Genomic DNA, 72,089 nt, shown 5'->3' with positions numbered 1-72,089 from the left:
TTTGGGGAAACTAGTGGTAGATAAATGCTAGTTGGTAAGGTTTGTTTATGTAGATTCTCATTTTTTTCCATCTTGTCTCCAATTATAACGTTGTATATTCTTCTTGTGTAGAACACCTTCACAAAGTGAACTCATGTTCTTCTCCAGGTAGATGGGGGGAAGGCTAATCTCTCACATTGTGGCCTCTTTTCCTCAGTTCCTTGAGCTCAAAATAATTGTTATGCCAGGACAGTATATTTTGGGGTGGCCTACTCTGGACTCCTTCATTTTCCTATTTGAAACTTCAAAAAGTTTCATTATAAAAGTTGAGTTGGAAGTTATGGAGATAATTCAGGTTAAAAGTTGTAGGATAAGCTGTCTCTAAAGAGGGAATAAAACACAAGATGGGAGCAAAGATGAATAAGCAGAACTATATCTCACAGAACTAGTCTCTGAGAATAGGTCAGTCCAGTTAAATAGTTACACCTTATTTCAGGAAGAACTCAATGTGTCCTGCTTTTTAATAGGACATGATTGAAAAAATAGTTATCTAATCAAAGCCTCACAGAACATGTCATATATGAGAATGATGCTCATTTAATCATTTATGATCAAACACTTAGGGAACTAAGGTTGATTTTATTGTGCCATTGCTTATAAAATCTTTTCAGTAAAACTGGCTTGGTACCTGGCTTATAACCAGTTATAGAGTTCCTTATAGAGTTCCCAGCCTTACAGGTGATTAAGGAAGGCCACTTTCTGGTAGGAACAGTACTCTTAGGATATTGTGAGACCTTGAAAAGAGAGGAATTCATCCAAATTAATAAATAGTGAAGGAATATCTGGTGATATTTCCTGGATTGGCTTCCTAACCTGAAGAGTTTAATGTGAAATTAATTATGAAAACCTTCAGCAAAACTTAAGAAGGCTCATGTAGAAAATCAATGGTCTTGTTACACCTATGTAAATAATCAGTTCAAATATAATGAGACCACCTTATTTTGTGATCAAGGACAATATTTCTTGAGATTATTTTTTTCATAGAAAAGGAAAAGATTGCTGGGTGTGGTGGTACATGCCTGTAATCCTAGTGACTTGGAAGGCGAAGACAGGAGGATGGTGTTCAAGATCAGACTTAGCAAATTTAGTGAGATCCTCAGCAACTTAGTGAAAGCCTCTCTCAAAATAAAAAAGAGCTGAGAATGTGGCTCAGTGGTAAAGCACCCCTGGGTTCAATCCCCAATACCAAAAAAAATAAAAAATAAAAAATAAAAAAAGAGGAGGCTGGGGTTGTGGCTCAGTGATAGAGTGCTTTCCTGGCATGTGTGAATCACTGGGTTTGATTCTTAGCACCAAATATAAAATAAAGGTCCATCAACAACTAAAATATATATATATATATATATATATATATATATATATATATATATTTAAAAAATAAGTGAAAGAAAAAGGGAAGATTGAGAAAAGAAATGCATTTCAATGGAAAAACTATGTGTCCTGTATAGTATACTCTTCTGAATTATCAGATTATAGCTCTGTTCTTTGTCTTTGAGCCATTTTTTGACCTTTGTTCATTGTTGGTAACTGATAGATATGCAAATTCTGTCCTGTTTTGTATGAATTTCATTTGCTTTCTCCCCTTCTATCCAACAAGACAATTTAGTTGGATTTGCAATTCGTCTCAACATTCCATTATTCCTTATAAATTTTGCTGTTTGACTTCTCCTTTGAACTGGTCATAACATCTGCCTGATTCCTTATTATAAGAGTAATATAAAATGTTTAATGTGTTAATTTTTGTATCTGTATGAAAGTTATGATTTTGTTTTTTCCTAAAAATTACCTTTGACGGTAGGAGATATATAATCAAACATAATAACAAAAGAATTAAAAATTATTAGTATGCTAACTCTGTTTTTTAGAGTCATGATCACATGCTGGTTGCAAAAATTGCAACAAAGTGTTCTGGATGGGGCATGCCCCTCTTCTTCTTCCTGTTACCTTGACTATGAATAAAATAGCTGGAACTAGGTCAACCACTTTGAAGCATGAGTTGGAAACTGAAAACTGAGGATAGTAAGAAGGCCTAACTATGAACACATAATACCAGTCCCGAACTGCTTTCTAGAGTTTATAAGACAAAAAATGTTTCTAGTCTATTTAAACCCTATAATTTGAAGTTTTCTGTCCCTCACAGTTGAACCTAATTCGTAACAGTACTTATTTCCATTATAAAACTCTAATGATAAATATTAGTGATTGTGAGAGTTAATAAAATAATACTTAGTACCATTTTAAAAGCCTAAATCAATAAAGAGAATACAGTATTTTAATGGCAATTAATACATATGTTACCATCTGTAAAGGTTCTCAGCTACAATTAAGAGTTTATTTTATGGATAGTAATCTAACGTAAGAATTTTTCAAATTTGAAATAAATTTAAAATCATTTCAATTTAAAATAAATAAATAGATAAAGTTAAAGGTGAATTACTAAAATAAGTATTTGATTCCACAGTGATCTTTGAGAGATAGCTTTGCTATGTCAAAAATAAAATTCAAATTTTACAAACAATACATTGAGAAAACAGAAGGACTCTCTTTTCCCAAAGTGCCAACCAGGTTTCTGACCTTATTGCAAGCTAAATGTCCCATGTCTGTATAAAGTGTTCTACCAGACTTGGGATTGGAATACAAAAATTATGCTGTGGTACTGGATTTACCTGGGGCTAACAAGAGGAAATACGAACTTGGAGAAAGTTCAAGTATCAACTAAACTAGTCATGGAATTAGTTTATTTTTATAATAGGTGCTTAGAAGAAATGAATGAAGGTGAAAATCCTGCTTTCCCTATTCTAAAAGTTGGCCAATCCTACCTAGTTTTGTTAAGGCAGAATTTATTCCCATATTTTAAATAGTTTCCCCCTTTTTCTTCTCAGAGGGTTGGTATTACAGGTGTAGGAGTTATTGTTTTAAATCTATTTCCATTATATTTTTAGAGGGTGGGGAAGTAAAAGAGGGTTGGATTTGGGAATCCAGAGAACATGAAGAATCAAAAAATAACAACAGAGGAAAATTTAGTGTTTCACAACTAAGAATAAGAAAATAAGACATATTAAAGAATTCCTCTTTCTTGCTATTTTTGAAGAACAGGCCCAAGCAGGAAATTGAGAAGTAAACCTCAGAGAACTAAATACAGGACTAAGTTTCTGCAATGTTCAGGTTTTTATAAAAATAAGCATATTTTTAATTTTATGAATTTAATAAGTTGGATTTCCTGGCATTTGTATTTAATATAAATTCACTGGGAATCCAGACACTGAAGCTATTAGAGCTACTGCAAACTACCACACAAGGATTCCATTTTAAGATCTTCCCTAGAGGACAAATTTAGTGAAAGCTCAATTTCTAATTTTCCTCCTATGTAAAGCCTGAAGACCAAACTGACCCTATTGGGATTTGATCCTTTAACTCAGTGATTTCTCACCTGAGACTTGGACCATTTAATAGTGCTTTAAGTACTTTAGCAAGGCATTCTTACACTGCATTTCTAATCAGAGAAACATAAAACAAGATCTGTCCTTAAGCTGTTTTACTTTGCCTCATAATGGTCTCCATTTCCTTTCATGCAGCATTATCTTGATAAATTGCTGTTTTTAAAGATCACATTTTGCCTAGAAAGTATGCAACAGAATAGGCACTGAGGATTCTTGCTGAGGTTGAGATATAGGCCAAAATTTATAAACCCCATTGCATGCTATATTAACATCTCATACTTTTCCTAATATTGCTCTTTGTTTTAAATTTGTGTACTGTATTCTCCCAACAATAATGCATATTCTAGCTAAACTAGGTCTAAAAAGCAAACAAGAATATTATAATACTCAGAAAAATACAGAGAGTACTTATCTGCTGAAAGCAAGCAAATGAGAAAAAGAAAAGCAAAGCCAGGCCATGCGAAGCCAGCTGGGCCAGGCCAGGCCAAAAGAAAGCAGTCCTGTAAGTCAGGTCACATTCCTTGAATTCAAGTGTTAATTATTCCCAGTGAAAATTACTGTAGTAATTGATTTATAGAAGTATGTTAAAATTTGAATCACTTACCTACATTCATCCCTAGAAATCTAGCAGTAGTTTAAAGAAAACTTACATGGTAATTTGTCTGTACTTATTACACTTGGAGGAACACTTAAAAAACACTACACATAAACAAAATACAAAGCAGGCACATTGCTGTGGAGTACAAGTTCCTTTGAGTGACAATAACAATTAGTATAAAAAGAGCAGTGTTGGCTCCACTGAGGACTGACATTTCCTCAAAAGCAAAGGAGTAATTTAGAGGAAAGCGATGAAAATTAGCCACCATATCAGTGAGTTGATTGTTAAATCAATGCCCTAAACTGACTTTGAAATAACACATGGGCATAGCAGTGTGACTGTGTGCTGGTAAATGGTAACAAATAGAAAACTTTTGAATTTCTTTTTGTCAAGTAGGGTTTTTGTTTGTTTGTTTTTTGTTTTTTTACCACAAAGAAATCAAGAAAGCACCTGTCCATTTATAAATATTTCACAGAATTAGATTGGTACCTATATTAGAGAATTTCAAGACTGCTTTGTAATTATCAAGAACAGATCTCAAATTCTTATTTAAAAATAAAGTTAATGTCATGCCCAAAGTCATGGAAAAATTTAAAAGTGGTGATTAAAATAGAAATTTAGACTACTGACTTGAAATCCCATGCTCTGACCACCAGACCACACGCCTGCCCAAGGATACTTAAAATTTTTACAGAGTTATTCTTCTTTGTAATTAGATGCAGTGATTAGAGTGTCTTTTGCATTACACTGCATTTTTCTTTTAAGTCAGGGTTGTAAGCCACATAGGGCACTGTCCCTTAGAAAACTAAACAAGGGATTTTAAGTTTTGCAATACAATCTCCTGATATTTGTTTATAGGTTTCACACATCAAAAAACAATGAAATCTGTAATTTTTCAAATTATAATCTTCTCATTCTCTAAGTTATATGCCTATGAGAATTTGCAAATCTTTTGAAGAGAATGTAATCTTTATGCTTACAAAATGTAGGCTTTCATATTTGGGTACAATTACAAATCAAGGCCCTTTTCTCCCATAATAATCAGTTTCTCAGAGTTGTGGGTTTTACTCATTTGAAAATAAATTAATGGGAATTTTAAAATATAATTCATCCAGCTATTAAATCTTTTGAATCTTTAAAATTAGAAACCATTTATGTTCTCAATCCCCAAAGAAGCAATGACAGAAAATGCTTTATATTATAGCATGTTATAATTTAATTTTTTTGATTGGGGAAATAAACAACTAAAGCCAGTTGAATTTAAAGTACAGAAGATACCTTTTATGTTTTACATAGAACCTTTTAGTATTTTACATTTTTTTTTCATTACAGGTATATACTGTGTGACCAATATTAAGTTTATGCCTCTCAAGTACCTGTCAAGAAAGAAAGTCAATTCTGAAGCATGGAAAATTTAAAGCGAATTAAATAGCATTCAGTGTTGCAAAAAACAATGATATATTTTCTAGCTCTAAACATTAGTTTTTAAATTAGAGGCCAATCTATAAAGGAGCTAACTTAGCATAATCATTATTTATTTTAAGATAATAATACATGATAGCTACCAAATGAAGATAGTAGTTTTATGTAGAGATTTATACATATTTTCTTAATGTTGTCATCTAATTAGAAATTTCATTCTCAAGGCCATGCATTTTGGACATAGGGTTTTGGGTTATTTTCCTATTGATATTTTATTTTGAGATGAAAAAGTGGTCATTCACATTTTCACCACTTTCCCTAGAGTAATCTTTAAGGCAGAGATTGGGATCTGGGCAAGCAAGGTGGCGACGGACACAAATAAAATTTGTTAGCTCCCATGCAAGTGCAGGTTTTTAAAAAAATTATTAGTTTACATGTTTACTTAGTTTACTTAGTTCATGGGAATTTTGTGAAGGTTTAAGTTTCCCAGATGGAAAATGTGTGGAATCAGGAACAACAATCTCTGTAGTCTTCCAAGTCTCTTGCTCACAAAGGTAGGAAATAAGCTGGAGTACAGGTTCTTTGTCTAACTTGCTCAACACTGCACCTCCAGTGACAAGAACACAAATGAAAGAGTGAATGAACAGTGATTCATTCCCCTGGACACCTTTCAAACCAAGTTGCCAAGTTAACATGAGTAGTCATGGGTATTCCGTAGGTAATACCACTGATCAGTGGGTGGTGAAGGAAATATACACAAAGATCTTTGAGAGAAAGGAGCCAGGGCTGTCATCAGGGATTCATGAGGGCAAATGGCTCTCTGACAGTGACCAATTGGTGAACCTGAACTCTCCCCAAACAGAAATAAGTCATAGAAAGCCTAGTGATCTATTCACTTCAAAATTCTCCTCTTATATTTATGAATAAAATATGACAGTTGGACTTCTCTTTAAAATCATTCTTTGAAGGGTAGGGTACTGGGGAAAAGGAAAAATGAATAAAGATGAATTAAAATTGGATAATGTTAATAATTATTGAAGTTAGGCACATAGAACTTGCTATCCTATTCTCTCTACTTTTGTGTTTGAAATTTTTTACAATAAAAATTGAACAAATACACACCCTTCTACTGTTTACTGACAGTAAACATCTATACTGCCTAATGTGTACACATGTCATCTAGTCTTAAAAAAAGCCCATCTTATAGACATAGTAAGGACATTTTTAAAAGTATCTACATATTTTTATGTATCTACATAAAAAATACTTTTTAACTCTGCAAGAAATTGTGATGGAAATTGGTACAGTATCACTGATACCAGATTATTGATGATCTTGGGGAAGAACTAAGGATATATACACATTTTCTTTACACAAAGCCTAAATGGTCCTCAGAACATCTCTGTAGTCCCTTGGACAAGGTCTGAGGAAGTCAAGAAAGTTATTTGTAAAATTGCTGAGTAATTAAGGTAGACTTCTATATCTACCTAATGGCAGATATCTGCTGAAAAGACTTACGTGCAGTCCTTTCTTCAGATGGTGGAATTATCAGTTTATAGTGTTTTCATGGGATTCTTATTGATTGAATATGAGTCAAGTTTATTTACTAAATGAATTTAATCTTAGTTTGTGGCTGAATAACCCTTTTATGATTTTCCATTTCTCTTAAAGTCTAATTCCTTGCCATGGGATACATTTTTCTGCTTCTTCAGAGGACTTTTTTTGAAACAGAGCCATATCTTTTATTTTTTGAGTTGTAGATGGGACACAATCCCTTTATTTTATTTATTTATTTTTATGTGATGCTGAGGATTGAACACAGTGCCTCCCATGTGCTAGGCAAGCGCTCTCCTAGGCTATAGTCCCAGCTCCAGAGCCAAATTTTTAAGCAAAGTGAGTACTGGGGAATTTCTTGAAAAAGTGATCTGGAAATACGTAGATGGAATCATGAAGGCTCATGTGTTCCTTCTCTATGGATATTTCAGAGCCTCGTATGGTGAGGGTTCAGGAAGGTGAGACTGCTAACTTTAGAGTAGAGGACTTTCTCAAGTCTTTCTCAGCTCAGTGATTTGTGACATCATACATAAATGTTAGTCTAACATATTTTAAGTAATTAACGTGAAATGTGTTGGAATTCTCAATTTATCTTGAGATATCATCATAAATGATATATTCAAATAAGATTAAAAGAGATGATCAGAATAAAGGAGATGATTTTTCTAGCCCAACCCCCCTACTTTCCCACTTAAAGAGGAAAAGAAATCAAGATTGATTTGTGAATGTTTGTCATGGAAACTTTTTTTTTTAAAGACAACTGTAAATTACAGGGTCCTAAGGAGCCAGGAATTCTCTTTCTACAAGTACTTTTTTCATTTTTCATAGTACCTAATAAATTCTATTGTCTAATAGACCCAATACCATTCTTTGCAATTATTACCATCACTAGTGCAAATTAATATGAAAATAAATGATTCAACTCTTAAAAGTATTAATCCAAATTTTTTAAATATTTATTTTTTAGGTGTACATGGACACAACACAATGCCTTTATTATTTTTTTATGTGGTGCTGAGGATCGAACGTGGGTCCCGCCCATGCTAGGCGAACGCTCTACCGCTGAGCCACAATCCCAGCCCCAATCCAAAATTTTTAAAGCCAATTTTTTATTAAATTAAAATATAAAATGTTATCAGTAATAAGACAAAAAAATTACTTAACAGACAAGGTCAAAATTAAGTGACCTGTTCACTTAAAAATCATACCTTAACTCTAGTATTCATATAGCATATTCTGTAATTTCCAGCTGACACCACTCCTCCAACCCCCTGCATCTTTCTACTTACAGAAAGAGGGGTTTCTAATTCAAATGTTTTAGGAAGAGGAAATCTAATTTTGACCTTCAGTCAAATTGATGCCAAAGGAAATTTATGGTTTTCTTTACTTTATAAGCTATAATTGCAAATACAGTTTCCTTCATCTAAAAAAACTATTCCACCCTGAAATTTTCAAACAAAAATAGTTTGCAGAAACATTGGCAAAAGACTCCTTCAAAGGAAACTAACTAGTTAGAATTAAAAAGAAAGGAAAGAGAGAGATGGTAGATATTTTAAAAGGGATTATGTTTTTCAATATTTTGGGCACAATATGTCTAATTCCTACTTTTAAAAGCATTTCTCAGTTAAAATTTAAATGTGCTTAATTTGTAAATAAAATAAAAATAACATGACTCTATAACTTTGAGAGAAAAAAGTACCAATGATATAAAAATCCTTTTATTAAATATTGTAGTAACAAAGTTGTCATCAGCTAATGACATAAACTACTAAAATATATGGCTTTATATTATGGAATTAATAAAATATATAATGTTATCAACTCAGTTACCAAAAGCATTTTGGCTTAGTGTTTTAATCATAATATCTGATCATATTAACTTCATATAAAGGTCCAATAAATAAATTATATTAACTCTGATATTGTTTATTCTAGTATGTCATGGTTATATTTAAAATCATGACTAATTTTGATATTTACTGACTGATCACCTTTGCCACAACTGTTGGTGATGTTCAACACGAGACACATTGGTATTTCAGTTTTACAATTAGTATCATATTTCAGTAGGTAAGAGATTAAGGTAAATCAAGAGGTTAGCATTCAGTAGAAATGTCATCCCTTCTTATTCCTTATTTGCCTCAGATTCCAATCTTTACACTGATCCTCTCATTACTTGTAAATAATAACGTGTATGTATGAACATATATATGAATTTTAATTCTCACATTCAAATATTTTTTATTCCATTGATTATTGAACATGACTCTCATTACAAAACCATATTTGACCAAGGTGGCACAAGGAGACACCCTCTAACTTAAACTCAAAATAGTTTTAGCTTACCTTTTCATTGAATGTATCAGATTCTGAAATGATAGCTACAGTAATGAAAACAGTAGATGCCTGAATCATTGAGTGTACTTTATTATTGTATTGAGGTAGTTCGTTTATCTTTAAAATGGCCATCCTAATGTTAAGTTCAGAGGTTATTTGTTTCTAGGAGAAAATAATTAAATACAATAAAACAAAAGAGTTAGAAAAGATATCCCGAGAAGCATTAAATCTTTTCAGAAATGTTTTTTTGTGTCAGGACAGGATAAATGATACAGTTAGGAAAATAAATAGTCATTTTCAGAAATGATAGCCCAAAAAACTTCTGCCAAAAAGAAAATGACAAATCAAGCCCAAAACAGCAGAAAATAAAGGTAAAATGGCTTCTGGCATCATTAAAATGATGTTAGCTGTTATGAATATTCAACAAGACAGTGTTCTTGGTAGTGAGAACCAATGTTATTTGCTTTGTGAAACATTGAAAGGGATTCATGTTCTACAGGCCCCTTCAGGAAAACTATAAAGGAATGTATATTATGAAAGGTTCAGATAATTAGAGCCTTGATTTTGGAATGGCAGAATTAGAAGATATTCTCTAAAACTTTAAGGAAATATTTACAAGTAAAATGAAATCTTTCTGATGTGGCATAGATACTTAAACTGTACATCATTTGGTGCTTACTTTCAGAATGAGACTATTAAAATTGAACTATGTTCCTACCCAAGAGGACAATTCATAGAATGCTAATATTTTAAGCTGAAAAGAGATTTAAAAACACCAAATTCAGCTCCCTCATTTTACATATAAGGCAACTAAGGTGCATTGAGGTGAAGCCACTTGTGCAATGTTATTTACTTGGTGACAGGCTGGCATAGAAATATGGCTTCTTATCTCTGGTCTGATTAATCAGAGACATCTGTATGTTTACCCAAGGCCAGAAAACATATTATTTATAGCAGTGATTGCCTTCTTACAAAGGCAATGTGGGGTTAAATAGAGCTAAATACCATTACAACTACTGCTCTAGTGGTTAGACTGCTGACCTAGTCCACCTCTGGGCATCTATTTTCAACCATATAGACAGGCAAAGTCATCTACTGTGCTATCATGTGAAAGTTACTGTAGAAAACATTCTGTATTTAACTACCCTTGCTTTCTCACCATTTCGTAAAATAATGGTATCTTATTTTATAAAAGAATGGAGCTTAAATACCTAGATGCCCCGGGCTGAAACTGGTTGACAGGTCTTGATGTTTCTATTTGAAAAGGTGAACAAAGGAGATGATTAAGGAACAAAATTTTTGCTGAATCTTTGTATTTGGCTCTGGGAAGCTTATCTCATGGACAAGACAAGGAGATTGTTTATCAGGTTGGAAAAAACAAATAAGAATTTTAATTATTTGAATATTTGGCCTATAAAATTAGATTTTAAGTACATCTGTTAGAGATGCTTTTTCCACATCAGAAATCCTACACAGGCTTCCCATACTGCCTTTAGTATATGATGATCCTGCTATTTTGTGATGAATATTCTCTTTTAAATTAGAAGGGAAAATTTCACATGTTTCAAAAAGAGGAAGACACTTCAAATCCATTATGTTTGGGATCATCTCCTTTACATTTTACTTTACTTTCAGATTTAGAATAGAGGCATATCAAATACCTAATGAGGCCAAATACCAAATGGTTAAGTATTAGATCAACGTTTTCCAGAGACTAATTGGAGGTATCATCATAGAATGAACTTCCTATAAATAATAAATCAGTTTCAATTATATTTTTATAATATTAGCAATCAAATTTTAAAAGTTTGACATCATGATGGCACAGGGACATTTGTACTATTTATTCACCTCCCCCTCCATATATATATATATATATATATATATATATATATATATATATATATACCTGTTTCTCAATTTAACAGTTTAAAGATTCTTGTATTTTCTGTATAACGTTATCAACTTTCATAATCTTCCCTAATTTTGTATCACTTTGCTTTTTAATACTGCTAGCAGAAGGAAATTGTAATTCTAAGTCATATCTGTACATTCAAGATGAATGTTCTAATATTAAACAGTACATGAGGATGACCTTCCTGGTTGGCATTTCCTTGCTTTCCTGTACATGATGATAATTTATGCAATGCAGATGTGACGATAATGACATAGGTATGTGGTTATTTGACTTTCCAAAGGCCAAAGGGTAAGCTGTACTTGAAGTCAGTTAGTAAATCTTGACCGAATACCAAAATTGAAGTAAAATTTCCCTGTGTCCCTAATTCAGAGTCTGGTAGAACATTTCAATAAGCAAAATGTATTTTCGTTTTTAAAAATAGTTTCTCTGTTCTCTTTCACTCTCTTTGTGGAGAAATAGCTAGATATTTTAAACTGAAATTAATGAATTCCTCTAAGATCCACAAGATGGTGCTATAAAGTGGCATTTAGAAAAATGTTTAAAACTACACAGCTTCTAGGAACAAACTTTTAGGCAGGGTCAACTAAGTATCATTTATAACATCAACTACAGATAAATACTATTTTTAAAATGGATAAGTCAATATAAGGAAGGCATGCCTTTACTCCTAATGCTGCTTTCTACAGACTGTATACATAAATTATATTTTTAATTTAATTTTGTTTTTGACCTCAGGTTTTAAGAATATTTTATGAGAGCTAGCACCACAAAATAAAACAATATTTTGTGATAAAATTAAGAATTGAATTTGGATCTCAGTAAGTCTAAATCATAAGAAAAGTGTTAGACTGAAACAGAGACCAGATTTCTAATCCCTGCTCTCAACCTGAACTACATCCTCTTATCCTTTTACCCATGCCAGGAGTTCTTAGCCAGGAACATTTTTGCCCCAGGTTGGATATTTGGCAATGTCTGGCAACATTTTGGTAGCTACAACTGGGAGGATAAGTGAGGGAGTTGCTATTGGCTTCTAGTAGGTAGAGACCAGGGATGCTGATAAATATACTAGGATGAAAAGGACAGCCTCCCACAACAAAGGATTACTCAGCCCTAAGATAACAGTAATGCCAAGGTTGAGAATCCCAACCTACTTAATTTCATCTCCTTGATTTTTTCATTCATTAATTCCTCCACATTCATTCATTTATGTATATAATTATCTGCCCATTAGTCCATTAATACATTCCTTCCACAAATTTTTATAAAGTATCTAATTCAAATCTGTACTAAGCTCCAGAGATTTTTTTAAAACAAGAATTATAGTATTCCTATTAAATATAATGGGAGAGATGGTTATGAAATAATGTAACAACATATGAAGTGACCAGTGTTTCATTCCCAAGTGTAAGACATTCTGGGAACAAGGAAAGAATGCAGGGAATCCTAGGGAAAAGGATAGAATTCAGGAAGGCTTCACTGGCTGGGGGTTGTTTATTGAGAAGGTGGGTGAAGGTAGAAGATAACATTTTGAGCAAAGCACAAAACAAAGCCAAAGGCATATAATAGTCAAAGTGTGTTTGATAAGCATGTACTTTTAAGATAATGAGTAAGAAAGATGGGAAAAGGAAAGAGAACCACCCCTCCAAAACAAAAATTGAACAGGGCCACTCTGGGAAGGTACTTGAACTTCATTCTCCAGATACTTAAAATTTAAAGTAGAAAAATGATATTAGACATGTGACAACTACTTACCCTATTTAGGTTTGAGTTTTACACCTTTAATTGTTTGATGAGATCCATGTCAGATTTTCTTTTAGCTTTAAAACTTTGTTTTGTAATTATAAATTCAATTCATTAGATACATTAAATATTACAATTAGATTTATTATTGCAACTGTCATTAAAAATCCTCTCTATAAAGATCATACTGAAAAGATCATATATTTTCAATATACAAAATTATTTTGTCACATTTACTTTCATTAAAATGAATAAAATATATTCTATGAATATATTTGGTGCTTGTTTTAAGGCTGCACATACTTGTGAAGATCAAAAGATCAAGTAGTTCTGCAGAATACACAGTTCTCCAATTGGTTTATTATTGTCAATTAGTAAATAACTAATTGAGTTTGCCCACAGGATAAATTCTTAAAACATATTTTCTTCAATCTTTTCTACTACTTGTACTTTTATCAATAAGTTGTAGACTTAATTAGATTTAAGTAGTTTAACATTTATTTTGTAATTTGAATAACTATTTCAAAAGTATTCATGTTTTAGAAAAATAAAAGTTTGGAGAGTTTGTCTCCCATTGATAAATGAAGAAAACCTACCTATTAACAATTGTGTGAATTTTGAATAAAATTAGTAGTGATCAAATGAATGTCTGATATAATTTATTTCTGATTTACAAAACATTTTCATTGTATATTTTCCATTACATATTTTTGTATTTGTAATTTAAATTCAGCTTTAATATATGGGAGGCTGAAACCACTCCTGCACACAATTCTGCAGTCATTCAAAATTTCTTATCAAAATACTGAATGGCATAACATGACAAAAAAGAAAAAAAGGAAGGGGGTACAGTGCAGAAAACAAAAACAGGCTCCATATCTAAACAAAATGCAGAAACCCCAGAAATCTCCCTTAAGGAACACTGCCATCCTCTTATCCAAAATAAATGAATTAAAAATACTGATGTTGAAAGTGATGGAGGCACTGGGAAGGGAAGGGCTGTATTACAGTCTTCCAAACTAGTTAATGATACAGTAACTTAACCACTTTCATCCTTGCTTGTTGTCTGAACTATAATTGTCTATTCTATTTGATTGCATCTTTTTAAATCCTTCTTCCTCCTTCCCCTAAACCTTTATCCTTCTGGTTTCTGCTTCAAATTTTCTTGAATATTAATTAAAAATTTTGATGGGTCATTTAGATTTGAATAGCAATTCATATTTATTTTACATCAGATGAATTATTAAAACCCATCCAATAATTACAAAGTAATGTGGATTTTCTACAGCACTTACATTTTGAGACCACATTATGGCCCTCATTTCAAGATATAGGGTTAATCTTTTTTTTTAGTTATTGGTGGACCTTTATTTTATTTATATGTGGTGCTGATAATTGAATCCAGTGCTTCACACATGCTAGGCAAGTACTCTTCCACTGAGCTATAACCCCAGCCCCAGAGTTAATCTTTAAAAGATGAAAACATTCTATCAGATTATTAAAAAGGGTTTAAGGCCAAAGAAAAATTCTGTGGTTTTCAAAGGCACCTTAGGGTTCAGGAAAGGGCCTTGGAAAAAGTAGAAGTGGGGAAAATATTGAACTGCAGGGACACCCCAACTGCTTACCCTCACCACCTGGTCCCTTAGAAGCTCTGCTTCCATCTTTATTGCTTTAGGTGAGGCATCACTTGAATGAAGGGTTTTGAGGAGCTATCAGATGATCTCTAAATCCCTTCTACCGGAGGGCCTAGGAATTTTTATTTTCAAATGTTTCTATGAGCATAGAATTCCAACTTAAGAGTTGAATAATGTCTGAGAAGCACAAGGTAGGATACAGAAAACATTAAAAACATCAGCACCAAAGTATTCATCTTTTCCATTCCTTCCCAAGAAATTTGACATTTTCTATTTACATGTGATAAAAGGTACATTTTTAAAAGTTAAGTATCCTCAAACATTAAGATATGTAGTAAAAGACAAACATTAAGATATGTAGTAAAAGCCTTTCCAGAAAGGCTCCCTTTCAAAACAAGGGATGCCTCTGAACACAGATCGGAATGAGGACAAGACTGCTTCTGTTCAGGGTGGCTGATTTCTGTGCACACAGTATATTCCTTACCATTTTGGTGTCAATAACAGTTGATATTCATTTGTATATACCTATGAGAATTAAATAGCAGCATCAACAATAGTACAAAGTTGCCTATAAGTTCAGAGCATGACTGGATGCTACTGACTGCTATGACATGTATCATCTTTCTTAATGAAAGCTGGCAGTCACCAGCCATTGGTTGGAATTTTTAAGTAAATATTTCTTTATAAAACCTCACAATGCAACAAAAATTCAGAGGACGATGTCTAACCATTCCCAGCAGTTTTCTGAATACAATGATACATTTTGTAAATTTAGAAATAATCTAAGTGTAGTCCCATAAATTAAAACAAATTTTCAGCAAAAATTCAATGTCTATTTTAGGAATTGCTTTCCATCTGCACTATAACTGTAATAAAAAAAACATTTTATTCGATGTCTGTTTCCATAATAAAGGAAAGGGTAACCAAATGACCATGTGGAAGGTAAGGCAAGGAATGAATTAAGAGATGGGCAGATGATAGAATTTAACTTTTGGCTTGTTACCTGAGATGTTCCAGCTGTTCATGAATAGGATATATAACAAGTAATTTCAATTTAAGCCAATCAGTATGCTGACATTCTTCTCTACTAGTTTTTCATGACAGAGCTCAGTAGACCAGAGGAATTGTGCAAAGGTAATCCATTGCACAATCTATAAAGGTAAAGACATTTCCAGAATATTAAAGTGAAAAACAGTTAATTCTGGAAATTGTGTGGAGTTTCCCCTGCTCCTTCATTAAGACAAAAGTAGCTAGATATCATTTTTCATAATTAAGTCATATATATATATATATATATATATATATATATGAGTAATGGAGGTGTTTCTAGTAGTAACTGTAACATCTTTCTGGACATCAAGTTATTTTTATTCATTTAAAATAAATGAATAGCACAGCTTCCACCACTACAGTAAAAATGGCAACAATGAAACCCATTTGCTATTTTAGCTAATGACTAATAGAACATATATTTCATAATATCACATGAAATAATTTAAACTCACAAGAAAGAAGATGGTAGAAATGAAATCTGATTTAGTGCAAAAAATGATGAAAGTGAAATCTCTGAAAAAAAAAGTTACATCAGGGAATTTTGTCTTTTCAACAGTAATTTTCTACTCAGGTTCTCCTGAACTCTGAAAAATGCTAGAATATGAACATAGATATATAATATTAATTAAAGATATTCTTCAAAACATTTCAAAATTTCAGCATGATAGGAAATCCAATTACCATGTACTGAAATGTATCAGGTAAGTAAAGTTGATTCTTTTACTTATTCTAATGGGAGTTTCTCTTCTTTGGAAATCAGTTGACTGCTTCCAATTTATGGCAGTCTAGAAACTCTTGAACAGATTATAAACTATATGTCTCCATTGGTCTGGAAAGTTTTACCTTGACATATTTGATTTTAGGCAGAATGGAGTGGGTCAGTTTCCTCTTAGTCCTGCAATCCAAAATAAACTGGCACAAAGGGGAACACAACCATGGGGCTGAGATCAGGGTGAGGCTCAGTTGAGGAACAACATCAGGGAGGAACCTATCTTTATTGAAAATCTTGGTACTTTGTCACCACATTTCTTATTTTGCATGAATTTCTGATTTTAAAAACTATTGCATCACTGAGGTTTTTGGCGCCCAGTTGGGTTTTGCACCCAGGGTAGGCTGAGCTCCTTACTTATCTCACCCTAATCCTAGTCCTGCTCAGTCAACTCCCTGGCTCAGGTACATTTGTGGAGACTCTTTTATCCTCCTCAGATCACATAGGCCAGGAAAAAGCTCCTAGAAGACCTAACTTCTTCCCCCCTCACAAAAGTGAAAAGGAGGGAGTAAAGTATTCTCTAAGGAAACCAGTGGGAAAGCAGCAGATGCCTATTGATGTAACTGACACTTGGGAAGTTTTAGCTTTTCTTTACTCCAGTGCTTCTTTGCTTCTGGACAGGAATCATAAAGAGCAAAAGCACTAATGCCCAGAAGGTAGATATAGCAAGTGTTGTTCGGAGTCAGTGTAATTCATTAACTCAAAAGGTTGAATATCCCTCCAAAGATTATTAAGTTTAATAAAAACAAGAGACAATATGGGCATGTTATTCATGTAACATAAAGCTCTTGTAAATAAGGATCTGGGCGGGATTCCATGTGGTAGAGCTAACCTAACACCAGTGATATCTGTCTACTCTTTTTTTTCTTTTTCATGATGCATGTTTTTTTTTTTTTTGTGAGAGAGAGAGAGAAAATTTTTAATATTTTATTTTATTTTTTTTAGTTTTCGGCGGACACAACATCTTTGTTTGTATGTGGTGCTGAGGATCGAACCCGGGGCACACACATGCCAGGCGAGCACGCTACCGCTTGAGCCACATCCCCAACCCATCTTTCTACTCTTGAAGAGCACAACTAATAATTTCAATCTTATTGCTAAACTTCTCACAGGAAGCACTGGTATCTGTCTTGTCTTTTCCAAAAACATGCTGTGGTCCTCAGGCAGGAGACAAATGCTGCCTTCCACAAAGAACACTGGGCCCTGCTTTCTACCCATTTGTGTTTTAAGTGAGCAAAATGGTGAAGAGACGCTTCCAGAATGTTAGTGCCCCAGTCATCCTGTATGAGAGAGTTTCTCACAGAGAGGATTAGGAGATGCAGGAAGACACTTTTCTTTTGGCAGTTGCTACTGCTAGTTAGAAGCCCTAGGTGTCACATGGTTTTCCCTGGAGGGATATAAGACCACATGTAATGCTACTAATCCTGTCTCCTGTTAAAAAGCAGTTTTATCATTTGATTGTTTAGAAAGGTGAAATAAAGAGGCCTCAGTTTTTTGTCCCACCATGGAAGGAAACTTTGGACACTGTGGTTACTTTTTTGAAAATGGAAGCTAAAGCCATAGGCAAGACAATCTTTCAACAGGAAACACAAAGACATTGAGGGACATGAATCTGGCTGAAAAGCTCCCCAGATTAGTGAATGCTGACATTAGATGGGTATCAGTTCTTAGGCATATCTATTGCATGCATTTCTATGCAGATTCAATATTTTAAAAAAATACCTAAATATATTTTTAATTCCAAAGCATCCCAAAGCACTTTGAGGATTTAAACTGATAAGCCAACCTCAAAGGGACTGATTCTTGCAACTAAAACACAGACACCTCTGGGGTGAAATGTGGCAACAGTTTGACAGGCATAGCAGTAGCTTAGGCCAGAAAGGATTTATCCAATTAAAATTATGGGATGAATTTTGGCTGGCAGAATGTAATTACCAGCCTTGGAATGAATCCAGGATCCTGAGGTTAACACCCCTCCTCTTGCCAACAACCCTCCTACCTGCCAACACTCTGAGATGGAGAAGGCTGGATCTGACATAATCGCACATAATACTGTTGTGACATCTAAGTACAATGATGATGATGTGAGAAGCATCGTGAACCTGATTTTTTTTAACACTCGTCATGTTACTTATTTTTATGCCACATTAGGCTAGAAACCAAATGTCCACAAAAATGTTAATTTCCTCAAATCTGTGTTTAAAAATTATAATTAGAAAATTTAAAAAATAGATTTAAAAATTAATTTATTCCGTCCAAGTGCTATTTAGTGATTATTTCACTTGAGGAGCGAAATTGGATCAAAATGATGACATTTAATCCTGGCTACATTAAAAAAATAAATAAAAAATAAAAACAACCCAAAACAGGTCCTGATTTTTTTTGGAAGAGAAATGTGTTTTCAAGGTTGACTAGCCCAGAAAAAAGAAAAAAAGAAATGCGTAAGCGTGGTTCACATTCCCTGTAACTGACTAAATGGGGACGTACAAGTGCTGCTTTTGTCCGGGGGTGGAATCAGTTCTCAGTCACCGGCGCTCGGGGAAGTCAGTCTCGGGAGGGAGGGAACGTACCACAAAGAAGTTGTGTGTGTTCCTCCTTAGGGAACCAGCGAAGAGCCCCCTGCTGGTGTGCGATCAATGGGTAAAGACCTCATCCTTAGATCCTAATGCCCTTTTACAGTCGCCCACTTGCAAGACAGAATCGTGTAATTCCGAGAAGCGCGGGTTCCCTGGCAGTCGCGTTCCGCGGCGTCGGGGCGGGAGGGACGCGGAGCTGCGGGGCGGTATGCTGCGGGGTGGAGCGCCCCGGGGCGCCGGGGAGGCGGAGCCGCGGCTGAGGCTGCGCGGCGGGCACGCGCGGCGATTCCGGTTCGGCGGCAGTGCTCCCCGCTGCCCTCGGGCGCAGGTCGGTTCCCCTCCGGACTCCCTAGCGGCAGCGTGTCTGTGGGCCCCCGGAGCCCCACCCGGGCAGCCGGCCGCGGGCCTTATCGGCGGCCGCTCAGCCACGAGGGTTACCCTTCGGCCTGCCTGACCCTGGGACGCTCCGCTCCGGAGCCAGGCAGGACCGCACACGTGGTCTTCGCGGGGGCTCTGGTCCGGAGATCGCGCTCCGGCGCCCTCCGCCGGCCTCCGGTGCGGAGGTGCTTGTGCCCAAGGCGGGGATTTGGAGTATCCGTGGAGGACTGCTTCATTTGGATTTGCCCTGCTAGTTCCTCTTGGGACAGCTTTCGGTCTATCACCGGAAGTCGCCAGAGAGTGACTGAGAGGCGGGCGGGCTGGGATCTCCTTATCCCAAACCACGAAGTGGATGGGGCGAGGGGTTGCATTTGGGTCACTTTCTTAGAGGAAACTGTCGGAACGCCTTGTATTGGCGCACATTTCACTTTTTGCAGTGAAGGTAGATTTTCCTAACACCATCTTTGTGTGATTTAGCTGTCCACAGGGAATCAAACTGTGGAATGAGAGGATGAAACTAATCCTTTCTTTTGCACTGTTAGGGGTTGCCATAAACACCATTTGTTAAAAAGCATAATTATGTTGGGAAAGTGCCTGATGAGACAATTAAGCTACATAAACACACTGAAAACAAATGAAAACCAGAAGACGCCCACACCCCTTGTGTAAAGCAAGTTTTTGTTTACACAGAAAGGGGAGAGGTCTGAGCTGCTCGATTACAACAATGTTATTAATGTCTAGAAGAACCTAATGATCCTATTTTTATGAATTTGCATTGATGAGCTGATGGTCAAAATATGAAAATCTGCCTGCAAACTTCAACTAACCTCAAAGTGCTGCATCCTTCTAGGTTCAGATGATTAGGCCAACAATCTTAGTGAACAGAAAACAGCACATTTATTTGTGGAGAGATCATTATTTGTACCAGAGCTCTTTTATTTTAAATTTGTTTTGTTTCAGGGTTGAACACCATTCTCTGTAGTGTTGTCACATGGAGACATTTCCAGGACACAAAATGACCCTCATCAAAAATTTGTCAGATGAATTCGTGAAGGCTGCATTAACTTTTAGTTTTGATATTTAAGAGAGGCCAACATTATGACGACCAGATCTTGAAAAGAGGAATTGTTTTCTTATATTTTGAGGTGTTTTAATTCCTTTAGATCATAAAGTCGTTGTTTGAAGTGTGAAAAGATTAGTTGACAAATGCCATTTAGAGTACTAGAATCAATGCAACCTCTAAAACTTGGGTAATTGAGCCATTTTCAACAAAAGATCAATCACATTTTTGGCATTATTGAGGCACATGTACCAGAATCTGCATCATCTTTTGGTTCAAAGTACAGTCCTGTGAAAAAATTTTAAACTGATGTAGAAACTTTGGAGGTCAAAGAACAAGGAGGATCTTAGTTAATCAAATAGTTGTCATTCATAGAGTCCAAATGGGCCTCTTGACTGTATAATGTCCATGGCCTGACCTGTGGATATGCGTTTTGTTTTTTTCAACAAGAACAGTTTTTACAAAAATTGTCATATTAAGTAATACTAGTCTTCCTCATTCCCCATTTCTGCATTTCCCTAGTAAGTCTAGTTTTTCTAGTTTTATAAAAGGATCCTGCCTATTTGTTAAATATTACAGGCCTGGAAAAAAGGGATAAGCTAAGGAAGATCATGCCTAAGTGAAATAACCTACTTGAATGAGAAAGTTTCCTTTATATAACAGAGTCCAGACTAATTTGCCAGGCATTTTCAGGGTTGTTACTATGTTCATATGTTCATAATTGTGTGACCATGTTCATATGAATGATGCACATGGGATTCTGAAAATTTTTCCTTTAAATGTTTTCTAGGAATGTGAAATAGTGAAGTGTTCACATTCTGACTGCCAGGTTTCTAAAAAGATGTGATTTTTATGGTTAATGAACATGAAAATATGAATGATGTCTAGAGACTGAAATAAAGGATTTTTTTTTATATTCCAGAAAAATCATGTCCTCCTCCAGACTGGGGTCCCGTTTGGCTGTCTGCTTACTAAACATTTCAGAAGCCAGAAGAAAATACATTGTTGAGAACATAGCAAAAGCAGCTCTTGAAAAAAATGGTAGGAACAACAAACAGTTGAAATGGATATTGCAGTGTTTCGATGATACAGTCATTTTTGTACTCAACATCTACTTTCTTTCTAGAATTCTGCCTTTGGTCTTGAGCTGTTACAGCTTCCTCTGAAGCAACTGCAGGCTACTGAGATAAATCACTTACTCAGATGTGCACAGATATTCTTTTTAAATGTCTGCATACATTCAGGAATGTACCTCTTCATGTTTGCATGATTCTCTGAGATGTGAATTGTTCAGGACAGATTTACATAAAAGCTTAATGCTTCTCTCATGGACCTTTTATTTGATCATTAATAAAATAACATAGTAATACATTATGATTTTTATTTAGCAGATTAAATAGAAAATAAACTGGCCAAAGATGAACCACCTTCAAAGCACTCCTGCCAGCAGAGCCTTACAGTATTATTATTTCTAATCCATTCTCTGGGAAAAAAACTATTAGGCAGTTGTCTTTAAGTGATGCAGATAAGGTCACTCAGAAATTTGGTGATAGAAGACTCTGCTGGACATGGTGGCCTACAATCCCAGCAGTTTGAGAAGCTGAGGCAGGAGAATCTTGTGTTCAAAGCCAGGCTCAGCAACCTAGTGAGGCTCTAAGCAACTCAATGAGACCCTGTCTCTAAATAAAATACAAAAAAGGGCTGGGGATGTGGTTCAGTGGTTAAGTGCCCCTGGATTCAATCCCTGGTACAAATAAATAAATAACCTCAAAATAAACATAGAAACAAGCCTCCATACTTCCTAGGACCATATTACTATGAGAGATACTGCTATGTTTTTTTTTTTCACCCTTCATAAAATGTTCATGTGATGACACATGATTTAGATACCATTTATTTGTGCTTTTACATATAAGCCATGGTACTTACAAACTTACAATTATTTAAATATAAATGCTTTTTTTTACTAAGTCAGTAGCCTTTTGGCAACAGGTGAGCATTAGGGTCACAGTCCTAAAGCATTTGCAACAGTACATTTTGATTTATGATTGTCATTTTTGATGTGGTTTTCATGAGAAAGAAGTGTTTCTCCCCAATCCATCCATAACTAGGAGCACATTTAAGTTACTGTCTTACAACTTTGAGGAGCGGGAAATGTCTCTGAAAATTCCTGATAATTGCTGATTTAAAAACCCCTTTGGAGTCTGTGCAGCTGTTTTTTGCACGCTCTTTGTGGGAAAGAGCCAGCTTAGGCTCTTCATTGTCAGAAACAGTACATCTAATGGGAGTGGGTTACCTGTGTCTCTGATTGAGTGAATGTAAGAGACATTTGTGGAAGACACACACTGATGGATGCCTGGGTCTCAACTCACAGTTTTTATCAGCTTATTAGTGGCAGCCGCTCAAATGGAATTATAGCTATTATACTCCATTACAAATCCCAAACAATTTACTTCCGCTGAGATTCATACTGACAGCTCCTCCTGCCAGCACTCATTTTTTCCCTATATGCGTGCTTAAGAAATTGCAGGAGAGAGTGTTTCATTCTTTCAGCATTTGATTCAATTGAATCATATGAAACTGAGAATAAAAGCCTTTCAGAAGATGATTTAGGATGAGAAAAAAAAAATCATTTCTTTTTTTTTTTTCCAGGAGCTAAATTATGTTGAAAAACTAGATAAAATAGGAGGTTGCATGATTTTGTTCTTGTCTCACCTTTTGTAGTTTAAAAAATGCAGGGCAGGTAGCACTAGTTAAGAAAGTGAACCTGTAGTTTTACAAATAATTTAAAGGCATTTACTTTTAAGCGAGTGGAATAAAACTATACAAACTTTATTTATTTTTTCTCATTAAGCAATGTGAGCACATTTAAATGACCCAAAAAGGTCTTAGGTAAAGGAACCTGAGTTATAAATTTTAGACCCTACACCAGGGCAGGGCTCTCTATAGGTGCTTGTTTGACTCTAAGTAAGTGACATATGTTTATCTTCTCATGCTATTAAAATTAATAGTGTAGGGCTGCTGTAAGCTGTAGTTCCTGGGTGTAACTTCTTTTTCCTTTTCTCTGAAAAGATTAGTTGTTAAGCTGCCAGGAGACAGGGGGACAAGGTATAATAGCATAGCTAAAGGTTTAATTACTGCCTAAAAACTTTTGTCCTTCACTTTGAATTTGCTTTTGTAGGCTTTAGGGGGAGTTTTAAGGAGCCTGGGCCAGGCTTGTAAACTTCAAAAATAACTTGAATTTATGTATGGCTGCCATACCAGGGTATGGCAGCTTTCTCCTCCAGGTTACACATTCAAGTGAGTCATAAGCCACCAAAAGCTGGAAGTCATTAACATCTGAAAGCTGTTGGTGGCCTCTAGAAAGGAGATGGTGGAGTCAGAACAGATTCTAATGGACAGGTGTATGCACACTAGAGACCTCTGATCTATGCATTAATTGGCCTGTCTTAGTTTTTCCATGTTTCACGTCCTGACCAGACAATTTGGTTTCTGTATTTTGGAAGGAAATATTGACAAGGCCTAGAAGATAAGCTTGATAAGGGGAAAATTTAGAATGATACAATTTTACCATTGATCACAGGGAATACCCTCTTAGATGAGTTAAGAAAACTTCTGCAAATTCATTTAACAAGTCCAAGCAAATGTCTCTCAGACATCAAACACTTATGTCTGAGCTTAGCTGTCTGGTTATACTGTAAGATGCTGTAAGAAGTAGACATCACTACTCATGATTTCATTCTTACAGTGTCTCAAAGCTCCCATCCCAGATTTTTTTCCACCAGACTAAATTTAATTATATCAGAAGAATGTAAGTATAAAGATTCATTATAGAAAAAAAATTATGCATTTTTTTGACATTATCTTTACAGGGCAGAAACATCCTGAAGCATCAGTGCTCAATATATTTTCTGATCAAGACTACAACAGATCAGTTATTACAATTGCAGCTTCTGTTGATAAGTTGGGTAAGAGTTTAATTTGTTTTTACATATTTATCTTTTTTGGTGAAGGGTAGGCTTCAGGTGTCTTCCTTAATTACTGATTTCCTGTGTAAATTTGAATACTTCCTTCCTTTCAGTGAGGCATCTACCCCCAATTTTCATTTTATCCTTTCTTTGAGTACATATCGAAAACTTTCTGTTTCTGCTTTATTATAGTGGACCTTTTGGCCTAAGATTTAGTAACATCCTTTTGCTGAAGATGATCACCTGTCTTTTGTGGTTAATACATTCAGGGTTTAACCTATGTAGTAATAGTTTTAAAGTCAGCCTGATGTCACTCAAGTTGACACCAATAGAATGAAATATACTAAGCAGTTGTGTTTTGGGTTGGTAGCCTGAAATCTTCAGTTGAACCATCGGTTAAAACGAAATGGGCTCCATGTCTCATAGGGATGGTATAGGGTTTGGTAGGACAACTTTTTGAATTTGAAGAATCACAATTGTGAACAAAAGTTCATGTTATCTTTTTGTGTGTGTGTGTGTATGTGTGTGTGTGTGTGTGTGTGGTGCTGGGGATTGAACCCAGGGTCTTGTGCATACAGGACAAGCACTCTACCAACTGAGCTATATCCCCAGCCCACATGTTATGTTAATATTGCCTGGTAAAGGACCCACAATATTTTCAAATAAACTTATCTTCAACTTGGAAGATTGTCTTCTTTCAAAAGTATGTTTTCTTGAAGTTTGAAGAGCTGACCACTAACTTCCTGCAAGCATAAAACTGATTATCTTGACTGTTAATCATAACATAAGATGTAAAATCTTCTTTTTTCTCAGTGGAAATGATCATATTGTATGGCTAATGGAAACTCAGAATAATAACAAAACTCTCAGGTGTCTATAATATGTATTAGATATAATCAATTAATTACTAGATAAGAACAAAACTATGCTTCTAAAGTTTTATGAATTTTTTTCTATATTTTAATATAATTACTTAAAAATCATTCTGGAAATTAAAAGGAATTTTATCAGATTAATTGAAGAAAATAAAAGTTACCTATTATAAGAAAGTAACAATTGTTTAAGACCAATAAACAGTGCATAATTCTTCAGCTTTTGGGAAGAAATATGAAGTTATTTGATGGTTGAGAGGTGGGGTGAGGGGAAATGTTGAATCTTTTATTTTTCAGTTATTTATTTTGATGGAAAACAAACCTTTAGTACAGATTACAAAAGAAGAACAGCTAGTGGAACAATAAAATCATAACTTCTTCTTTAGAAACAATTGAAAGTTTAATGATTTTTTTTTTTTTTTTACAATTTCATATTTTTAGGCAGTTGTGTTCTGGCTGCCTGTTTGGAGGCCTTCCGAGCCATAGACATGGAGGTTCAAGAGGGAGTCCACCCTTGCCTGGGAGCAGTGGACCTGATCCCCATTTACCCTCTCTCTGGTGTTGGAGTGGACGAGTGTGGAGCTGTAGCCAGAAGTAAGAGAAAGTTTTGGGTTATTATTCCTGTTGGAAACTGTTTTTACAAACCCAAACAGTCTGTGACAATGAAAAGCTAATCACTTCTCAACTCCCTGGGAAAAGTCAGCCCTGAAGAATTGTGTCAACAAGTGTTAGGGTGCAGTGGCACACTGTCTTTGGGACTCAACCTTCCACTTTCCATGCCATGACATTAGGGATCAGTAGCCACTGTGGGATGTAGCAAAGAAAAAAAATCAATAATTTTGTTTCTTACAAATTCATAATAGATTGTGAGGAAACAATAGTCGTTTCTAATGAGTTTCTTTGACTCTCAGGACAGAATGATGGCTTGTTTTGCCCATCTGTGTCCTATTTTCTTGAGCAGGGGTAATGGTGAGGTTGAAAAACCACTTAAATGTAAACTATTACCCCTTTTCCCTCTGATTCCCCCTCCTCCTTTTTCCCCTATGCACAACTTTCTCTTTAAGATTTTCTGTAGAGCTGATCTGTCATGTGCTTGATTTCAGCCCTAGGGCCAAGTTTAATTTGGAAAATGTGAGCTGTGTCACTTGAGGTGCTTTTGAATTCGGCAAATTGGGAGAAAAGAAAGACCTTTTGCCTGGACTGTCTCGCTGCACCGTGGTTAATTACGAGATGCAGAGGCTCATAACCTTTGGGGAAAAGCCCGCCTAAGGATAATTGCATTCTTCTCTGTATGACCTCAAAAATCCCTCTATGATGTTGTCTCATTTTTATTTAATAGTAAATTGTCTAACATTTGGGATGTCGATTTGGACTTCAGTTGAGCTACATCAAATCCCAGAAATAGGAAAGGAGACTTGTTTCCAAAGGGACAACCTCACTGGGGTGCTGCTTTTTAATGTGACCTGACAGCTAAGCAGTGATTTTCCCAAGCAAATCTTGGCCCCAAATTTGCTTTACTTTTGATCCAAGAAAGAGTTAAAATTCAGCATGGAAGAAAATATGTTTCACACAGAAATGAAGAGCTTAGAATTGTCCAGACCAGAATAATGATTTTAATTGTCTTCAAAACAATTATAGGCAATTACATTAACTCTCAAATTAGCTAGTACATGAAGTTCTTCCTTACATCAGGACTAGTTCCCCCTTCCCCCCAGATGTTTCTGCTGTGTGTAGGAGACGGTGGAGAACCAGAGGGTCTGGACACAGTATTTCTCCCTTCCCTTGCCCTTTTGCTTCATTGGCAGCTACTGTACCTCATGATTTAAACATGGACATTTCTAATTAAATGAGAGCTCAGCTGCATTCTTGAACTAATTTATAACATTTGATTTGAAATGTAATAGCTTCAATCTTCATCTGATTAAAAACAGTCATATACTGTACATGGTTACTATTTTGATGCTCCAACATGCAGTTTTTATTTTTACTTTCCCCCTTCTACACAGCTGTTCATCTAATATCATCCAAATTTTTTTAAGTTTTTTTTTTTTTTTTCTGTAACTGCATGCTCAGGCATTCTTATGAGGCAGAACTATTCACATTCTAGGATCCTGCTGTTTTCAGAACAGTGAGGGGATGTTTTTCACTAGAGTAACCCATTTCCAGGGAAACCAACTTTCAGATAATTTAGTTAACTTTCTATGGGACAAAGCACAGCATAGAACATTCTGGTGACATGAAAAACAGTTAATATTGATATGTGCGCCTCACATATGCTTTGTATGCAGAAATTCTCCTGTGAGCCTACTTATACCTTAACAAAGCGTTTCTTAAATTAGGTCCAAAATTGGGGTTAAATGAACTTATATATTCTATTAACATTATTTGTAAGTTTTTATGCTTGTGCTTTTGTGTGTGCATAACAGAAACACACACATAATTTTGCATAAAATGTTTTGTTGGAGAACTTGTAGAATAAAGGGAAAAGCAATGCAAAAGTGAGAACAGACTGAATTCAAAGATGTGCAGACTTCAGTGTAACTGTCCAGAGCTTAAAGAGAGCGGAGGATGGGAAAGACCTTCTTGGAAATGTTAAGAAATGAGGCTCAAGAAGCCACGTTATGAAGCTTTGGAGGCCAGGTTGAAGAGTTCACCCTTGTCCTAAAGGCAGTGGGAGCTATGGCAGTATTTTCAGCAAGGAAATGGTCTGATTGACTTTGAATTTAGAAAGATCATCTTGCCTGCATGATAGGAAGATGAATATGATTGAGAATGGCAGAGTAGAGAAGCAGGTGGACCAGTTTGGGAGGATGATACTGGCTTAAGCTAATAGAGAATAAGCAGACCCATAGGAGGTTGGAGGATAGGAAAGAAAGGAGTAGTATAATGGTGTCATCCCTCCCTTACAAACAGTGAAAGAATGGGAACTTAAATAACATGATACACATCTTGCATGCTGTCATTTGGCTATGGATTTACAGTTTAAAACCCAGATGAAATGTATGTATTATATATTTTGTATGTATGTATATACATATATAGAGGGAGGGTCTATATTTATTTAAAGCTTATAGATTTTTTCCCAATATTTTGGACTTTGACTTTCATTTTATATAAAAACCCACAATTCAATCTATTAGGTTATATCTAATGTTGATCTCTATTATGTCTCTAAAATTTTTCCCCTCCTCCTGCTCTCTTTCCCTTTATTTTCTTTCTTCCCTCCCTTTCCTGATTTTTTTTTTAAATCAAAATTATACATGTGGCTAAAAATAAAATATTTTATAGGGTTTATTTAAAAAACTCTTAAGTACCTCCCCTATTCCCTACCCGCATCACTTCAGTTTCCTTCTCTCAGAGCCAAGTATTTTCAACTCTTTATCTTATTATTGAAGATTTGGGGCTGGGGATGTGGCTCAAGCGGTGGCGCACTTGCCTGGCATGCGTGCGGCCCAGGTTCGATCCTCAGCACCACATACAAACAAAGATGTTGCATATGCCGAAAACTAAAAAATAAATATTAAAAAAAATTTTCTCTCTCTCTCTCTCTCTCTTTTAAAAAAAAGATTAAAGTCCATATGTCTTAATATCATACTTATATTGGTACTTCTTGGTTTTTCTGCTTTAGGCTTACTATTGACTTCTCACTGAAGAAGATGAGAATTTAGTTTCCTCTAACTCTCCCCTCCTCTCCCCTCCACACACACACACACACACACACACACATTTCCTAATCTTCTCTCCTCTTTGTATATCAAAATTTGGATTAATATTTAGTGTAAACCTTATTCACAATGAATTGTGCATACTTTTATTATTATTTTACCCTTTTTGCATAACTTTCTTTTTGCTGGAGTTGATCATTATCATTTTGATGATTTGTTTACTTGGTATTTTATATGCAGTCATGCACTGTATAATGATGTTTCAGTCAATGACAGACTGCAGAAACAGTGCTATGTATGTGCCCTATAGTTGTGTTACTAGGCTATGCCACTTAGATTTGTGTAAATAATACATCTAATGATGCATATCTCAGAATATATCCCCAACAAGCAGTACATGGCTATACTTGTCACTGGTTCAACCCCAAATTCTCTGTCAATAAATATATTTCTCCATGCATTCAGATAGAACAGTCCTATCAATTTCATCTTCTTAAATAGAACTCTCTGACCTGTTCTAATTAGGACCAGTTGCCCTCAGTGCTTTAAGAATATTGTCATTATGGGATCTCCCTTTGTCTTTCTCCGTGTTAGATACCCTGATTCCTGAGTGTGAATCACATTTTTTTCCCTCTTTTTCTTTCTTAGTTTATGCCTCTTCTAACACTCCCCGCCCCCCCCCCCCCGTGGATTATATCTTCTATTTTCTTTTGCAGAAAAAAATGTGAGTATTCAAAAGTACACTTCTGAGATCTTGCATGTTTGAAATGCCAGTATTCTAGCATCACTCTTTATTGTTAGTTTGGCTAGGTAAAGAATTCTTATTAGAATAACTTTATTTTGGAGACATTGTGTCAGTGAGTTCTTATTTCCATGTTGCTGATGAGTCTTCTGAAATCTTTAGGATTCCTGATCCTTTGTATGTGACCTAGCATTTGTCTCGAAGCTTATGAGATTTTGTTCCTCATGTTCTGAAATTTCTGTGATGTACCTTTGTGTTGGTCATTTTTCATTTATTATGCTAGATACTTAGCAGACCCTTTTTATCCTTGAAACTGGTTCTCTAATGCTGGACAATTTTCTTAAATTATCTCATTGATGATTTCTTTTCTCAGTTATTTCTGGAAGCCCTATTATATTTATTTTGTAATTTTTATTTGTTCTTTTTAGTTATCGACAACTCGGAGAATGTATTTTTACATATCATATGTACATGGACTGTAATTTCCCATTTTTGTGGTTGTACATGATGTGGAATTACACTGGTTGTACATTCATATAAGAACATAGGAAAGTTACGTCTGATTCATTCTACTGTCTTTCCTATTCCAAGCCCCTCTCCCTTCCTTTCATTCCCTTTTGTCTAATCCACTAAATTTCTATTCTTCCCTCTGCACATAACCTCACCCCCCCCCCCGACCCGAGCACCTTTTATGGTGAGTTAGCATCCACGTATCAAAGAGAACGTTCAGCCTTGGTTTTGGGGGATAGGAAGCCCTTTTTTATAGTAGAATTTTTCTACTAATCGACATTTCTTTTATTTTCTCTTATTTTATATCTGTTTATATTTTTGCTGTACTTTCTGGAGTATTTCTTTACTTTATTTCTCAAGCCTTCAATAAATTTTTCATTTCTTCTATATTAATTTTCACGAGCACTTGTTTATTCTCTGAATGTCCTATTTAGTTTGTTAATATAATGTCCTGGCCTTATCTCATGCATACATTAACAAAGGATAATTTGGGCATTTTTTTCTTGTGTAGTGTCAGTAGTCCCCCAACCCCAATGTACTTGTTTTTCTTCTGTTTTCCTTAGATGTCTTTTGATCCCTCTTAGTATTTGAAGGTACTCTGAGTGAACACCAAAAGACTAAGTGTATACTTTTAGTATGTATATTGGGTTTCAGGTGTAGGGTGAGCCAGTGTTTCTCTGGGGAACTCCCATACAAGTGTTATTTTGGTCTTTCTCCTGGGCTGTTGAAATTCCCTACAGAAGGATCTTCTAGTCTTTAGTCCAGAATGTAGAGGAACAGCCAGTGTCCTGAAAGAAGACCCCAAAGTTCTTAGCTTTGTAAATGTCTCCTAATTCCTTGCTTTTCATGAATCACACGTGCCTCTACTGTGCCCCCCATACTTCCCAGCCAGATACCTTGTGGTTTCACCTCTTTGGGAAGAGTTAAGGCAGCTGCCTGTCTGTGTGGAGCTTGGGTGGGACCTAACTGCCCTTAAACACACTTCGTCCTACAAGTTCTGTTTCCAGGTGTTCGTCATGTAAGTCAGGTTGTTTCTCTGCTGTCTCTTTTGCTGCCTGAGTTCTGCTAAGTCATCTACCACTCATTTATTCTTTCCAACTTCCAATGCTATTGCCTCCTCTTTCATTTTCTGTTTGAGTAAATGCTTTAAACATAAGTCTCTTTACTATCTTTCTCTTGGTGGTTTTGGTAGAAATGAAAGAAACATATAGATGTACACTTCCATCTTTGTCTGAAATTTTTACTTCTTTAATTCTTGGTGATTTTAATTATGAATTTGGAATCATTGATAAATGTTTAGGAACACTCTTTAACTTTTACTCAGCTTTGAAGGTATTTTGTCTGTATTTCTGGACTTCTCTAAGTTTGGTATAATTCTCCATGTGGTTTTCTCTGGACTTCCATGCTTCCTTTACTCACTGTTCCACATGCAGGAGCCAGTGTCTCTCTCACATGACCCTTTTGCCTGCAAACCAACTTTCATGAGGAAGCTTGAGTGTTAGAAGAGAGGTGTTAGGCAAAAGGTGTTTAGGCAAATTCTCCCTGTGATTTCCTAGTGAAAATGTGCCTACTTTCTATGTAGGCTCAGAATGTTCAGCTTAAAAAGTCTGAACCATAGCTATGAGTTTTATAAATGATGGGGCAGTAGTTTTTAATGTCATTAATGTTATTGATCAAATGAAATGATGTTTCTGCCCTCCATATAAATTGAGGTTATTATTTAGGAGATGGGAAAGATCAAGTGCTAGTTAAAGTTATACAAATGAAAAAATAACTCTTGTGTGTTTGATTTTTATTTTTTATTTCATTTCAAATATATAAAACATTAATGAATTTGATTACAATTATCAGTCTTGTAGATTTTTTTGAGTGTTTTTATGACTTAGAGGACATGTGCCATGACAGATTCACAGAGTGTCAACACTTGTATGGTAGTCTTGAGACCCTTTGATTACCTCATTACAGATTGTCAAAACATGGGCTGATCTGGCAAATCAGGAGCAACTTTTCACTTCAAGAATTTTCTACTCTGATTCTCCAGTTGCTATGGAGATTGTCTCATAAAACAGCATTGAATTTGTTTGAGATTAGTCAATTTAGGTGCTGGATTCTGGTATAGTTTTAGCACCATCGACACTGCTACACACTTCATTGCCATGGTATAAAAACAATAGTAGATTTTACAGATATAAATATACTTAGGGCCTAGCATTTAGTTTGAGAATGATAGGATACTGCCACCATATAAAAAGCTGAAAAAAGAGGTATTGTGCTTTAGCAAAGTACTTAAACCATGAAGATTGATTTCCAGTTCCTTTAGGACATCTCAATCATAAAGGAGAGTTATCAAATTATTCACAAATATGTATTACTATAGCCTTAGTAAATGTAAGAGGATCATATCTTTCACTGTAAAACAGGTCTAATGAGGAAGGTAAAGGCTAAATGGGAGACTTGGAATGAACTAACCTAATTGTTCCAGACCAAAATACTGGATGAATGCAACTATACTTGAAAGGGCTACAGTCTTTTCTAATATTGGCTTTGCTGCAACCTGAAGCACCAGCAAGTTAACACTCCATTGAAAAACCCTTGACCCATGGCAGGATTGAGCTGGTAGCTAAATGCTCTCCTCTTTCATCCTTGAGATGGAGAGTTCTGAGGCTCATTTCAGCAGGATCAACTCCCAGTTGCTGCCAGCTGTGATAATATACCATGGGACTAGCTTTTCTTCATTTCCTATCTCATTCTTCATACTTACTGAATAAGTTTGATTAAAATAGTGACAAGAATAAATGTCCTATAAGAATCTCCTCATTGGGATGAAGAGATGGAATGCAAGAAATCTTTGTGGATGAACTATACACTTCTTGTAATTGATGGAATGCAAGAAATATTTGTTGATGAACTGTACACTTCTTGTAATTGTTATCTAGTCCAGAAGTCACATAAAAAAGTTGGGAGCTTCCCCCACAACTTGTGACAAATACTTCACTAGGAAAAGGGTCTCGTGGAATACTCAGAATTGTATGATAAGTCACTATGGGAGACATTAAACATTCACCACCTACTGGCAAAGGAGCCTTGAGGCACTTAAGATGCAGGGGCCTTACACTTCTGGTTTTCTATAGGTGCATACAGCACTCACAAATATACTTTATGCAGCTGCTGAGGTATGTTAGAGAATGTGGACCTACTAGGTCTGTAGCAGGTAACTGAATACCAAGCTAACTTTTTAAGCCCAGATCCCCTAATCTTGGAGATACTTTTTTTCCTGAATTCTTTTTCCTTCATACCTCTCCTTCCTAGAATTTATAGAGACTTCCAGCATCAATGCCATTTGCATTAGAAAATTCTGAAACAATGACATAATGTTAATGGTATTGAAGGCCTAGAAGATGAAGAACATAAACCCAAGTCCTCCACACCCTTATGCAACCATCTACCCATCAACCTGGTCTCTATTGGTGGAGTAAGGGTATGCTTTTCAAAAGACTCAAGAATGTGATAATCATAATGACAGCAGCAAATGTTATAATTTTATGATATATAATAACTTTAGAATCATTAAATGTTTTATCATTTATTATGTGACTATTAAAATTACATATAGTAAATAATCCACCTCTAGTTTTACCTAATCAAATATATAGTAAGACAATATCTCAAGATATTACTTATGCTTGTCTTTCCTCCATAGCATATGCATTACCACTTGAGTTGTCTGCTTAATGAGAATGAGGAAGTAGCAATCAGTGATCATGTTTGAATTTCCGACAGTCAAAAACAGAGGCCTTGGGAAAGCAGGGTTTAAGTTTTATATCATGGCAACAGAATTAGACAACAGAGAAAGAGGGAAGTCTCTCACTTGCTGCCCCCAGGGAGATTAGAGTTCTGGAGTGGGGCTTGAGAAGAGGTCATAATAAATAGTTCACTTGTCTTTTCCTGAATTTGAAACTGCCATTCAAATTAAGATGGATTGATTAGGTTACAGCTCTCGCAGTCCAATCATTTCACCTCTGAGCATTCCTGCATTAACGCAGGAGCTTTGGAGGCAGGCCCATACATACCCAGTTTCTCTCTCAGACTCCCCAGCAGGGGATGAAAATTGGGAGGGAGAAAGGCTAGTGTTTTAAGTTACTAGGACTGGGGTAACAAAGTATCCCAGACTAGGGGACTTCATAGAAATTTATTGTCTCATAGTTCTGGAGTCTGGGAGTCTGAGATCAGGGTGTAAGAAGTATTGGTTCCTTCTGAGGGCTGAGGAAGGTTCTGTTCCATCTTGGCTTGTACATGACTTGCTTCATGTTCACATGGCATTCTTCCTGTATATTATCTGTGTCCAGATTTCTCGTTTTTATGAGGACACCAGTCATATTGGGTTAGGGGCCCAACCTACTCCAGCATGATCTCATCTTAATTAAATACATCTGCAATTACCCTATCCCCAAATCAGGTCACATTCTGAGATTCTAGAGGATGGGACTTCAACATATGAATTTGGGGGGAAACAGTTCAACTTGTAACAGAGAGCAAAACAAGCTGAACTGTCTCCTTGTAGAAGTAAACATCAACTCTGGGTAAGATTTTTCTCTCAAAGGATGTTAAAAAAGGTCAGAGTGGAATACATAGAAATAGGCATTGCCTAAAAATTAGTGGAGAGGAGAGGAGCCACTAGAAGGGAGAGGGCGGGACTTGACTCTTGAGGTAGAGCTGGGTTTGAGAATACTGAGAGATGGTGATTATTGTCTATAGCCAGTGGCATTGGCCAGGAAGATGATTAGGAGCCAAGCACACACAAGGAAAACAAACAAACTCATGTGAGCCATGTGCCTGCTATTTGGGGGAGCGCAGAATGAGTGGAAAAGTCAAATTAACTCTTTGCTATAGGCAGTAGGTTTTAGGTTGAGGGCTGTTTATACATTACTGCTATGTTTTTGTTCCAGAACTACCTGGCCCCAGGGTGCTGTTAAACCCAAGGAAGACACAGCTAGGATTGCACAGAGTACATTTATTGGGGGACTTACTAACACAGTGTGGTCCTGAGCAGCAGCAAATACAAGTGGATTCCCACAATTTGTGTTAGAAGGAGGGGCATGTATATTGGTTAGTTTTCCATTAAGACAGCAGCGGAACAAAGAATAGTCACAACCGTATATTTATTAGAATTGCATAGAAATTTTCTAAATTCTTTTAAAACATTTTAAGTATTGTAAGTAAGGTTAAAATTTACCTCTGATCACCATCTCATCCCTAGTTTCCTGAATAGGCCCCTGCCAAGTTATAGTATATAGTATCCTTCAAACAAGAATTTCCCCATGCTTTTACTTGCTTATCTGTGTACAGTTGTCCCTCATTATCTACTGGGGATTGGTTCCAGAACCTCTTGGTGGATACCAAAATCTGTGGATGCTCTCTTCCATGTCTTCGCCCAAGCCTGGTTTATTTTAAGCTGATATCAAAGAGTCAGGCACCTTCCTGGTGCCAGGGTCTGATTGTCAAGTTCTACCTACCACTCTAATAGTTTTGTCAATTTATAGTGAGCAGAGAAATTGTGCAGGAAAACACTAACTAGAGTTGCTCTGGGACATTCATGGTCGTTGCCACTCAAGATGCTTGCAGTCATGCCAAGCTGAATGCATACAGTTTTCCATCAGAGGGGGTTCTGGTCATCCCCAAGGCTCTGCCATGTTCTGCCTGAACTATTCTTTGAGGTGGCTTTTCTATAATCCCCCAAAGAAAGCAAGAGATTATTAATGGGGAAAGCAATATTAGGAAGTGACAGGCCTGATACCATTCCCATCCACCCCTTATATATAAATGGATACCTGCCTGTAAATTTCTGATCATCCTGAATTAACCAATGATATCATGTTGAGTATCTAGACAGGAAAGCCAAATGGTAAGAAGGTAAAATAAGAATTTAGGGAGTGAACAACATGAGTTCAAATCCTTTATTTGTCAACTGGCTTTTTAGGAATTTTTTTTAGTCTCTTTTACAGTCTTTTTTATTTTTTTGTATCTATAAAAGGGAGAATGATAAGATCCTATGAGAATGGTTATAAGAAATGACTATATTTAAGACCTCTGTGGTACTCTGTCTATCATTATTTTCAGTGATCCTGTATGGCCTATGGAGAGGAGTGCTGAACAGTTGGGGCCCAAGCTATTCCCTTTCACCATAAAGACTGGTGGGGGGGGGATCCCTGTCTGTTTTATGTATCAATATTCCAAATAAGGTTCATTTTGAGAAAAGAGATTACAAGTCAAGATGTTAAAAACCACTTGAGCAGGAGGTGTCCAGAGTGCTTTCAGCTTTAAAATTCTGAGTTTTGTAGCAAATAGCTTATCCCATATCAGTTCTTATTTGCAAAATGATATTCAGCATCTATCTCAGAGAAGATAAATGGAGAGGTGTTTGTGAATATCCACACAGTATCAGAATGCTTGTTATGCTTCTGTTTCCCATAGGAAATGCTTTTGTGACTCAGAGAAGTATAATAGAATATCCTCCCACAACAAAGCAGGGGCCATGAAATCTGTGCATGAAATAATTAGACCATAGAACAAATTAAAATAAGTTACTGAGTACAGTATAAATTAAATAAGTCATTCAGGAAAATGCCATTCTCTAAATAAATGATACCATACCAGAAAGTAGTAAAAACATCAGCATTATGTCCTATAAAGAAATAATAAGCTTCCTGGAAAAATACTGTGTGTGTATATATATGTATATACATATATAAACATATATATACACATACATATAATATGCTATATATTGTATATATATGTATATATACATATATATATGTATATATATGTGTATATATATGTATATATATATATGTATATATGTGTATATATATATATATATATATATATATATATATATACATATATATATATAAAATATGCTCCAAAGTCTTAATATACCATTTACTTTTATGAATACCTTTATCTATATCAATATCTCCATGAAAGTATATTGGATGTTAGGAGTTGGGACACATAATTCTTCTCTTTATAATGAAGACAGAGGATAGTTCCTAGTTTTTCATTTGAATTCACCTCTGATCACCACTCTCATTCCTAGTTTCCTGAATCAGCACTTGCCAAGTTATAGTTAAGTATAGTATCCCTCAATCCAGAATTTTCCCCAGGCTTTTACTGGCTTATCTATGTACAGTTGTCCCTCATTATCTACTGGGGATTGGTTCCAGAACCCCTTGTAGATAACAAAATCTGCATATGCTCTCTTCTGTTATATAACACGGCATAGTATTTGCATATAACCTATGGCCATCCTCCTATATATTTCAGTTTATCTCTAGATTACTTATAGCACCAAGTACAAAACAAATGATATGTAAATAGTTATTGTATTGTTTAGGGAATGACAAGGAGAAAAGTTTGTGTATGTTCAATACAGATGCAGTTTTTGATCCATGGTTGGTTGAAACTGCAGATACAGAATATATTTTCAATATGGAGGGCTTACCATATACCCGTAAATCCAACATAGAATTGCTTGTGTATGTTTGTATTACAAATGGTATCAGACTATACATTTTTCATTCAGTAAGATATCTTGGAAATCTATCCATAGAATTACATATAGATCTAGCTCGTTCCTTTTAACTGCTGCATAGTTATCATAGTATGAATATATCACATTTACCTATTTTCTTGATTGTGAACATTCAGATTGTTTCCAATTTTTCCTGGTACCAATAATGCAGCAATGAATATACATGAATAGCTCTTGTGCATAAATGCAAGACTTTTGCTAGAGCAGATACAAAGGAATGAAATTGGTAGGTTTAAACATTTAAAAATATTTTTTAACATGAAGATCAATCAAGTGCTTATCCAGACCTCATTACTATAATAGTTGATGCATTTTTTCTTTGCATTTTATTTTTTACGGACATACCAATAATAAATGGACAATTCAGAGATGCAAGCATTTTGAATCATAAATGTTGCTATCAGTACATCATTATATCTAACCTCATTTGTCTTTTTGAAATGATTCATGACAAAGTAAACAGTAGCATCCAGTGATGTGCAATAGAGTTCTGCTTCCCCCTTAAGTGATTTTCTGCTACTTCAAGAAAGAACAGGCAACAGAATGTGTCAGTCGAAATGCAATTTAGGAATTGCACTTGATCTCATATTTCAGCCTAATGTTTCTGCTCTTTCATCGTAAAGATCAGCTGCATTTTATATTTTTCCAGTCCTTTAGAATAACATCCAGTTCTAGTCAGCATGTTTAATGTACTTCTCAGTGATGTTCTAGCACAATAAATTTTTGTATCTCGTGCATGTGTACATATGGTAAAAATTTCTTCAAGTTCTAGCGATGTGGGGGAGGAATATTGTGGTTGCTTTGTTAATGCAGTGTTTGTGTTGGAGCGGGTACGGCCCCGCTCTTTAACTCTCAGCACTGGGCGTAATGAGATGGCTTTGATGGTGGTGTAAAAGTCTAGTGGGATGGTCACAGCTTCACACTTCAAAGCCGAGCATATGGGGTGAATACTGGTTAGCTTTGTAGTCTTTGGGGATGGTTGGGAGACAATTCTTAACAGCTCTGTTTAATGAAGACATTGGAAAAGAAATGTTCTATCTTTAAAATAATTTTGAATTGCAAAGAGAGAAATTTTCACCACCCCCCTTCCATACACTAAACTAAGAATAATTTTTCCTAGTCTGCACTTAATTAGACAGTGTAGCATCACTGCTATACTGTATTTTCAAATGCCACTCTTTTTAAACTACTATAGCAAGATTAATCGGCCAGTTTTATTTTAGGTATGTGTATGGATTTAGGCAAAAACTTTTTAGGGCTATCTGTTTCACCATCTGAGAGATTTTTTATCACTTCTGAAAGAGAATTTCCCCCCTTCTCATTAAAAAATACATAAATAAAAAAATCAACTAAACAAAAAACTTGGCTATATTAAGAGAGCTATACTAAAACCAGAGGATGCTTATAAGATTTCAAGTCTAGCACCCAGTTTAATTTTTAGATTTTGTGCTTTTTTTTTTCCCTCTACTTGATTTGAGTCTGAGGTGCAAGAGGTTGGAAAATACTCTTATGTGCTTATGAAGATTTGATACTTTTTTCGAGGATCACTGGAGTTCTGTTTAAGAATAATAATGACAAACCACATATTCGTGCATCAGATCAGAGGAAAGAGATTTATTCCTAGAGAAAGCGAGTGACAGACTTGAGGTTTCTTTCAAAGTTGTGCATTTTGGCTGGTATCAAGAATGTTCAAAGACTAAGCGAAGACTAAGCTTATAAGTTATGTTCCTTGAGCTGCTGAATTGCAATTCTGTTTAACAGTTAAATTTCAAGTCTCTTTATACCAGTAGGACTAAAGTGCTATTGAAAGAAACAAAAGCAGAAGGAAAAAGAATAGCATTAAATACCACTATCAATATGAAATGTGGGCTGCTGAAGTATGACAGGCAGGTACATTTAATTAAGCAAATTCTTAACTATTGTCTTCATGTCCTTTTTTTTTACGATTGCATATTTCAGCCACTTATATCTGTCATAGACTTAGAAGACATTCATATTAAGAATATGAGGCTTACACTTCTCATTGGATTGAGAAATATCTCATTGCATTGATTCTTCTTTGCAAAGAGGAATATAACTGACTTTTAGTCTTTAAAGTTAGAATTAAAAGTGCTAAATATACATGTATGGAAATGTTCAAAAATCTTTTTTTTTTCAGTCTGTAAGGCCAACCAATCATGAAGGCATACATATGGGGGGAGAGTATTGTCATCAAATCAGCCATTTCAAAATACAACCAGAGAAAATGGAAAGATTAGAACTACTAAGTGGTGGGAAAAACTTGTTAAAAATGGAAGAGAAACTCATAAAATCAGTCTTTTAATACCAAGCAATTTAGGAAGCTGCAGTTTTGTTTTGCCTAGTTCTAGACTATCTGTTGGCATTGTATTCCTTCTGAACAAGAGATTCAAAAGTATCCTCTGTCTGACAAGACCAAGTGGCTCCAGTATCCCAGTACAAGTAGCTTTGACTGCTGTAGATCAGACCACTGAGCAGCACATCAATGGGAACACAATGGTGGAAAGTTGGTGTCATAGTTTCTAACTAGGATATGTGTACTCAGTTCTCGTTCATTACCATAATGACCTTTTACTCTCATTTCTGTCTGCTCTGGAATCAAAGGCAGTTTATTTGGTTTAACAAATGGTTAGTGAGAAATTATAGCTATTTTCTTCAGGGAGTGTGGAACTTAGAACTGGAAGCAAAATCTCACAATTAACTATGTAATATAAACAGATTAGATGGGTTGCTATTGATAAAAATTAATAAGAACTCTAAGATATCACATGAACTTCTAAGGGGAAGAAATGAATTCCAGTGGGATGAGAGCATAGATATGAAGTGGGGATTAGTTCTGGAGTCCCTGCTTGGAAACATCTGATTCTGCTGCAGGGGGAGGTGGGATGAACAGCTTAGAGAGCTACAATCATCAGTGGATTTTCAGCAAAGGTGCACAGAACTCTTGCTTGGAATAATACCACCACTTACCTAAAGGCTGAGGAGACTGGGTTTCCCACAGACTTGACCTTGAAGTAGTTATAAATTTTATCTTCTTTAAGGAGGCAATTTGATTTGTATGATGTGGATATTTGAAATTATAAAAGGTATAAGTTATACATAGGCACATTGAGAAAACTACATGATAAAATTAAAACTAGTTGTTTTGAATATACAATGTATACCACAAATAAAATAACTTGGTAATAAACAATCATCTGAATAAATATATTTCTTTGAAATGCAATCTGTCTAACTTTGCTTTTCAGCAAAATTCCAAATATCTACCTGCTGTAGGCCCTCAAGGTTGAAATCATTAGGAACACAAATGTTATTTATTTCCTTGGGTGTGAAGAGTTTATTATACTGCCTAAATATCATTTTAGCCCTGGTTGTTTCTTTATGGTAAGGAGAATAATGAAATATATCATGTTCTTGCTTCATTAGAAAACAGTGAATTATGTAGAAAAGATCATGGAAGAGGGGTGTTGTTAAAATATCTGGGTATTTTTGGAAAATAGGAATATGCCAGTCTAGGGGGATATTCAGAGTTTTCACAATTCACAGTCCAGAACAGGGGTGTACCTTGAAGAAGGAAAAGGAAGCTAGTGTTTACTGATTGACTGCTGTGGATCAGGCATTGAGCTAGATGCTTTTCTGAAATCATCCAGCCTTAATCTCTCTATCCATTCAAAGACCTGTTTCTTTTTTCTTTATTTTTCATCATTTTTTCCACTCCTTTAATCTTCCTCTTTTTTCTCCTTTGGTTTTATTAAATATTTTTGAAGCAAATTCTAAAGATCATGTTTTTTACTCCCTACATAATTCATATTCTTTGCAATATAAATATTTTCTTATATAATCACAGTATCATTATCACATCCAAGAAAATTATAATTCTTTGATACCTTCCAACACCCAGTATATAATCTAGGCAAACATCATTCTGTGGTGGGTTTACTTGATTCTGGATCTAATGTGGTTCACACATCACATTGATCGTTTTGTCTCTAAATCTCTTAATCTAAGACCAATCTCCTTCCAGTTTTTTCTCTCTCAGTTGTCCTATAAAATTTTCACATTCTAGTTCTGTCTGCTTCTTTATAGTGTATTTAAATGTTAAGTGTAATTTAATTTAATTTCATCCTTCACATTTCCTGTATATAAGTTAGCTTTAGAGACTTGATTGGTCTGAAGTTTAATATTTTGGGCAAGAATTCTTCAAAGGTAGGCTGTGTGCTTCATACTGCATCCTATCTGTAGGCTACCATGTCTGATTATATCACTTCTGGTGATGCAAACAAAAATTGCCTTTGTCTGCCATTGTAAAGTTCCTAGTGGACTTTTCAGGAGATTTTTACCCACTGCTAATCTTTAGCTAAAGCAATTTGACTCTTTGGGTGCAAAATGCTGGTTTTCTGATTCTATCATTACTTCTATGTTTATTCCTTGGGTTTTAAAAAATATTTAAATTTTTTTCCTCATCAATTTGGGCCCTCTGACTTCTTTGAAATACTATTCATACAGGAAAAGCAGGATAAACATTTATTTTATCTTTTAATTGACAAAATTCTAGATAATGTTTTAGTGCTTCAGAGGGAGCTATTTTTCTTTTCCATTTTACAGACAGAGAAGTTCACACTCAGAGATGTCAAGTCAATTGTTTAAGATCCTAATAGCTATTAAGGAGCAGCAATGGTGTTCAACCCTATGGTATTCAATCCTGGCCTAAATGCATATGTTATTTCTTCTACCCCTGACCTCAATCCCCACCAGTTGCTGACAGGTAGGGGTTGCTACTGCAAATATGTCCCAGTGCTTTGCCCTTTAGAAGCCAAGCTTCAGGAATACTCCTTAGCAGATATTCTGGGCTATATAAACATAGACAGTACTCCAGAATTATAGTTCCAGATAAAGGTGCTGACCTGGATGGTCAAAGCCAGAAAACGTGTTAGAGTATTTAGTGGGAGAGACTCTGAGGCATTGTATTTTATGCTTTAGGCTACTGTAGCAGCCAAAGTGTGAGTCATTCTTAAGTTTTGGTTGGAGCAGATATACGTGACCAGAAACATTTGGATAGTGGTCAGATGTTCAGATGACTTAACATTTTAATTCTCCTTATGTTCTCCCATTTCTCTTACCTCCTCCTTCCCGCTGCCATTCCAGATTTGAGGAACAATTTAGCTAAGTGCTTAAACATTATTTTGTAATTCCTTAACCTCAGTTGACTGTGTCCCTGGCTTCTGTCCCCATTCCTTCCCCTAGGAACTGTGGCCCTTTAGTATCTTAAGTGGTATTAAAGAAGCACAAATGACTTAAGCTAAAATAAATTTAGGAGATTTTTTTTTTGAGCTTCATGGTGTCTACAACATCATGGGCTTTCAATGCTGCAGTCTCTGCTGACTTAAAGAACATTTCCCAAGATTTTTTGTGCCTTTAGTGGTACAAAACCTTTTTTTTTTTTAGTGTCATTCACATTTCATTCCTTCCATCAACAAGGCAGTCTACACTAGAAACAAATGGACAAATAACAAATCCTAAAATTGTTGTTGGGAAGGTTCCTGTGCTTATTGTGGACAGAGTCCCTATCTCAACTCTGATGGCCCATGAAGTACCTCCAAATAAAGAAGTCCCACTTTCCTGCTGCCCTGAAGGCCTGTACCCAAAGTCCCTAAGTACCTACATTTTACATTATCAGACAGAAAGATGTATGCTTTTGCTATACTTGCTGCCAGTGGACTGTAATTAGCCCCTTGGAAAGATGTGATAGCTGTAAGCACAGGTCCTCTGAAGGACCTAGAAATCTAGAAAAAACAGGAGAAAAATTCTTCATTGTGCATTAAGAAGATTAAGTCAGGTACAGAGAATCCAAATGTTCAAAAGAATGGTAAAGGAAGATTGAAAATGTTCTATCTTTTGAAGTAGCCTCCAATTATGTTTATGTATTAGGATTCCTTACAGAGTATCTTCCCAGAGCTATCCAATGACACTTTCAGTGATGACATTAATGATCCATATGAAGACCATGAGCTTCAGTTATTGAGCACTTGAAATGTGTCAAGTACAACTAAAAACCCCTAATTTTAAATTTTAGTTAACTTCAATTAACAAAAATTAAAATTAAATAGCATATGTAGCCAGGGGCTACCATATTAGACAATGAAGATCTAGCTGTTGTGCTTTTAACTTTTTATATCTCCTCATAACATATACAAATTGGGACTATTGTAAAAGTGTTCAAAATTGAAAGCCCTGATTTTGTTAATCTAAGTGATACATTTTCTTTGTGAAATTAGATTTGTAATGGGTTAGAAATTCAAGCTTCCTTGCTTAGAGGAAAACATTTATATGGGACTAATGTAGAGGGAAAATTAATTATGCTCAAACTTTGATTTTTTTAGTTTGTATGAATTCTATGTATTAGTGGTCATGGCTGCGCGACAGTATGCAACTCAATGCCACTGAAGTGTACACTAAGAAGTGGTTAAAGTGATAATTTTTTTGTTAATTTCATTTTACTACCATAGCAAAAATTAAATACTTTCTCTTATTTTATTGGGCCTGATTTTGTTAATATTTCTCATGCTATAGGCCTCGCTAAGGACCTGGTCCTGCACGTTCCTGGCTGCAGTGTGTTTCTCTTTGGTGAAGCAGACCTGCCTAAGAAGCGCAGTCTTGTTCAGAGAAGGAAGCAGCTGGGCTGGTTCACAAGGAGGGATTTCAGTGCTCTTGAGCCTGACCTGGGAGCTGCACCTGCCCGAAGATGTGGTCTAACAGGTTCTAAGTGTGGTCTTAGCTCTGTTCTGTTTTTTTTTTTTCTATTCGTGATAATAGCATCCTGAGGACCCCTTGTTTGGTCAGGCCCTTATAATGATAGGAGAGTTACTTACATTAGTGGCTTCTCCTTGTACCTGGTGAGGATCTTTTTTCAGTTCTGTCCCATACTAGGCACTCATAAGCTCTAGTGAGCCTTACTGAAGCTCTTGTCAGGTATTTGATGGGGCACCCAGGGAGGATATCAAAGGTATATAGCAAACCCTGCAACATGACCTCTGAGACTAAGAATGGATGCAGATCTGGTGTCAGGATCCTAGAGGCCCCATCTCTTCTGACTGTGGATCTGTGTCCCCAGTGTGATGAAGATACTCAGGAGATACAAGGAGTGCGGACTTAGGTCAAGGTTCCTTCTAGCTGGTAGGAAGATATTTCAGTACTTGGGCATCTAGCATGACCAAGTTGGTGCTTACAGCTGCAAGTCCGTTCTAGCGGCACCCTGGAGCAAAGCTTTTCTAGACAATGGGATTCTAGAATAAGAAAGCAGAAATACCAGAGAGAAAGGTATTTCTTTCCCCTGGATCTTATCAACTTTTGCCTCCCTTTGACATTCTGGCCTTCACCCCCCACCTCATTCTATAGGGATTACCTTAGAAAAAGCAAAGTCCTGACCCTGTTACCTGCACTCCACTATCCTAGGGTCTTTTGAGTCTTAATTCTTTCATCTAAAAACTCTTGTGTAAATGTCACAAAATAAGCCATGTTGGGTCAGATTTGGGTGGTTAGCTAATACCTTAGCAGTTACTAAAATACCAAATACCCCAGGAGCAGGAGGATGAACATAAGATACACATTTCTTATGGCACAGCTCTGCCAAAGCCTTCAGAATCATTTACACATAGACATAACTCCAGAATTCTGCTCTTAAATAAATAATATATATGATCACCTAGAGCTGTGCAATGAAATACACAGGTTTTAAAGCCAAGTTCAAATCCTGGTCTATGTGACCTTGGAGAGTTTCTCAATCTCAGAAAAGTTTAATTCCCACATCTATAAAGTGGACATTGTATTAGTGTCTCCCTTATAATATTGTGAAGTTGAAATAATGTCTGTTAAGTGCCCAACACAGTAGTACTAAAGGGTTATTTTTCTTTCCCAATAAAGTGGAGATTTATAAAAATGTTGTTATAGATGTTTTTTGTTCAGTATTTTGTTAGAGAAAAAAGGAAGAAACTGATTGCTCTCTGCCAATTTGACATATTTTTCCATGATTTGTCTCACAAATGGAGATGTGTAAGTTTTATGACTAAATTTTCAGAAATCTATTTCCTGGTTTCTAATTTGAGCCTTCCTAAAGACTGAAGGGATTATACCACAAATGTAGTCAGCTCAGTGCCAGGTGGGCTGGGATTACAGTCAGTGGACAAGAGTTTGGAAGAGGTATTCTAGTGTTAGAGTACAGAACTGGTTTTAGCCTTAGGTTCAGCATACATATCAATTCTCATTTTTGTTGTGCTGTCAGAATAAGTTTTGGGAAGAATTTTAAACTGATCTGTATGTCACATCTGAGTTTAAGACCAAATGCTAATATCATCCCTATTCATATTTAATCTCCCAAGAACAAATGTGTTATATAATTGTTTAAATCAAGGTGAACATTGCTTCCAGTCTGATCTGTTGATTGATTACCTGTGGTTGGAATAATCAGTATCTGTACTCCATCATTACCTATTTTATATTGTTTGATTTGAAATGGACAACCCAGGGGGATTTCTGATTTTTCTCTATTTTTATTCCACATGGTTATCTGTGATTTACATGCAGAATTTCATCAAAATCTGTAAATCTCAAGTTAAAACTTTAAGATGCCAAAATTGGCACAAAAATGTTTAAAGATGATATTTTAAAGGTAATATTTAGTACTGGTGATGATGTAGTTAGAGACACTCATTCTGCCAATGCTAGTGTAAATTGGTATAAACTTTTTGGAAGTGAGTTTGTGAAATGTACCAAGAGCTCTAAAAATTGCCTCTTAGGAATTCCAGTTTTAGTGATAAATCCTAAGGAGATAATAAAAGGTATCAGTACTTAAGCATCAGTGTATTTATTGAAGCATTATTTATGAGAGCAAATTCTGGAAACAATGTAAATGTTTGTTATTTGGGAATGATTAGCTATGTCATATTCTCCAGAATTAAGTTTTAGAAGAATTTTTAGACATGGAAAATATAATCTAATATAGAGAGAATTTGTAGTTAATTGATGCAACAGATACATATTCAGTAAACTACCAGGCATTATCATCAGTGAGCAAAATAGAATTCATATGCTCTCTAAGAACTTAGTAGTTGGGGGAGGAGTAAGGAAACAGACAGAAAATAAACAGCTTAATAAATAAATGAATTGTATAGTTTTTTAAAAAGTAATAAGTGTTAAAGCCAAAAGAAAGAAAGAAGGAAAAAAAGGAACAGAACAAGGGCATTACAAATTCTTCGGTGAGAAAAATTATGATTTTAAAATGTGTGATCCAATTTAGGCCTCATTGTACAATCAGTATATGGAACACAGACTGGAAGGAGTGAGTCCAATAGCCCACATTGGAGATGTGAGGAGATTTAGGCAGAGGGAATAGCCCCTGTCAAGGCCAAAGCATAAAAAAATGGTATAAATAGTATGATCTCAGTATTGTAAAATACATATGTTTATGTATTTAATTTATATCACATATGCATTAGAAAAACATTTTTAAATTTCTAAACTTTCCAGCTTATTTTCATGACATATTTAAATCAATCTTCTGATTATTGCCATCATTTTCCTTGAAGGATAATTATTAAGGCTTATCAGTGGTTAATTTTATACAAGCTACATTTCAATGCATTTATCCAGATTAGATTTGATATATAATTAGTGATAAGAAGGGAAAAGTAACAGAAATCTTTTCCCAGATGTCTTTTTTCACCAAGATATGCTGACCAAAAGTAAAAAATGAGTTTGCAGAAGAAACGTGAATATTATGAGTTGACCATCATTCAGCCCTTATTTAAGAGGCTCAGGGAGGGTGCTAGTAGAAGAAAAATAAAATGCTTTAAGAAGGAATAATTCATTTCTAATAATCCACCAAAACATATAGTCATTGGAATTTAAGACTCAGCTGAAATCTTAGGTTACCTTAATTGCACATATTCTTTCTTAGAAACATTTTATCAAGAAAGAAGTAAATTGTTTTCATCTTTTGAAGTAATAGCCATTGAAATAGAATTTATAACTCTTGTTTCAGTAGGGTAGAAGTGTTATTCATCCAAATTTTTCAATGAATTTCATTGCCAGTAATAGCATTTTTCCCCTTATTTTAAAAAATTTAATGGCTTTATATCTATTTTTCTAACCTTTTTTTGTTATGTCAGTGTTTTCCAACATATTTTTCCATTCCACTCACCAAAACAGAAGAACCTAAACATATTGTTTTTGTCTTTTCCTGAAAAAATTTAATAGATATGACTGATGCTAACAACTGAACACAATTTGTCAACATGCCAGTGACAGTACCCAAGAGGAAGCAGAATCTATAAGGATACAGGATTCTGTTTTGAAGTTCCTGAAGAATATTATAAACAGAAGAGAAAAAAGTGAGCTCAGAGATGGTTAACACCCTTAGTTAGTGCCAAACACACAAAATCTTTTCAGCCAAATTCCTTCTAGAAGTTTGTAGTTGGCCAGCTCATGGGGAACATAAATAAGGGCAAAGTAGTAATAGTTGATACTTTTAGTTCTATAAATAAATACTTTATACATACATATTTAGAAAGCCTAAGCACTTATGGGATAATTTAAACATTGCTGTCTGATATATTGTATGAATGGCCTGGATTTGGCATCACTGTTTAGAAATACAGGGAAAATTCTTTGAACTGTAGTTTCATCTGATGCCTCAGGAATCATAGAGGGAGGTAACTGGTACATCTTGGAACCAGGAGTTTCTGTTAGTTATTTAAATGGCTTACTGAGAAGCTTCCCTTGCTTACTTCTTTCTGCTATAAATAATAAATGCATCATCAGGCACTTTCTTGGACATTGAATAATCCAATTTGCACCACACCAAACATTCTCCTGGTCTTTGAAAATAATTCCTAATTTTAAAATAAGTCTAATTTTAAGAAGACTATTTTTATTATTTTTTTGATTATTATTTTTTTTTTTTTTACCAGAAATCTGTTTGGGATAATGGAAATGAAGGTCTCAGTATGCAACTAAGTGTTTAATCTACAATGGACACATGATGACTTAGATTTTGCGTTAATTCCAAAAGGGCATTGTCATACAGTCGAAAAACTGGGGAGCAGGCAGGTCACCTGGGGGTCCCCTCATCTGGTCTGGCTTCATTATATGACGTTAATGTGTACCCAGTTCTGTAAAAAACTTTTCTGAATTATTGTGACTCTGAAAGATTTAAGGTCTAAAAATTGAGGTTTATAGCTCCTCCTGGAGCAGGAATACATCGTAGTCATTTGCAGGACAGCTGAGCAGGGACAGTGTCCTGTCAAGGTGGAACTTGAATTCAGATCCACAGGGAGCTCTTCCCATCCCTGTACTGCACTGTTCTCTCTTAGCTTTCCTTTCTGTTGGTTCAGCTACATGGATGACTGTCCTGCATTCTTCCTGCTATGGGGGCATTGGACTTAGCAATTATGTTTGTTTTATGGCTTTAGTCATCAAATGTCCAGTTTCAGCTGTGGTTTTTCTTTAGTGCATGTTCTAAAAAAAATTTAAAGTCCCAATATGTAATGATAACTAATTTCTTTGGTGTAATAACTGTTTATATTTTTGAGCCTGAGGTCCAAGTCCAATGTCTTGTTCTGCTTGTTACTCTAAAATGAATACCACAGTTAGGCAAGAGTTTTACCTTATTTTAACCTTCTTCATGTTTTATACCCAGCAACCTGCCAGCAGGTTTCAGGAAAAAAAGTAATTAATGAGGGAGTTGAATTGGTCAAAGAGAATCTATTTACTCAAACTGTGATATAATCTACAAATTATAATCTATAATCTCTTTTCAAGTACAAAAATTGTCAAATATTTGTACCTATAACATTACCTCCTCTTGTGCATGAGTTAATACTAGCCACCAAAGAGGGGCTTGATACAATAAATAGGACTTCTGAAGATATTCGTGAGCAACTTCTGACCTCCTAAACTGAAATTCATTTCTATGGAGTGAAATACATAGAATTTTTTCACCTTTGATTGATTGAGAATGATAGTGTCTGGAACTATTTTTGAGAATAATTTTGATCTTCAGGGGAAAAAATACATGTATTTCTTCTGAGTGCTGCTTTTTCATTTTTTTGAGTGGGCTCCTTGCTATTGTTTTGTCTGAATACAGTTTTTTATTTGTGTTATTCCAGACGTGGTCCTACCACAAGCATCTTTAAACCAGACATTAATAGCATAGTTCACAGTCATTACTGTCAGTGCTCAAACACAAATATTGCATTTGTGTTTGCAAAAGCTACACATCAGATGTTAATTAAGTGCATCTGAGTTTTTTTTTTCCCTGCTTAAACAATCTGGCACAAAGGGTTTATATCTATATCAGTTCACCATAAGGTCTCCACAATATCTGAATCACCAGCCATATAGTATATGATAAATACAGTGTTTCCACACCAGAAAATAACAGAATTGTCAGGAGAACATCAGGCCTGTTATATTTCTCTGTGAAATAATAGCAACTGAATCTCAGTTTCTTTTTCTTTTTGATTAAAAAAAAGTATTTAACTAGGAGTAAACACCAATATTTAGAATGATAAATTTTTCATTAAAGAACACATGGAAAGTGAAACCATACCAGAGATTCTTTTCCTTGTTTTAGCTTGCTTCAGGGCGTTGTGACAGTTGCATTGGAATAAAATTGGAATTTTAGCCTTGCAGTGAGGGGATTCATGCTGCCACCAGAGCAGCCGAGTGCCAATCTGCAGGAGGCAGGAGAGGAGCGAAACCGCAAACTGAGAAACAAACTTTCACATCAGGTTTCTAATTTTAGAGCAAAAAATGGAATTACTTTAATTATATGACATTTAACTAGAAATTCGATTTGCTGGGATTAATTATCTCTCTCATTTAAAATACCTTCTTAGTAGGTTTAAATTAACATAAAAAAATCAAATTTAGCATTTAAATAAGGTCAATGGGACTGCTGGATTTAAATGCAGAATTTGATTTGGTATAATTGGATCACCATATTGGTTTTGACTTGGAAAGATTAAGTGGAGGAAATTGGAAAAGCATGAATTTGGGCAGAAAGAGACATTTTCTTTTCTTTCTTTCTTCCTCTGCCTCCTCCCTCCTGAGGAAAAAAAAAATGGGTCATGGCCTCATAACCCCTTGGAGAGAAAACTGCCACCCTGATTAGGTCAACATCTCAGATTCACTAACTGTCTCTGTTCACTGCCTGAGTGAGATATAGCAATAAAACCAAATAAAATTTTTGTGTAGATGAGGTTTGATAGAATTTAAAATATACATATCAAGAGCATATGTGAAAAAAATGACTATGTTATTTGTTTGCCTCTTAATTATTTCTGATGTTTCATTTTATTTCTCTAAGAAATAATGAAGTTTACACTGTTGAAAGAATTTTAAAAATAGAGTTTATTTTATTCAGGTAAATCAGGTTAGGGCACTGTATACATGCATTCTTTATGGAACCTTTGTGCTTACCTCTTAACATCTAAACTTGTTCTGTCTTTAATGATTTATCTTGAGTAGTGAGTTCACCTTATTATCAGGGATGATCACTTTGGAAATTCTACTAAAAAGGGACAGTTACTAGTCACATAGTGGTTAAAAAAAAAAGGCCTTGGAATTTTCAGGGTGGATACAGGAAGAATACCATGTCTGTAGAGATGTAATGTCCCACAGAAGTATGGAATGAGGCTATTGGGTCTGTCTGAAGGAATATTTTTTGAAAGTGACCTGCGTCCCAAAGTTGACAAGCCTCATGTGAATTTCTCAATGTTGGTTTGGCCTATCAAAGCTATGGAATAGCAAAGTACACTAGACTAGGGATATATTTTGAATATGTATGCTTTTATATACTTTTTAAAAAATATTTATTTTTTAGTTTTAGGTGGACACAATATCTTTATTTTATTTTTATGTGGTGCTGAGAATCGAACCAAGTGCCTCACGCATGCTAGGCGAGTGCACTACCCCTTGAGCCACATCCCCAGCCCCTCATGTATATACTTTTCTGTATATACTTTTCCTGTGTATATACTCTTCAGCAGCACCTGTTTGTTAGAACTGTGGTAAAAATGTCTTCCTGAGTCAGAAGAAGGTGTGTGTAACAGATCTTAGGAAATGGCACTATTTATAACATTACCTATTGAGGGGTAGTGGAAAGAAAAACAGTGTTTGGATGTTTTCTATTAATGAGTATCAACAAAAAATTCTAGTTGTACTCTGTGAAATGTTAAAAGATATTTAGAGTAAATGATTGATGTATGAGATTGTAAGAGAAAGATGTATTGACTGTTAGGAAATTTAATTTTTATGAAATTAGCATTATAGGGAAATACTGTAATCTGATTCATTCCTGCAGAATTCCCAGTAGAAAGAGGCCCAGCCTTGGGAGTTGAAATGTTTCATTATGTACATGTGTGGGAAAAAGATGAAATGTGGTTTCCGTGTGCTGATTTTCTGAAAAATGTCTATTAGTATGAGGCAGCGAGGCTAGGCAACAAAGCCCCCAAACCACCAGGGTCTAGGGGAGAGTGAACACAGAAAGCACTTCTCTGATGGATATTGAAATAATAAGCAATAAGTTTGAAAGTATCCAGAAAAAGCAATATCAGTAAAATAATGTTGAAATAGTAGCTAAGGAATTGTCATATGCTGAAGATGAGGTCAGCTTTTTATCCCCATCAATCCGTAGTCAACGTTGCTTTTAGAAATGTAAGGTTCCCCCAAATTGAGGAAACTGCAAACCTAAGCTTTTTATACCAATGCTAATTTAACCAAGTTGTCCATCTTATAATGTAAACTATAATTAGAGGAGAGCTATTTATGTAATGTGAGCTACACCATCCCTGAGGCAGGGAAAAGCAGTACATTTGCCCCTGAGCTCTAGAGTAACAGGGCTTTGGCTGGCAGTGACAGCCCCAGTCTCTTAAGAAGCTGGGGATGGAAGAAAGAGTTGCCTGTAATAGTTTGTGCAAAAGAAGGGCATGAGCATGTCTTTGGCACTCTAAACCCTTCCAAACTCACATCATCTGAGACACCAGAGTCCATTTGCCCTTCCCAATCCTGAGGCCGTTAGTTGCTTCTCAGTTGTCTCTTTTCCTAATCAAGATTTGGTGTGGAGGTTCATTTTAATCCATGATGGCAGGCATTTGGGAAGAAAGTGGCACGTACAGAGGTATGGTTTACTCCTGTCTCTGAGACCCATAGGAGTGACACTGACTTCCAGTCTCTGGAGATGGCGGTGGAGATGAGTGAAAGCCAAGGCCTGATATAGCTGATGATACTGAATTCATAATTGTGCTTTCTGTTCTCTGTTGTTATTTTAGAAAGCCGGGGCTCTTCTTACTTCTTCTGGAATTAAACATCCCTCTGCTACTTTAGAGTAGATAAAATTCTCTGCTTGTAGCTCAAATGCCTATTATTTTAAAAAAGACCTTTGGAAAATCCTGGAGTTTAAAATGAGGAATATTTGTATTCTTTTAAAATTAAACCAAGTAAAGTACACTCTTTTGATTAAAATTGACTAAAGAATTGAATCTTTGAGGTGAGACCTTTGTTCTGCTCTATTAAGATGCTTTTCTAATGATTTAGGTGTTGGTGCCAGCCCATATGTGATGAACTGCAATGTTACAATAGATTCTCAAGACTTGTCTGTGGGAAGAGAGATAGCTCATGCCATTCGAGGATCCAGTGCACATGGATTGAAGGGTGTCCAAGCAATGGCTTTTCCCCATGAAGGGAAAATTGAGATAGCTTGCAACGTAGAGAGTTTTGAAAACCAAAAAACTACAGACACCTCAGAAGGCTCTCAATATGTGACTTATAGTGTTCTTGGGGACCGTTTTTCTTATGTGTCTCCACATTACATCGAAGCTCAAGTTAAAAAGTTGGCAAGTAATCAGGGAATTGGTACCATAGGAAGAGCGCTAGTTGGATTTACACCCCCGGAGTGCAAGAACTGTGCTGAATACGCTATAAAGGAAAATATTGGGGAATTCTGGAAGATTCGGGAAGGTGTTTTCATGTGATCAATCTAAGGCTTCACTGAAATTTTAAAGAAAATTATCAATCATTGCAAAATTTACTTTTGATCAATGAAGATCAGAGGAAGATACAAAGAACTTGGTTGCATCTGCGTATTGAAAAATTGGAAGCATTATTTCCTCAACAACAATAACAAATGCTTGTAGATCATCCATAATCACCTGTGATGTTTCTAGTCACCATCAAAACTTTGTGAGAGCCTGCTCTGTGTCAAGTACATTAGATGCCATTTTTTTTTAAATTTTTTATTGTTGGTTGTTCAAAACATTACAAATTTCTTGACATATCATATTCCACACTTTGATTCAAGTGGGTTATGAACTCCCACCTTCACCCCATACACAGATTGCAGAATCACATCAGTTACACATCCATTGATTTACATATTGCCATACTAGTGTCTGTTGTGCGCTGCCTTTCCCATCCTCCACCCTCCCCCCTCCCCACCTCTCCCCTCCCCTCCCCTCCTCTCTCTCTACCCCCTCCACTGTATAACCCTGAGGGTCTCCTTCCATTTCCATGCAATTTCCCTTCTCTCTCCCTTTCCCTCCCACCTCTCATCCCTGTTAAATGTTAATCTTCTTCTCCTGCTCTTCGTCCCTACTCTGATCTTAGTTACTCTCCTTATATCAAAGAAGACATTTGGCATTTGTTTTTTAGGGATTGGCTAGCTTCACTTAGCATAATCTGCTCTAATGCCATCCATTTCCCTGTAAATTCTATGATTTTGTCATTTTTTAATGCAGAGTAATACTCCATTGTGTATAAATGCCACATTTTTTTTATCCATTCGTCTATTGAAGGGCATCTAGGTTGGTTCCACAGTCTTGCTATTGTGAATTGTGCTGCTATGAACATCGATGTAGCAGTGTCCCTGTAGCATGCTCTTTTTAGGTCTTTAGGGAATAGACCAAGAAGGGGAATAGCTGGGTCAAATGGTGGCTCCATTCCCAGCTTTCCAAGAAATCTCCATACTGCTTTCCAAATTGGCTGCACCAATCTGCAGTCCCACCAGCAATGTACAAGTGTACCCTTTTCCCCACATCCTCGCCAGCACTTGTTGTTGTTTGACTTCCTAATGGCTGCCAATCTTACTGGAGTGAGATGGTATCTTAGGGTGGTTTTGATTTGCATTTCTGTGACAGGTAGAGATGTTGAGCATTTTTTCATGTACTTGTTGATTGACTGTATGTCCTCCTCTGAGAAGTGTCTGTTCAGGTCCTTGGCCCATTTGTTGATTGGGTTGTTTGTTCTCTTATTGTCTAATTTTTTGAGTTCTTTGTATACTCTGGATATTAGGGCTCTATTAGATGCCATTTTGAATAACCTGAGTAAGGTGGCCATAGTTGCTGAGCCACCTTTATGAAATAACAACAACAACAACAACAACAACAATAGACTCAATTTGGTTTTCCTGAACAATTTGTTTTACAATTGCTGGGACTGAACCCAGGGCTTTGTGCATGCGAGGCAAGTGCCCTACCCTCCCAGCGTGATTTTCCTGAATTCTGTATTCCCAAGTTCTGTACTCAACTTGTTTTTTTTTTTTTTTTTTTGAGTAGTCAATTTTTTAAAATGTGCATTTATGAAAATCATGTACTAAGTGATTAAAAAGTGGAGCAATTATAAAATAAAATCTTTCTTTCAAAGCATGATTGTCCTTTCTGGCTTTGCTACATTTAGAACGACCCATTGTTCATCCCAGAGATAACTCCATAAGCCAGATTTATCCAGGTTTTTATTGTTTATGTAGGGAGAGAGCATGGTGGTGTTGGGCATAACTTCAAGGAAGTGTTTATTGTTTTTGTAATTTAAATGGAAAGTCTAAAGGTTTAGAAATTGAGTACTTCTAAACAGAAAGAAAGATACTAGTGGAAGAAATTTTATTTGAAACAAACTAAAACATGTTACTTCTTTGTGAAGTAAAAGAAGCTACTTGTTGATTCCAACAGTTTTACATAAATCCTTAGTATTTGAAACATTTTAGTATAAATGCTTTCTGTTCTTAAATCTCAGAGAAATTAATTTTTCTACTAATTCTCTTTAGCAAAACTGATAATGAACTTCTCTAAAAAGAGCACAACATACAAGTCTATTTTAAGGGATTAAAAAGAGGTCAAACTCAAATTTTTTATAGGATCTGATGATCTAATATTTTTTAACTTACATTTGAGTCTGATTTCATTTGCCCTGTTCCAGAATTGTGATTTTGTATCTTCTTTTCTATACAATTACAACACAGATAAAAAAAAATGATGGACTAGGTGTGTTTTTCATATTTAAGGAATATTAGTTGCTCTGGTGCAGAAGGAAAATGCTGTCCATTGAGATCTGATGGGTCATGACAGAGAAATGATAAGTCCTCATTCCTCCTTGCTGTGACAGAAGCCACGTGACCCAGCAGAATAAGCACTGAACAATGGGTTGGTGGACTTGGTTCTGGTCCTTATTCTTATCCCCTACATAGCCACAGTTTCATTATTTATGAAACAGGGAAACTAATTTCTGCACTAAGAGCTGTGTTGGGGGCAATAAACATTTGTAAACTATAACATAAAAATGAAACTTATTAGTAGTAGTCTTTGCTAATATATTCTAGAACTTTTCTTCAGTTGGGGGAATCTGTATTGAATGGCAGAGAGGGGATAAAAGCATAAGATGCCATTGATTCTTTTGGGGTTGTAAGAGAGGTGGATTAATTTTCCAGTTACCAAGGTTAAGCTCTCCAGGTTCTTTTCTCTGTGTTCCAGACTGCTGGCTTTGGTCGAGACCTATGTGTAGCCACACATTTACTTACTAGGTATAGTGTTTCAGTTTTAAAAGATGAAAAATCTCTCGAGATGGATGGTGGTAGTGATTGCACAACAATATGGATATACTTATACTGAATTACATATTTAAGAATGATCAAAATGATAAAATTTATATTGTATATAATTATCATAGTTAGAAAAAAAAAGCATGTATTTGTTCCAAAAAAGTTAAGAAAAAAGACAAACATCTGAATAAGGTAATTTCACTGAATCCACAGTTTCTAAATAAAAAGTCGGCCAATTTCTAATATTCATTAATGTATACAAATATATGAACACTGTTTTCTCTTTTGAATCTATTATGATGGATTCCGCTGTTAACTTATGAAATTTGGTTTAGAATGAGGTTTTAGTTTAAAATAGAGTTGATAAAATTTGGCCTTTGATCCAACTACTTAAAAACAATAATTTACTATTTTATTATAATTTTCAAAACCAGCACAATCATACTTCTTGTCTCATTCATTTTCTGATTCCCCATCCTTCCATCATGGTACTCCAGGAAGTCTGAACCAGCTGTAGATTGCTGAGGTTTTCCCATGGACGGGCATGGCATCACCAGCTCTTGCTGTGCATGAACTGGCAGAATTAGCTGGGCGGGATCTGCAGTAACCAGGAAGGATTATCCCATCAGATTAAGGAAACCTGACCAAGTGAGCAAACCTCTACCCTGACTCATGTCAACCTTACCTCAGATTGGTCTCTTTGGAAACAGACCAGATTTGTACACATGTTTCTTTAGTACTTTTAAAAATTCATTTTGCCACAGAGTGGACATTGTATGGTGTGTGGCTTCACAGCTGGTTTCACCTCTCGCTCCTGCCCCCTGACTTTGCCCATGACTTGTGCCAGTTGTGGATAGGCCCACATCCATGCGGACAAATAAAATTTATCTTGAATCAACTCTTCAGTGTTTTTGTTCTACCCAACTTTAAACTTTAGCTTTGAGGTTTTTTTTTTTTTTTTTTTTTTTTTTTAAAGAGGGAGAAGGAAAGCAAGAAGCTAGACTATGAGGGGGATAAGGTTTGTTTGCGTGTGTATGGGTGGGTGGGGGGTGTCATTTGTTTCCAACCTAAATTTGGTTTGTCTCATGATAAATTAAAATATTTCAACAAAAGGCCAGGGTGGGGGGTAAGTAAAATATAACTGTGAAATAAAACAAAATGGGGGGTAATATTTTCATTCCCTGACATAATGAAAAGCCTTGTTCTGTAATTGGTTTGTACTGTCTTGGAAGTGGCGTCCGTGGTCAACAAAGGACCACTCTATGAGAGATCTGCAAGGAATTTATCATTCCCTCTGGCTGAGCCAAAGCAGGCTTGATAGACAGTTTTGTTTCATATAAATATTCTCATGTTACTGTTTACTCTGTGGGAATATGAGGATCTCACTGACAGGGTACGTGCTCCACTGCCTTGCTTTTAAAGGCATTTATTTGACTCTGTTGTTTGTACTTGCCCAGAGACTTCAGAGAATGGCCCAGGAACTTGTTTGATAAGCATCCAGACCATGCTCCCAGAGTACATTGTGCTTGGGGGTTAGAAAAGCTTATTGTTTTAAGCAAGCTGCACATGGCTTCCAAGGAGCCCATTTTTTGTAGGTAAGAACAATTAGGACATAACAGCAATCTCTTAGAATGCTTCTTGAAAATGTAAGCAAATGTGCCAGTGAGCATGGCTGGGGTGGAACTCAGACTGTCTTTGGATTATTCTGCCAACTTTCTTTGTCCCTAGTTGTAATGTTTTGAGACAAATTAGCTTAGTATAAGTTAAGATGTGAGAAACAGACCTAAACACGGGACAGATTTCTCTTTCTGCAATTTTCTTGTGTATGTTCAATCTATTGTCTCTCGGCTCTGCACCCACTCTTCCATAACTCGGCTTTCTGATGTTGGCACTCTGCAAACCACATTTTTTCTTAGCCAACTAGTTTTCTGCTCGGCTCTCATATGTGGGGTGCCAGACAGGGAAGGCTACAGGCTGGAGAAGGGAAGGGGGCTTGCTTTTTGCTGTTACTGTCTATGACAGCCCCAACTCAGCAGTAGTTCTTCACCCTGATGGTAGCTCTTGATTCCAGGCTCCAACTTTTTTTTGTGACACTTTCAGAATTGGCTTCATCATGATCCTCAGAAACCCCAGCATGAGCTGAGCAGTGCCTTATCCTCAGAGGCCTGAGCCCCGGGTCTGGAAGGCCTCTTCACTGAGCCTCCTGGACTCTGAGAAACCAGCCTCTGTTTCTTCAGCTGTAGTGGGTAGTTCTTGCTGCAGCTATTTTAAAATGTCATGGTCCTTTTATTTTTTTAGTTTTCCAGCAGCTGCTGAGCAGTTTTTACGTTATTTCTTTTGAAGTACTAGATGTGGTTTCTGTTTTATTTTGACTGGGCCCATAGTGGGTCCTGTAGAAACAAACCAATCAACTGAACAACAGAGAGCAGGGAGAAGAAGGCAGAACATTTGCTGAATGAACATTGTTCCCAGTGGAACTACAGCATCACCATTGATGGTTACTCTCTTTTTCTTCTCATTAGCACTTTATTATCTTATCTGTTTTAATTTTGTCAAATTCTGTGTTCCCTGTGACATTCTTACTATTTCAACTAGTAGAGAGCTGAGTGTTGACTTGAAGTAAGGGTGGGACACATCGTGATACCCATTTGATGGTTCTTTTTTTTTAGAACTTTAATTAATTAATATTTATATTTTAATTTTTATTGGCATATTATAATCACACATGATATATATTTATTGTTGGATAGTCATACATGCATGCACACAATAGAAGAGTTTAATTTGGTCAGTTTCATTTCCCAGCACCTCCTTTCGGATAGAGTTTTCCAATGAGTGTTTTTAATGTAGGAGTTTATTCTAGCATTCAAAATGAAGACTAATGTAACTATGCATTTTAAAAATTGTCTTTTAAGTCCCTGTAATTGTTACTTGTCTTTCCTTTTGTAGTCTTCTTCATCTGTCAGGTATCTATCTGATTCCTTTTAGCTGTGGGAAGCCCCCAGCCAAATACCTTACCCAACCTTTCTGCATATCATCCTCTCAGCTTTTACTAAGCAAACCCCAAATCCCATCTGCAGCCAGTTTTTGTTTCCTAACTCCTTACCTGTATTTCCCTGAGGAAAGACTAACTGCTTTGAAAAAAGTAATAATTGAAAATGATGTAGTTTAACAGTAACCCATTGTTATAAAACTGTCATTTCTGGTGCATGTAATGGATTTTTGGTAATTGATAAATATTACTATGTTTTTCCAAAAATTATGTTTAGTACTTCATCTTCCTTCATGGTGTCCACTCCAATATTTTGCAAGGATAAAAGGAAGATAAAATGGTACCAAAAATTCTTGAGTGAACCCTTTAGACATCACTGTTTGTATCTGTCTTTAATTGAGTACCAACTAATCATCAGGAACTATTACCTGATTTTTCTTAACCCTCTCGTGTAAGTGACTATAAAGTAATGCAATTGTCCAAGTTCTTTTAGCCTACTGGGCCAACCAGTGGACCCCTCCTACCATATTTCGTATCCTAAAAGGTTCTACCACTGCCTTAACCCTAACTAATGCTCTTGGACCCATGTCCTCAATACTCCAGGGCTCTTCTAGGCCTGAGCATCTTTTATCTCTAGTTTTTTTGTAATCCAGTTAAAAATTGTACTTTTGACTGATTTACCTACCCCTCTTATAGGAGACCCCACCTCAGGATCCCAGGACTTCTTCCAGACCTCAGATCTCCCACCCCCTTAATACTTCAGTATTCTTTCCTCATTTAAAATTTCTTCATACCCTATTTGAATGAAATGTATGATATGTCAAGATCATTGTATTATCTTGAGCAACTAATAAAATAAATAAATAAATAAAATGCAATGTCTCATTAAAGCATATTAAAAAAATAAATAAAAATAAAATTTCTTCCAGATCTGTCTTTTCCATAATTATTAACTACTGATTTGTTGCCCATTTATTTCATTCTTCTCATACCTAGAAAACCTGTCAGCATCTAGTTTTATAGCTTTCTCCCTGGATTAGTTTTGTAGTGCTTCCTCCTCAGGATTGTGCACTCTGCAATGCTAGACACAATCCTGTCTCACCAAGTGGGGAGGTGAAAGATGCAACCCATGCCCTCAGGTCTCTCCCAGCTGAATTTCCCTGAGTTGAGCCATAAACTTGCTTTAACTAATTGAGAGATTCCTGGAATGACTCCCACTATCCTTAAAGGGCCAAGTCAACCACAGGATTAGAGTGGTCCCCATTAGTATTTAAATCAGGGAGGAAAATTGCCTCCAAGTGGGGCCCACACTGCAGCTAAAACCAGAATGGATTTGGATTATGCAGACAATACCCGAGAAGTGGCTGCAACTGTAGACAGTTGGTGATATCTTTTATTTTGAATTATCATCCCCACATTTTATGCAGTTATGGTTTTGGGCTTTGACATTGAGGCATGGCAGGGTTGTATTTATCTTCTCTTGTTTGTTTTTCTGACTGGGCTGTAAAGTCACTGATGACAAAATGTCATCACCAGGTGTTTATTGAACATTTATTATATTTCCACAGGAACAGATTTACTATTATGCTAATGACTTGTAAACTGTAGATACCCTCATTTGTATAAAGACTTTGTAAGATCTGGATAATGTGTTTATAGGTCTTAGTAATATGCTCACATAATTATATGGTTTCGTTAAATTTGCAAAAGAAAGATATTTTAGGCACAATTTATTGAAACTGTTGTCTCTTTCACCTCTGTCTCATTATATTTTGTTTCATGACAGGTGGTATTGGAGCAGTCAGGGTCCTTGCAGCCTGTGCAGTAGCACTTGGTCCTGGGCTTGGTTCAGTGTACTGTCATTACTGTCATGAAATTCTGGGTAATTTGAAAGGGGACTCACATTTTCATTTTGCACTGGGCCCCACAAGTTATGTAGCTGGTTCAGGGAGTGGCTATGGACATTTTTGGACTTAGATAAAGGAGAAGTTGAGTTGAGGATAATTAGGTTTTAGTGGGATATATTTATGTGGTTCATAGTCACTTCCATGTGTACTTAAATACTTGCCAGCTCTTCCAGTATAGGAATGGCTTCCAGAAATACTACTTTCACCCTCAGTGATGGCTCACTCAGTGCTGTGATGCACACAGCAGAACTAGAGGGGTATGACAAATCAGTGTGTCCTCTGGTGCCCAGCACGAGAAGTATGTAAGAAGTAAAGGAGATGCAAGATTAAAGAGGTGTGGAGCCAGGAACTAGTTTGTGGGAAATCTTTCCAGTTTTAGAAGCATAAAATTATAAGCAAAGGTTGGAGTTCTTAGTCATCTCCTTCAAAACAGAAGCTCTGGGCTGCAGGAATAAGTGTGTTGTTGTAGTATATACAATTATAAATACAAGGAATTGTTTCTTTTCTCATGATAATTATATGAAATAGAATTTCTGTTTTTTTTTTCAAACAAATCTCTAGTGCAACTACAAAGAATTAGTGTATCTGGGTGGGAAGTTGCATACCAGGAAAGTTATATCTCAAATATTAATGATTAAAAATAGGTATCTAGGGGGCTGAGGTTGTGGCTCAGTGGTAAAGTGCTCGCCTAGCACACGTGAGGCACTGGGTTCAAACCTCAGCACCACATACAAATGAAATAAAGTTATTATGTCCATCTACAACTAAAAAATAAATATTAAGAAATAGGTATCTATCAACCATTCTAGAAGCAAGTATGCATGAGCTTTCTCTTTAAAATGACAAACCATTACCATTTGAATAGGTGATTAAAAAGTTTCAGTCTCAGAATTAACACCCACCCAGGAGTGTTAGGGCCATACAATTGATAAGGCAAAAGATGGCATTTCTACATTCACACCTTCATGTGGCTTGGCTGGTTCCCATTCCAGGTACCAGATACCCATAGGGAGGGGACATTCATGTCATAAACTTATTTGTTTCATAGTTTTGTATTTTCATCTTAAAATGGGGGAACACCTGCATTCAATTTTCCCTGGAATGTACAACTGAATTCTCCTATACTCCTCATTTCAGATGAGGTTTTCTGGATGACACCATCTGGGAAATGTCACTTTGATTAAAGTAAATATTCAGCATAGTTAACACTGGGAGCCTATTTGAATTTCCCTAAGTAGCCACATCTTACAGAAGCAGAAGGCAGTCAGCTCTCTGGGTTGGGAGAACTTGAGAGCGATGCATTCCACGGTTTGGTGTTAGTCGGATGGCAGTGTGTGGCCAACTGAGCTCTGAACGGGTTTGTGTATTTTCCTTTTCTTACCATTGGACTATTTTTTTCTTCTCCAGTTTATTTTGACACTAACAAGAAAATATATAAAAATAAAAAACTCAGCTTTATGATTGCCAAGTTTTTCTTTCAAACTTTAAAAAAGAAACCAGTTGTTGAAAAATATGATGAATGGTGTCCTTTGTTTTATTTTCAGTGTAGCACACGAGGGCACTGCCACTGGAAGGAGGCCAAATCCCCCAGGCAGGCGAGGCAATGTTGGACCAAAAGTGGGTTCAGTGATTTTGGAGGTTGGCTTCTCAGGATTTCCTCTCAGCTGTTGCAAATCTCTCTTTCCTTTCTACAGGATTCCCTCACAGGCCCACCCCTGCTATCTTCCAGTCATTCCTTGTGTTTTCATCACTTGCTACTGACGAGGATGTCATCTATTTGTAAGAAAACGCTGCTGGTACAACATGGGGCTTTCAGCATTTGTGTTGTGGTTTTCCCAGCTTCCACAGCTACTGACTTTTTCAGTGTGGGATTGTGTATGGTTGAGGGCAACAGTCAGTTGCTAATATGTAACCAAACCCTAAGAATGTTAGCATTTTTCCTCCTTTATTGTTGTCCTGTCACCAAGTGGTTTGGAAGGACCAAGGGGCAGAGACTGAGTGTGCTGTAAGCCACCCTCACAGAAGTCCCTCTCTGATCTCCTCTCTGCCACTCACCACTGGAATTAAGAGGAAGGCTTAGGTGGGAAAGGTCCACTGAACTTTCAAGGAAGTGAGGGAAATGTCTCTGGGGCCTTTAAGACATTTGTATGTCTCCTACAAAGTTAAATAAAAAGTGACTCTGAGGACATAGGTACACTGTCACTCAGCAGAACCCAGAGCACTTCCCCAACTGAGGAGCCCTCTCTGAAAACTTTACACAGCTTAGCTGGAGTATTTGACTCATTTATTATAAATTTTGTTTGCAAGGCAGTTTTCCCCCACCAGACTGTGAACTGGACTCTTTTGAGAACAGGGACTGTTTTATTAACCTTGGTAATTCCAATACCTGGTGTCAGAAAATCTTTTTTGAATAAATTAACATACAAATAACCAAGTTCAAAGCCCTGGTACTAGGCCAAACTATCCACTCTCTAGGTGTGGATAGTTTAATCACTTATCACCTGACTTATGTTTTTGTTACATGAAGTTGAGTTGCATGCATGAAGTATGGTTAAAGTAAGAACTGTTTGGAGCTTCTAGGGAACTGAGAGATTGGCTCATCTTATGTGTAAGACAGGGTGAATGGGAGTGGAAACCTCAGAATTCCTCATAAAGACACATAAAATGTCTTGAGTATACAAACACCTAACTTACTATGGAGGCATCACTGGGGAAAAGTGTTCATTTGAGCTCCTCATGCCTCTTGCAGTTATCTTTACTCTGAAATTCAGACTGTCTTTTAAATGCCCCATGATCCACTTGTAAACTCTTTAAGCAAAAATTATGCCAGATTCTGTGGCTACCAGATTGGAGCTTTTCTCTCCCTGCTTCATTCAGCTAATTGAGCTGTGCTGGAAGCCTCAGTAATTTATTCTGTGGAGTCTTTCTGTGCAAACAATTCCAGGCTGAGGGAAAGAGACTTAGCTGAATCTCTCAGATACTTGAGATGCAGAATTCATGTTTTAGAAAACACCAGTGAGTCAGTGTCCTCAAATGTAATCAATAAGAGACAGTCTCCATCACCAGCTTCTCATTAACTGAGCTCAGAGATCTCTCCTTTTATTGCTTTTTACGTGTTTACAGTATCTCATTCTTTCCTTGATTCTGGATTTTTCACACCATATGGCCACATCTTTAAGTCATTTTTCAGCTGCTCTATTAAATAGTAAAATGAGATTCAGAACAGATTTCTTAGATTTTAAAATAGCATTTTGGGTGTGTGAATTTTTTTGTAAATAAAAATGAGTTCAGGCACTCAGAAGCATGAAACTTCAGGTATTCCTACCCAGACAGTAGAATATGTAGCTTTCTTCTTAGAATAAATATGTGATTATCTCGTGGAATTTCACCTGCGGTATAAATTGGTTCATTCATTCTGTATATTGAGATTTGTTTATACTTAAATGAGATTTATCCTTCACTATTACTAATGAGCATATATTGAAAATGAAATTGAAAGAATGTCTTTATAACTATTCAATATTATATTTCTCATTAGAAATTATTGTGTAACTTATAAGCACATATGTTATATATCAATAATGCTTTTGGTATAATTATGGTTGTGATTCTACTATTTAATAATAGAAAATGTGGGATTCTTTTATGTTTTTCTTTCTTATAAGGATGATTTGGTGGTCAGTTCTTTGAGAAGCTGCAAAGGAGAACATGTTACTGTGAAAATTTAGATCTCACAGTTTAGGGTCAGTCGTGAGGGCTGAAGGCATAAAGCCCTACAGTTTGATGCAGATGACTCTGTAAAGGGTTAGACATTGAAAGATATGCTTGTTTTCTGAGCCAGAAAGGGCATTTTGGTGTAGGTTGATTGGGGTTTTTTTTTTTTTTAAAGGGTAGTTCTTAACAAAAGGAAACCACTGCATGAGCAAATTTTGTAATATCAGTAAATTTGCCATTGATCTAGAATTTACAACAGGGACTATGCCAATCACATCTAATCAGCTTATGTGTATATGTTTTGAAATCTTCAATTATCCATTAAAATCTAGATATTGACTTGAAGAAGCAATTGATCTCGAGTTGATTGTTGAAAGTTAAAACCAAGTGCACTCAAAGTCCAGGTCAATAGTTTCTTAATTGTAATCCAATAAAGTCAGTTTTAAGTAGTATATAATTTGTGAGTGTTATAAATACAGTTCACATATTTTAACTCCAATTATGCTACCATTTGGCAGAGAAATATGCTTCAGTTGAAGATATATTTTGATGACTATCAGTATTTTTAAGTTCATTATTTAATATTCAGGAAAATAGCAATTTGAAGCAAACTTTCTGCTCTTTCTTTAACCATTCTGCTATTTTGCATTGTTTTTTTTATCATTATATGATAAACATATGTAAGATCATTAAGAAATGAATAATAACTAATAAAAAATTAAAAACTTTTTTGCTTCCTATTTAAAATCTTAAAAGCCTAACCACATCTGCATGTTCTATTGTATCTTTTTATTTATTTATTTATATTTTATTTCAGATTTAACCCAGGGGTAGTTTACCACTGAGCCACATCCAATCCCTATCCCTTTTTGTTTTTTATTTAGAGATAGGGTCTCACTAAGTTGCTTAGGGCTTTGCTAAGTTGCTGAGGCTGGCCTTGAACTTGTGATCCTCCTGTTTCAGCCTCTTGAGCCTCTGCCATTACAGGCATGCACCACTGCACCTAGCTCTGATGTATCTTTTTAATATCATAAATTTCTGGAAGACATAGATAATTTCTGCAAAACTGTTGTGTACATTTCTAGAATGTAAAGGTAGCCTCTAAGTCCCAAATTAAGAGGGCTACATATTTTACATAACAAAATCTATCACCCTTCAGCATTTACTAAATTAGGTAAAATGTCATGGTTGTACAAAATTATATAGAAATGGCAGAGTTTTTTTTTCCCTAAGAATTTGAAATTAAGAGACATGGCACCCAAACAAGTAAAAGAAATATGAATGACAAGCGTGATGATACACACAGCCCACTGGTAGGTTAGAGGCACAAATATTCCTTAAATTTTTTTCAGCCTGAAGGTCCGCACAGAAGGTCCCTCTCCTTGAAGGAGATCCTCCAGGGAGTTTGGAAGAGGTAACAGCCTTCTGATACTTCCATATCATTACTTAGTAGGAAACAGTGTATTTTTTTTGAAAAAATTACTTAATAAATATTTATTGAGGATCTACTATGTGCTGGGCAGTGTTTGAAGAGATGGGCAGTGAACAAAGCAAAGCCTCTGCCCTCAAGGAACCTGCTTTCTAGTGATAGGAGACAGTCCCCCAATCAACAAGTAAATAGAAGCACCAATGGGTAATGCTAAGTGTCATGTAGAAGTGTGAAGCAAGATAAGAAGGACATTTTTGTAATGATCAGAAAAGGTCTTGTTGGGGGCTGAGGTTGTAGCTCAGTGGTAGAGTGCTTGCCTGGTATGTGTGGGGCACTGGGTTCAATCCTTAGCACCACATAAAAATAAATAAAATAAAAGTATTGTGTCCATCTACAACTAAAAGTATTTTTTTAAAAAGAAAATGTTTCATTGATAAGATGCCCTTTGAGCAGAGACAAGATGGAAAAAACAGAGTGATTTTATATTGGAAGAAAGCAAAGCAGCCAGTATAGCTGAAATAAGCCAGGCAAACCCTCGCCCCCATCTCAATTCACCTTGTATTAGGCTGTTGGGTTTGACTTGACAAAGTGAATAAAGGACACCAGCAAGATTATTAAGGTGAAAGGATTCCTTATTCTCCATCAGATACCATCCTGGAAATATAATTTTACTAGCTACCATTTCTTGAGTGCCTGCCTCATTTATTGGACATTGGGTTGAGCAGTTTGCATTTTGTAATGCAGGTTGAAATTTATTATTTCTTTTTTTCTATTAAGGACACTGATGCTCAACTGAAATGATTTGCTCTGGTCACATGGCTTACAGTGGTAGAGCCAGAATGTGACCTCCAGTTGATCTGATTACATAGTCCCTACATGCTGTTGACTCTCCAAGAATATCAGGGTCTTAGAGGACTATGACATGAATGGGTCATGAGAATATCTGCAAAATGTGACGAAGATTAATGTTCTTAATTGAATGAGAAAGGTTGAGTTGTCTTATAGGAAAACTCAGAATAATAAATGACTACTAGCCTCAGGTTGGATTCATTGAAGACTGCAAGTGTTTCCACCACAGATAAGTGAAAATGTGGCCATTATCTGGTAAGCTTGGAATCTTTGGGCCACCACTTACTCACATAGTCCATGACTCTTTTTTCCCCTCAGATGAGAAATATTTGCTTTGGCCACAATGCTTTTTATATTTTTAATCTTTCGTATACTTTGTTAGGAATATTGGTTCTTCTCAACAGATGTAGCCAGCCCACTATTATGAACAAAAATTGCTCATTTCCTCTGAGAAGCACTAGAAATATATTGAATTTCTAGCTCACAATTTTTCCACACCAGTACTCAGATAACATTAATAAGATTAATATCCACTACTATTCATCCATCATTACACAGTTCAGGGCACCTGTAATTTCAATGATGAAATTTAGAGTATTTCTATGCATCTAAGACATGTCAGAATCCACTGGGGTGCTGACTCATTTGAACATCAACGTATGGAAAAGTGATCTTCTACTAGGATAATTAGAGATGCAGATCCTGCTCTTTATGTCACTCTTTTCTATAAAGTTTTGGTGCTACACTTTGAACTAACCTTGTACAGGAAAAAAATGATAATGAAGTGAAATACACATATAATGAGTATCTGTTAAAATAATAGGTCTGGAAAGAAACTGGAGTTTAATGTAACACAGGAATTTTCTCCACTTCTCCAGCAGATTCACATTACAGCTGGTCCAGGTCTTGGCCCAAGGGTGAGTTCCTGATGTCAGTGCCATATGTTCAGGGTCGGGGATATCAGTCCAAAAGCCATTTGGACCTTCCCTTCATTCATGTATGCTGTGCATTTATTGTAATACTAGACTCCACTTTTTTTAAAAAATGAAAATGTCTATATAAAAAATTAGCTGAGACTTTTAATTGTCTTTCTGATTCAATCCTAACTATCTAAAGAATGGATAAAATTTTGTGGTCAAGGGCAAAATATCTATATAAATGCATTGCACCCAACTTCAAAATATATTTATCTTCTCTTTGTTTTCCAGTTTGGTTTTGGTAATTTTATTATGATTTTTAAATTATGACTTTATTTTCACTTTTGTTACCTTTTATTACAAGGATGAATATTTTTATATAGTTTAGGTTATTTCCATTTGCTTCTCAAGACATGTCCCTCACCTCATCTATTCCCAGGAAATTTGAAACTAACTCTCAGAGAATTTCTATTGAGGACTATACAAGAATTATATGTTGGATTTTTTTTCTCCTTTGTCTTGCCTAGATTGCTTATTGTTTGCCTCACCTACTTTATTATTATTTTTAGCCTCATGTATTATTTGCATTTCTGACCATCTCATTGTATTTCTAAGGGAACTTTGGGTACAGAGACACTTATAGGTATTTAGAGATGTTAATTCCATATGTACCAGCATTGCTGTTGACTCTCCAAGAATATCAGGGTCTTAGAGGACTACGACATGAATGGATCATGAGAATATCTGCAAAATGTGACAAAGATTAATGTTCTGAATTGAATGAGAAAGGTTGAGTTGTCTGCTAGGAAAACTCAGAATAATAAATGACTACCACATCAAGATCTGATTCTAGTTGCAGGAAGGAACTTGAGTCCTTGCAGGGACACTCTGCAGGGTCTTCTCTGGCCATTGTATGATTCCAGAAGCATTCTGAAGTCTTTATTTTTATGCATGTGCTTCCCAACCAATCCCTTAATACAAGTCAGAAAATTATCAATTTTATAACCTATTTGAAGATAAAATGAAAATCTTTTTAAAAAGATGGAAAAAAAGATCCATTCCTTAATTTAACCAACTCTGATGGTTAAATTACTTGTGCTTTGTAGTAAAATATTTGGAAATTAAAAAAAAATCATCCCCATGGTTTCTGTTTAGGATCTTTCCTTGGATACAAAATGTGTCCATATGGAGTAATTTAGAGAGCAGTTTGAAGTGGTGCGTGGACATGAGAAGGAGATAAGTCTCTGTGCTGAGCATAAATGGACTGTAGAGATAAGAAGTCACCAGAGGGAAATAAGGTAGTTTTACAGGAAACACATATCAACAAGAAGTGTGATCATATTAAAAAATGCATAAAATGGGCAGGAACACAGAAATAGGAAATGAGCCATACATAAATGGGCAGTTGTAGGCATTTGTATAGTCAGGCACAAAAGGTACAGAAATGGAGCTGGGGTTGCGGCTCAGTGGTAGATCACTTGCCTAGCATGTGTGAGGCAGTGGGTTTGATTCTCAGCACCACATATAAATAAATGAAAAAATAAAGGCCCATCAACATCGAAAAAAAAAAAAAAGGTACAGAACTGACCATGCCTTGCTTTTTTGTCAAGGAGCTCACAGCCAAGCAGGGAAAAGAGTATACACACCTGTGGCAAATGTGGATAGTAGCTATGAGCAAAAAACTCCTCTGCTATATGGACTCAGGGAGGGCTTCTCCAAAGAGGAAATAACGTTTGAAGAATGAGGCAGGGACTTTAAAGGGAACACCATGTTTAGATGAAGAAAAGTAAGATCACTGATGAGGAATAATCTTCAAAGTACTTTAAAACCTGATATCAGTTATTTTTAAATTTACTGAAAGAACTATTACTTTGTGACATCTTATTGAATCATTGCTTTAGAGCTTAACATTCCAGTGAAATTTGATTCATCATCAAATGTGGTAGAAAAAATATAATTTTTCCAAAATTCCATCTTCTACCATTTTTAGATTTTTCCTTTTCAACAAATTCACTGTGAAATTTTTTAACACATAAAATTCAATGGAGGAAAAAGAAAAAAATCATAATGGAAAGCACTTCACATTTTCTACTTATTACCTTCTAAAGGAGGTTACATAGCCAGTTCTTTCAGTACCATATGGAAATTAGGTTATATAAATGGCCTGATTTAAAAGGTGATAGTATATGCAAATATAGTATAGACTAGCATATACAAATGTATGTACACACATAGGTATATACACACATATATGAACTTATGTATTTGAAAGGGGCACATTATATTTGCTTATATTTCTTATCACTTTATGTCATAGCATCAAAATTTTTCTTTATACTATTAGTCCTTTGGAAACCACAGTCTTCAAAATAAACAAAAATAGATGGCCTGACTGCATAATATTATATGGATTTAACATAAATTTCACATTATGTACAATGACACTATTAAATGTGTTAATACAACACATAAAATGACCAATTCTCTTTAAATTTTAGTGTTTAGCATATTTGTTTTGATTGTACGTGTGGGAGCTGTGAGAACAGCTCTGCAAAAATACTTTGCAAGTTACCATAGTGACTAAATTGTAGTGCTTTATGATGTTGTCTTTCCCCTGGGTTGCATGTCAGTTGCATGTTTTTTCAATCACAATCCAATAGTTGATGTTCACATTTTCCTATTTTAAAAAATTTGTATACACACATACAAGTTTATAACTTTACATAAGCATATAATTGGATCACATTTCACGTTCTTAAAGTAAAATCTTATTTTTCTTTTTTCTTTTTTTTTTTGCTGAGTTCCAGATTCCGTTTTCTCCTTCCTCATCCTAGTGATGTTTAACAAATGATTTGTCTCCTTTTATTTTTTATCTATTTTCATACAATTATATACAAACCGATGTATACATGTATAAAAATCAAGCAGAATTTCATGGAAATAATTAAAAGTTCATTGATATACAGTAGTTTGTATTTATTTCCTTTAATGACTACTTAATATTCCACGTTCTACATGGGCCAAAATTTATTTAACCTATTTGTTTCCATTTTTTTCTACTATGAATAATTCTTCAACATTTTTAATACATATGTCTTTACTTACTGGTGGTATTCTTATGTCTATGGAATAGAGTCCAAGAATTTGATATTACAGGGTCAAAGATATTTTATGTGTTTTAAATTTTCATAGAAGTTGCCATATTACTTTCCAAAAGGACTTTAACACATAATATTTATGCTAAGCGTTTGTGCATATCTTTCCCATGTCTTTGCAGGAATGGAAATTATGTATAATTCTTTAATTTTTGCCATTCTGCTAAGTGTAAAGTAAAATTTCATTGTTACTGTAATTTGCATTTTCCCCACTATAAGTTAATTTTCTGGTTAACAATTTGAATGTGTTTAAAGAATATTTTGTTGAAAGATTGCATTTGCTTAAAAATTACCTATTCATATCCTTGCCCATTTACTAGATTTTTATCTTTTTATTAAATTATGAGTATTGGTGTGACCAGCACCCCGATCGAGCA

The 72,089-nt window shown here is 35.7% G+C and overlaps 1 protein-coding gene across 3 annotated transcripts; it reads left to right on the top strand.

The window, feature by feature from the left end:
• The first annotated feature begins 19,027 nt into the window (after positions 1 to 19,027).
• Ftcdnl1 (formiminotransferase cyclodeaminase N-terminal like) lies at positions 19,028 to 60,607 on the top strand. Of its 3 annotated transcripts, none has more exons than XM_046447594.2 (6): positions 19,028 to 19,144; positions 21,441 to 21,559; positions 24,391 to 24,486; positions 25,800 to 25,952; positions 44,458 to 44,643; positions 53,479 to 54,380. In XM_046447594.2, exons 2-6 carry the CDS (start codon positions 21,448 to 21,450, stop codon positions 53,913 to 53,915), a joined length of 984 nt encoding a protein of 327 aa, XP_046303550.1. In that variant the 5' UTR covers positions 19,028 to 19,144; positions 21,441 to 21,447; the 3' UTR covers positions 53,916 to 54,380. The 3 variants fall into 3 exon arrangements, with proteins under 3 accessions (XP_046303550.1, XP_046303549.1, XP_046303551.1); XM_046447593.2 differs by lacking the exon at positions 19,028 to 19,144 and adding an exon at positions 19,299 to 19,408; XM_046447595.2 differs by lacking the exons at positions 19,028 to 19,144; positions 44,458 to 44,643; positions 53,479 to 54,380 and adding exons at positions 19,299 to 19,408; positions 60,438 to 60,607.
• The last annotated feature ends 11,482 nt before the right edge of the window (positions 60,608 to 72,089 follow it).

Source organism: Marmota monax, unplaced genomic scaffold (genome assembly GCF_021218885.2).
Source record: "Marmota monax isolate L192 unplaced genomic scaffold, Marmota_monax_Labrador192_F-V1.1 WCK01_AAM20220418_F8-fsc00007, whole genome shotgun sequence".
In the NCBI taxonomy this organism is placed as follows: Eukaryota; Metazoa; Chordata; class Mammalia; order Rodentia; family Sciuridae; genus Marmota; species Marmota monax.
Note: the sequence above shows the minus strand (reverse complement) of the source record. Positions and strands in the feature narration are given on the sequence as shown.

Excerpts from the sequence above, each read along its gene's own strand:
- Ftcdnl1 (XM_046447594.2), top strand. The coding sequence starts at position 21,448 with ATGTCCTCCTCCAGACTGGGGTCCCGTTTGGCTGTCTGCTTACTAAAC. Across the intron at positions 25,953-44,457 it reads GTGTGGAGCTGTAGCCAGAA|GCCTCGCTAAGGACCTGGTC; the intron begins GTAAGAGAAAGT and ends CTCATGCTATAG. Across the intron at positions 44,644-53,478 it reads CCGAAGATGTGGTCTAACAG|GTGTTGGTGCCAGCCCATAT; the intron begins GTTCTAAGTGTG and ends CTAATGATTTAG.